Source organism: Sycon ciliatum, chromosome 4, assembly GCF_964019385.1.
Source record: "Sycon ciliatum chromosome 4, ocSycCili1.1, whole genome shotgun sequence".
In the NCBI taxonomy this organism is placed as follows: Eukaryota; Metazoa; Porifera; class Calcarea; order Leucosolenida; family Sycettidae; genus Sycon; species Sycon ciliatum.
The window spans coordinates 13,425,538-13,489,524 of record NC_088646.1 but is presented as its reverse complement, the minus strand read 5'-3'; the positions used below and the strand labels follow the sequence as shown (position 1 = coordinate 13,489,524).

The 63,987-nt window shown below is 47.3% G+C and overlaps 3 protein-coding genes across 3 annotated transcripts in view; 2 read left to right on the top strand and 1 right to left on the bottom strand.

The window, feature by feature from the left end:
• Nucleotides 1-3,968: 3,968 nt before the first annotated feature.
• Nucleotides 3,969-23,554, bottom strand: LOC135814587 (uncharacterized). The gene is made up of 14 exons (XM_065327727.1): nt 23,160-23,554; nt 20,140-20,269; nt 19,479-19,565; nt 18,653-18,787; nt 18,344-18,439; nt 17,864-17,929; nt 10,722-10,809; nt 9,831-9,937; nt 9,094-9,240; nt 8,664-8,717; nt 7,568-7,678; nt 6,386-6,542; nt 5,890-5,925; nt 3,969-4,632 (listed from the first exon to the last, which is right to left on the bottom strand). The coding sequence occupies exons 1-14, from the start codon at nt 23,471-23,473 to the stop codon at nt 4,481-4,483; spliced, it is 1,680 nt and encodes a 559-aa protein (XP_065183799.1). The 5' UTR covers nt 23,474-23,554; the 3' UTR covers nt 3,969-4,480.
• An 8,019-nt stretch (nt 23,555-31,573) lies between these two features.
• Nucleotides 31,574-57,097, top strand: LOC135814586 (uncharacterized). The gene is made up of 13 exons (XM_065327726.1): nt 31,574-32,189; nt 35,352-35,478; nt 38,289-38,378; nt 39,371-39,499; nt 40,921-41,016; nt 42,716-42,781; nt 43,278-43,362; nt 53,999-54,102; nt 54,444-54,593; nt 55,200-55,256; nt 55,587-55,697; nt 56,160-56,316; nt 56,507-57,097. Exons 1-13 carry the CDS (start codon nt 31,831-31,833, stop codon nt 56,623-56,625), a joined length of 1,650 nt encoding a protein of 549 aa, XP_065183798.1. The 5' UTR covers nt 31,574-31,830; the 3' UTR covers nt 56,626-57,097.
• A 987-nt stretch (nt 57,098-58,084) lies between these two features.
• Nucleotides 58,085-63,987, top strand: part of LOC135814583 (uncharacterized) — a 6,075-nt gene continuing 172 nt past the window's right edge. The window contains exons 1-3 of the mRNA XM_065327721.1: nt 58,085-58,400; nt 59,946-61,239; nt 63,236-63,987. The exon at nt 63,236-63,987 is cut by the window's right edge and continues 172 nt beyond it. Of these exons, the coding sequence (XP_065183793.1) occupies nt 59,949-61,239; nt 63,236-63,384 (1,440 nt within the window). The 5' untranslated portion in view covers nt 58,085-58,400; nt 59,946-59,948 and the 3' untranslated portion in view covers nt 63,385-63,987. The remainder of the gene's footprint in view (nt 58,401-59,945; nt 61,240-63,235) is intronic.

Sequence of the window (63,987 nt, the reverse complement as noted above, 5' to 3'; positions counted from 1 at the left end):
TTTTGAAATAGTAGTACCATAAAGTACCGCCAGAGCACCCCACCGTCTCGTCCTTTCGTGGTCGTCTCGTGGAGGTAGTTTCCTGTCTGTAGGTCATACGGCACGGACCTTGTACACACATTGCACGTTGTGCAGTCAATCCGTACCCAGTTTACCTTCGAGCGGATGCGAGCTCCACATAAAAACATGCCAAATGTGACCTTAGTACACGGAGGTTCTCACACCATACATACTTCGTAGTATTCTGCCATACGATTTTCTTTTCCCTGGCTGTAAAATCAAGGTGGGGCGCTCTCGCGAGACGGGCGCTCTGGCGGTACTTTACGGTGCACACATTGCGTTTGCTGCGCGCACTTTCAACAACCGACACTTTTGTTCGTGTGCAAAGTATAGTCGTGAGCACAAAGGCCATGGCCAAGTTCAAAAATAATTTGCACGCGTGTGTCCAAGTTTATCATATGCGAGTAAATATCCTTGGAAACAGGAGTATAAAAGTGAGTTTGCACGTCGTGTGAATGGCCTATAAGAGTGCAGTCTATCTACTGGTCTAACCTTTGTGGGGTTTGCAACAAATAATCCGTATCTTGTGCGGTGTTCCCCTTGTACAGTGTGCATGTTAGCTACATGGCTTTATTGCACGTCATGTGATGGTTGTCTGCGCTACAGCCAATCACCATCCTCTGCAAGCAGGCATGTGCTGTTGTGGACATTGAAATCCGTTGAGAAGTAAAGCCGCCACCGGTGCAGCCGTGGGCACTGTGTGCACGTGAACTATTGCGTGTACGCGTGAAGGCACTGGTCATTCCACCGGATTTCCATGTCCACAACAGTTAGCTACATGTACAGCTAGCTACATGTACAGGGTTGGTATATACAGAAGCCTTGCTTGGTAGTTTAACATGTTTTTCGATTTTGACAGCATGTTACAAGGCGAGGACGCGTAGTGCTCCTGACTACAACCATAACCCGGTTGGCAGAGTCCCGGTCTTGCGACCATTTGAACCGTATTGGGAAAACCCAGGTTCGGACCCTCGTTACTCTAGGGGTTGGTAGGATTTTTTATAATTTTCGTTTTTCGTGTTGTAGAAGTCGTCGTGTTGCCGCCGTAGTATTGTTCACGTTGCTGCCGCTGCAGGGATCACGTCTGGAAAGGATTTGTGATGTTATTTTCTTGTCTTCCTCTGTAATTAAATTATTTGTAATTTATATTTCTTTTTTCTTTTGTTCTTTTTCTTTTTTGTTGTCTTTTTACAACTTCTGCCCATGGCGTCCTTCTCTCAGCTCGTCAGCTGTAACAGTCATAGTCATCACCATGACGACTGTTGCAGCGAGCACCTTCTCACAACAGTCGTCATGGTGATGACTATGACTGTTACAGCTGACGAGCTGAGAGAAGGACGCCATGGGCAGAAGTTGTAAAAAGACAACAAAAAAGAAAAAGAACAAAAGAAAATGGCAATAAATAAGATAAATTGTGCACTCATAACAACAGCAAAAATGAAGAAAGTCAAGTTCCATAACGTTTTCTTGTGACTGTCATCAGTGGAACGCCGTCACATAAAAATGTAATAACTAAAACACACACTTATATACATGTAGCTAATATGGTTTCAGGTAGAAATACAGCAGCTAACAAGTACAAAAAGCGAAGTTTGCACCTTTGCAATGTCCGAACGCATCAAGCAGCACGTCCCATTATCATTGTTGTCCCAGGCTGCCAGGTTAAGCAGGCCGAAGCGTGGGAGACCACGAAAACATCCGCTGCCTATTTCTACACCTAGCACGGCTCACAATTCGGAAACAGAAGCACCGACTACTTCCATGGAGAACGAGCAGACTAATCTGGTTTCCGGCTCGGAAACCGGACCACGGCAAGGGAGGCCGCCGGACGGTCGCTCCTCGACAAACCATGTTGCTACAACGGTAAGAGCGGAAGGGGAACAACTTGAAAACAGAGCAGAACCGAGGAGAAGCAAGAGACTAGCAGAGGCACGACTGAGACAAGTGGAGAACACAAGGCAAGGAGACGCAGGAGGAAGCACAGGCACGGCACAGAACGAATCAAGGAGAGGGAAGCGGTGTTGCGAGGAGATGGAGACTGATGACGACGAATACGAGTGCGATGGGATGGACGGCGGCATTGGAATGGAGGTGGAGGATGAGAGTAGTGATGAGGAGGAGTTTGATGTTGACAAGAGGAAGTCTGCAGTGTACAAGCATTTGGTGTCCAGTCCAGAATGTCGTAAGGTGTTTGACGATTCCTGGTTTAGTGTTATTCGTTGCGCACGTTTCTTCAAGCAATTGCAGGTGTTGGAAGCTGTGTATATTCGTACTCGTGACCCTGTGCTATGCAAACAGAAAGAAAACGTTGTATCACTCACACTCTTCAAGTAATACACACGCACCATTACATTCATTCACACAGTATCACATTCATCTGCCACTACCTTTCTCACATACACTATATTCACACATTGCAAAGGTGCAAACTTCGCTTTTTGTACTTGTTAGCTGCTGTATTTCTACCTGAAACCATATTAGCTACATGTATATAAGTGTGTGTTTTAGTTATTACATTTTTATGTGACGGCGTTCCACTGATGACAGTCACAAGAAAACGTTATGGAACTTGACTTTCTTCATTTTTGCTGTTGTTATGAGTGCACAATTTATCTTATTTATTGCCATTTTACGACTATTGTCTCCTCGTCGACTGTTTAAACAAAAGAAAAAAGAAATATAAATTACAAATAATTTAATTACAGAGGAAGACAAGAAAATAACATCACAAATCCTTTCCAGACGTGATCCCTGCAGCGGCAGCAACGTGAACAATACTACGGCGGCAACACGACGACTTCTACAACACGAAAAACGAAAATTATAAAAAATCCTACCAACCCCTAGAGTAACGAGGGTCCGAACCTGGTTTTTCCCAATACGGTTCAAATGGTCGCAAGACCGGGACTCTGCCAACCGGGTTATGGTTGTAGTCAGGAGCACTACGCGTCCTCGCCTTGTAACATGCTGTCAAAATAGAAAAACATGTACAGGATTGTATGAAGAGTACATACTGGTAACCAGCAACAGTGTGCAATTCCACTATGGATGCTGTCCCGACAGAATTTCAAGTTGAATCCAATCTTATGATGCATGCGCATTGCACATGACTTTGTATTATCAGATGTATCCTGGACCTGTGATGGACAAATCCCCATTTGATTCAGTACAAATTTTGTTCAAGGAAATATGTGTGATTCTTTAGCACCCGGCACAAACGCCGGATATCACTCGTGAGAGAAGCATGGTATCATAAAGATGACTGACTGCAACTTGAAATTCTGCTGGGACAGCAGGAGTTGCGCACTCTTTGGGTTATGTATTCCTGGCGTCATTGCATGTCTTGTGAGGGCTGTGTACTACAAGTGGGATCCTGATGATTGGAACCCCAGATTGCCGAGGAGAAGCCTCTAAAATCGTAAATTCACATTATCCGAACATGTGACCATAACACAGTGTGCACGTCACAAATACTAGAAGTCGCACTGTCACATGGAGTTGCGACATGCACCATACACGCAGACTTCATGTACTCTGGACTGGCCACTTTTAAAAGCCTTCTGAACTGACCAGTGCCGTGCACAGTGGACTTGGAATTATCAGCAGGAATCCCACACATTTTCTATGTCAGATAGTGAATTTCGCAGAACTTTTAGTTAGGGAAACAAGCCTGGTCTGAGGTTCGAATTATCAGACACTGTTATGTGTGAATGATTTCGAGTGCGAGCAGGGAAGTATTTTCGTGTATTGCGCACTCACAGGTGGTCTGTACATTGCGCACTCACAGGTGGTCTGTACAGCCATGGAACACAGTACACTAGCAGCGCCCAAGCATGTGTGGAATGCATACTCCAGTGATTGTCCTTGAAAATCCCAAGCACACATGTCAGTCAAAATTCGAACAGAAGTCAATCCTTGGCAAGGCCTCACTACTTTCTAAACCAAAAGGTCGACTGAATCCAGGAAATACGGCACATGAATGTGGTATGTGAATGCACACACACAATGCGCAGTGAACGGTTTTATACTAGAAATTTGAAAATGCGTCTCTGCCTATCTGTGAGAACCTAAATAATTAAAAAGACGAGAAAAGTACAAACTACTGCGAGATGACAGGTGACGAATACAAACAAAAATAGTGTCAACACTACAGATCTAACAGCACTGCAAGAGCAGACCACACACAGTGATGACAATGTTTCCACTTCAATCACATGCATGAACATGTAGAACAACCTGTTGCACTACAAGTATTGACAATTTCTGCCTGGAGCACTTTATCATTGTATGAAAGTAGCTGACGTTACTGACCAGTATCCAGCATCTGTGCATGATGAGAAACAACAACAGTTGCTACAAATGACTAGCAGCGGTACTAGCGTCGACACCGCATCAAAGTTCTGGTGAAGAACATTACAACTCAAGCATCGGCGACATCCTTCTGCGACACGACCGGATTGGTGTCAGCGGTGTCAGCATCACCAGCACAGACCCTCTTACGCTGTCTGACGATCACAAGTAGAATCACCACCACTGGCACTACAATGCCGACTGACACGCCAACTGCAATGCCTGGGAATGATAGCATCCAACAAATAACAACAGAGTCAATTACAATACAGATGGTGGGGTTACAGGGCTGTAGGGCTATTCACAGATTGCGGGTATGCACCAGTACCGGTAGTTACAGGATCAGGAGTGTCTCATGCCGCCTCTCCCAGTCAGTGTGCTTATGTGAAGCAGTGCCAAACATTCCAAAACCATACAGGGAATCACCGGCAGTCAGGGCTGGGAAATTGGACAATGTACAACCCCCAGCCTGCCACTGGGACAGGTTCTCTACATTTATGAACAAAAGTGGCATGTGAACTGTGCATGCTGGATCCTGTACCCTTCTGAACAAAAGTGGCATATGGACAGTGCACGCCGGTGCGGGGACCCAGATGAATCTGATGTTGCAACGTACACCTACAACACCGACAAATCAACCTTCGGGCCTACATTAAATTTAGTCTGAAAACTCTTTGGCCGAAACCGATGAAATTAAATTCCCGCCGAATATTTCTGCTTGTACAGTATTCTCATACAGATACCGGTCGGTGGTCTTATTCCACTGTTCTGACATAGAGTCTTGTCCATTGCCAGTTATCTCATAAATATGTGCGTGAACATTGTGCGACACTCGGCCAGCACCGCTGCGCACACCTTGCCACCACACGTTCCAAGATGAACCATACAGTAGATCGCGTGCACACAGTTTGAGCACCATTATTGTACATGTACGTTGTACTGCAGGCTAGTACAACATGCGTACAGCTACTGAGGCAGGAGCGTGAATTCTTTTTTTTCTTTAGTTCGTGGTACAGTAATGGTGTTTTGGTGATTGACTACCCTGACCACCCGCGCTACCTCGTACTGGAAATCATGAAGCTGCTTCCACACAGTGGCACCTTATAGCTAGCTCGAAATTATTCGTGGAAGTTTTGGGGCATGTTTGATTGGTAAGAAGCGCGATCCAGATCTCAGATCTGTCGGATCCTTCAGATTCAACTGAACACTTTATTTTGGTCCTTGACTGTTGCCATGTTGAAAATGGCGCTCACAAGTCTAAAATCAAGTCAAGTGCACTAGTGTCAAGCCCCCACAGTGACCTTTTCATTCATGTTTGAACATTCAGCAAGTGGCAAGAATGTTTCCTGGGTCATAGAATCTATGCAACGCCCATGCCTATGAATGCAGTCTTATGCAAGTAGACGTAATGGGCACGCCAGCCGGTGCAGCGGTGCATGGAGAACACATGGGTACTACCGGCATGCCAAAGAAACTCACCGATTGTCTTGGCGTTAGATGACTTTGCTGAGTCGTCTGCACAATTATGGTCAAGAACAGTGATAAGAAGTTCACAAACAAGATTCCCAAAAAAAGATCTTTTTAATACAGGTCCATTCAGGATATTGAGCACAGATACTTTGAAAGCTGAGCTTACAGCAATATCTCTCTAGTCAGGGAAACGGTCCGCTTGCAACTCGAAACACTACTCCAGTACTGAATTGCAGGCATGAGAATAAATTCGTCTTAACCCCCTCCCCTCGTACTCAACATAATTGCCCATGGGAATCCCGGCGTAACAATTGATTCAAGTGACCAAATGTTCGTATTCATTACAAATGCCCCCGCCTCATTTATTCGCTGATGATGCCCATTGGAGTGAACGTTCGGAATGGATGGATGAGTGGCTAACATGGAGGTACGCCGGTATTTGCAGAAGTTCATACATTGGCCATGATTGGGCAATAACATTACCCTATGTACTGTCATATCTTACCATCTTGGACGCTTGTGACACCAGGCATATTGGATGGCAGCAAAACTGAATCAACATTAGCCTGAACTAGGGTAAGGCGTAATGCAGCCACTTCCTGGGGACTGTCAGGCACAGCAAACCGAAAGGAGGCTGGACATGGGTCACCTGCTTCTGAAAGCTGTGTGCAGGTAGGATGTAGTGTCACACAGCAATACACACACACACACACACACACACACACACACACACACACAGCGACACACACAGACGCAAAGCGACACGCACACACACACACACACATACACACACACACTCAGTTCATAGGTGGATGTAATTCATTGTAATGCAACTATGATAATAGAGAGGTTTTGCATTCCGAATTTCGGAATTATTTTCGGAATGTGGCGGCAACAGTCGAAAAAGTAGTCGAACTTTCGGAAGTGTGGTGGCGAAAGTGCATGGTTTTCCGAAAATGGATTTTCGGCTCTTTCATGTTTGGGAGTGCATATTTGAATACAAAAAAGTGTATTTTTCATGTTTGTATTTTTGCTTTCTGCTGCTAGCTCTCGATCTCGATTATTTGAAATTTTCCACGTATGTAGATTTGATTTTTGCTGGTTTTGCTGCTCTCGCTGATCTCGCCATGTGGACTAATCTTCTCACACTCCATCACACTCTATCTTCCTTTGCCATGAAGCCTACTGACAGTACAAGACAGTAGTTCGCCAACCTCGTCTTCAGCTGTTGGATCACTTGGTCCACCATCAGTCCGTCCTCGTCTTCGAACCGCACCCAAATAATTCAGTTTGACCTGCGCACATGGATTTGATCCTGCTCAACCCCTTCGACGCTCTCCATTTTGTTTTGCATAGCAACCCTTGGAAACGAAGTCGAATCAGATTTTCGGAATGCAAAACACTGAAAATACCGTTTTTCGGAACGCGCTTTTTTCGGAAAAGCACAGTCGAAAATCATTCCGAAATTCGGAATGCAAAACCTCTCTAATATTATTATATCGACCACTTCATTCAACAGTGATGGTAAAAATGAAGCACATTCGAAAACCCCAACCGTGTTCAGTTGTCAAATTATTTAGAACCACTTTCCAGAATATTTTTGCTGCCAAGGGCTCAAGTGCTGAGAGAGCAGGGGAAGATTGTTGCTTTGAACAAGACAGTGGGTGTTATCAAACGACTGACGTACCGTCCATGCTGTTTCATCTGATACACTCTGGCATGCTTTACGTAACTGCGCCTGGCCAGCATCACTGGCAGTAGTCCACCCTTGCGCTGCATTGAACTGAACTTGCTGACCCTACACGCACACAGTACCCAGCATACACAATATACACAGTACAGACGGACACACACACACACACACACACACACACACACACACACACACACACACACACACGGTACACGGCAGGACCAACAACGCAACTCAGATGAAACAATGTGAAACAAGAAGCAACATTGAAGGGCGAGTACTGTAAAGTACCGTCGCATCACCCTTCATGGAAGTGGAAAAGCAAGGGATAGATTGCCATCTTTCTCACGCGTCCTACGATATAATGATATCTTATATTTTACCAGGACGAGGGGATGTATGAACTCTTGCCCTACGAGACCAGTACTCCATAGAAGACCCCCCCCCCCCCCCCACACACACACATCGATCTGCTTTCGAAGGATCCTTCAAATAAACAAACAAAGCAAAACGTTATGGTTGCATGCATGCAGCATGGATTGTGCAGTACTCTAGGTCTTATCAAGTGTACACAACCACTCTCAGTCTTATCTAGCAGGTTCATACTTTAATAGTAGGTTGAAGGAAACATTCCGTACAGGAACACTTAGTACTACACCAGGATTTGTCAAGGAAAAACACAAGCTGTCACCTCTGACACCAAGCCCAGGGCAGGAGCAGATTTTCGAGAGGAAGAGAGATTGCCGTACTTGTATTAATTAAGCATGTGCTCCGACACAAAGCAAATATTGGCATGTATGTATGTGTAGTGTATAGCTACAGGCATATAATTATCATCCACACAAGTACAAAGGTGTTCACCGAAGAGAGTTTTACTGAAAGGGTACTCTATCACCAAGTTCTTGTGATAACCGCTCATGCCAGGAATGCTAGTGGAAAGCAGAGTAAATCACTGGTAGTGCTCCCACTGATAGGCAAGAAAGCACTACGGGTAAGGATCAATGACATCCATCTGCAGGGTCCTCGTGTCCTCAGCTGCGCTCGTCAAAATCTAATACCATTCCACTTTTATGTCACATTGTGCACTTACAGAACTTGATGGCATTTGTCCCTCACTGTATGTCCAAATGCAGGATGATGCAATCTGGTGGAGCAGACAGAGACATGTCGTGAAGAGCACGGAGCAAATGCAGGTGGACATGGTCAGGGCTGAAGGAGTAAAAAACGCGGTGAGTAGCGCAGAAGGCTTATCTTGATCTACACGCACACGCACGCACACACACACACATGCTATACTCTTTGCATCTAGACATGCCAAGACAATACTTTCCTGTCCTGTGATGATGCCTCGACACACACACACAAACCACCTTTACAGCGTTGTAGATTGTAACCTTCCAAATGGAGAGAGGTAGCAAGTAAGAGCACATAATATGAAGTCACCTAATGGGCTGCTTCGATTTTACTAGAATAACGGAAAGCACAGTGGACAGCAGAATAGTATTAAAACTGTTACTTACACTTGAGACACTGATGTAATCCAACGAGGGACTTAGCCCACACTCCAGGAGACGCTGTGCCAGTGTTGCAGTTATAGCGCCAACCTCCTGAGGGCCATTTTCAGTGGAGACCAATTGAACAAACTGACCAGCATTGGTTTCATTCAGCTACAGCATAGACAAGAACATTACAGATACAGATCAGTCACTGTTCTTGAATACCAGTGTTTGTGCGTAACTTTGGTGGAAGAGCAAATCGCCACGCACAAATAATTTCTGAACGCTTAAAATATACTTGGAGGTGTTCTGGTTCTCGAAACGATATTGTTACTTGGGATTGAGAGGTATTCCGAGAGCCACCAAAAATGCAACTTGTCCCAAGTGAAAACAAAAAAGATCAAAAGGCATGCACGGTGAGCCACTGTGCTCAATCTGCATGCTCTGTCACGAGAGCGGCAAAACTGTGCATGTACCGCATGCATCGAGACGTCAGTCAGTAAATTTTGTCTCGTTGTCTGCCATGGCAACACTTTACTTGTCATAGTGTCCTGCTCAGTGTGGGAACATCGCTAGTGCGTGAGTGGTGAGTCAAACTAAGCATTCATTCATTGCGCAAGTTTTTATAAACCAAACTAGTAGTATGACATCTCTCTTCCAGTCTTGGATGCCTCTACCAGTTGTTCTATCTGCACTATAAATTACACAAGAGAAGAAAGGAAACGGCACTAGAGGGCACAAAGTCAAACAGTGGGTCGTACCAGCAATAACTTGCGACTCTCATAGACTGGCTGGAATGCAGCCACACTTCTTGGGCAGGTGCCTGCTGTTGGGTTGCTGGCAAGAAAATTGTTCACTGAATTCTCAGCTGAGCACGGTAAGATGAGAGTGACAAAGACAAAACCATTGTATCAAGAGTGCATAAACAAGAGTATGCAACTGTGGTTATGGGTCAGTGTGCGGCACGCTGCCTTCATTACGTAACTTGCCTTCATCAAGCTCTGAAAGCATGCATTCAAACTCACAATTTCTCGTACGAGCCCATCCGTTTTTGCTCGATTCGTTCCAGTACCTAAGCGATCTCTGAATTCTGGCGCGTGAACTCCAGTCCCGTACGAAAGTTCATTTCAAACCAGAGGGAAAGTGCGGTGTTTGATTTTCCGCAGAGCGCGGACTGCAGCTGAATGATGTAATGAAGGCAGCGCGCCGCGCATCTGGCCCATAGAAAAGAGATCACAGTTGCATACTCTTGTTTATGGACTCTTGATTGTATGAAGCAACATCACAAACATGGGTGCATTAAAAACACCAAGCTGCAAGTTGCAGTACTTCCATGCGAATTACCAGCATACTTATAGCAAAGGAATTCCTCACGTGACAATGCACATCGTGACCAGGACAAACAGTTTCGTAAGCCACATAGGCCATTAATTCATAAAAACCCAGCTACACTTTGTCTGGTTTTTCAAGTGCATACAGCAGACCAGGCTGAGTTGGAATTTATCCCACACAGAACACTGAACTTCACAAAGGCAACACACACCCCCCGCGCGCGCGCGCGCCCCGGAAGCCAAAACTTGAAAAGCTCGACACCAGCAAAAGCTGAGAATTCAGCCAGGGGAAGAGAGTGAAATAGAAGAATGCACACTCACAATTGGCTACTGAGCTCCTTGGTGACGGTACGGCATGGACATAGTCACCAGCAATAACTGAGTCCTCCTCTGACACGATAATGACAACCTGCGTAAACAAAGGAAGGAGAAGAGAGGAGTCAACAAGACAGCTACCATGCATGCCACTAAGCAATATGTTTGACTGTGTGAAGGCACGTATCACCACATGCTGGTAGCCAGTAATGCGTATCGTGCCCAGCCCAATATCAACCTGGTGCAGAGCACAGTGCTCTACCCGGGAAAAGTTTCTATTTTGGTTGAAGGCTAACCGATGGCAGTTCAATTTCAGCCGAAAGTTCAATGGTTGGACCAGTGGTGGACATTTGTCGCAAAGCGATTGCTTATGTTTGAATTTACGTTGTATTTGACCCTATGCTACTTTTGTTGGCATTCTTTGGCTACGCGAATGTATGATGTACGCTTCAGGTAACTGCTAGAATGCTACACATAAGTTGTACTCAGCTACGTCAGGTACACATATCGCTACATTTGAATTGAACCAGCCGGCCGTTTATCATGTTTCTTTAGGCTGGCGCGATAGAGTTGTTTTGGATTGCCTTTTGAATTAGTTATTGTTCTGTGCCCAGTTGGGACAAGTTTGGAAATGAGACAGAATTATTGGAAGTAATTATTCTGGATATGTTTGCAACGAGTGTTTGACTTGGAGTGGACTTCTGTGCATAGAGCACACAGCTAGACTCTGCGTGTTGTAGAGAATCTTATGGATTGTAGCATCAAGATGCTGTCCATGGAATAGTTCCCAATAGTAATAAATTAGTAATAGTTTGAACCAGGTCACGACATTTCTTTGATGCCGAAACCCGGGAGGCATGGCGGACAATCTAGCTGCACTCCGTACGAAGCGGCAGCGCACTACACGCTCCGTGAAGAACATCACGGAGTTGGACGTCACTACGGAGAACCTTGTGAAACTCGACAAGTCAGCGCTCACAGCAGAGGAAAGGAGTAAGCTCAAGCAACATGTGTTTGTATTAGAGGGGTACGTTCAAGCTGCTGCTGATGCAGTGGATACATTTACTCATCACGTGTACGCTTTCGATAGTAAACGGACAGAAGATCAAGAGTACAAAAAAACAGAGGAGCAGACGTGTGAGCAATGGGATGAACTGCTGAGGAAGAACACGCAGAACTTGACCAAATTGAAATATTTGCTACGCGACAAGGGAGATCAAGTCATGCCATCAGTACAACATGACACAAATTCAAGCAGAATTGGAGATGCACTGACAGAATTGGTGAAGCTGACAAAGCAAGGGAGGGAGACAAGGGAGAACACACCCTCAGTAAATTGTCGATTACCACAACTGAAATTACAAGTGTTCAATGGTGATATGTTGGAATACACTACATTCATTGATTTGTTCAATGCCACAGTGAACAACAACGATGGTTTATCTAATGTCGAGAAGTTATCTTACCTCAAATCACACCTAAGGGGTAGAGCGCTTGAGTGCATAGCCGGTCTGTCTCTTACGGGAGATCATTACAAAGTAGCATTGCGGCTAATCAATGAGCGATTTGGCAAGCCAGAAGTGATCGCTGAGACACACTACATGGCTCTAATCGAAATGGAGAAACCATCCACCAGGCCGGAATCTTTGAGGCAATTTTCAGCCAACCTAGAAATGCACGTACGCAGCTTGCAAGCATTGGGTCGCAGCATTGATCAGGAACTGCTGGTTCCTGTCATAAAATCCAAATTACTGCGGTCGGTAATGGCACAGCTCGAGCTTGGCAGAGCAGAATCAGAAACGCGGTCCTTTGACAGGCTGAGAAAGGCCCTTTCGCGGTATGTGTCAGCACTTGAGGCCACCGATCAGGCACAAACAACTAGGAAAGAGCCTGTACCGATAGCGAGCGAAGCTAAGTCCTTCAGCAGCACACGGGTTAGCAGATCAGCAGCAGAAGCCCTCGTAGCTCACAGCACGAAACGCCAACCGACGTGCTCGTACTGCAAGGAGACACACTTTACTGATGAGTGTAAGCGCTATCCAACCCTAGAGAAGAGAAAGGCAAAGATCACCACACAGTGTTACATCTGTCTGAAAGACGGACACAGTGCACGTGCATGTAGGTCAGCACGACCATGCCATCATTGTCATCGAGTGACACATCACCGATCACTCTGCCCGGCAAAGTTTACTCCTTCAGAGCCACTCAACAACACAGCGAAACCGTATCAACCGTATCAGCCGGTAAGGGCATTATCAACTCTTGCCGATTGCCAGACACCCGGACAAGGCATTGAGCAGGTCGACGTACAAGTCCACGAAAATTGTCAGGCATCGGTGATGATGCAGATGGCAGTCGCAGAAACATTCAGCCCTGCGAGCCAGCAATCTTGCGACGTTCGTATTTTCTTTGACACCGACTCAACCAGATCCATCATCAGCCAATCAGCGCAAAGCACCTTAGAGGCTGAAGTCGTCGGAGAAGATGTGTTGTCAATCGCCAGATTTGGCTCAGAGTCGCGTGAAACGAAGGTCCTCCCACAAGTTGCATTCGAGATTAGGACACCTGATGGTGGAGGCATTCCGATCACAGCAAACATCACTCCACACATCAGTTCATCCATGATGCGTCTTCCACTGAGCTTGGAGAAACACTCATGTTTGCAAAAAATGGCGCTTGCCGAGCCCATTGCGGCTGAGCCCGAAGTGGTGAAGGTAGATATCTTGATTGGAAGTGACTTCTATTATGACATCATCGGCACAGATCACGTTCGGTTAGATGATGGTCTCATCCTGTTAGATACCAAGTTGGGGTTGATTCCCACCGGTCGAGTTGGTCAAGATAGAGACCCGGACCCCCGCGTGTTCATGGTTGACGCAGGCGACCTTCCAGCATCCGACTTCGATTAGAGGAAGTTTTGGAGTCTTGAAGAGATCGGAATCAAAGATGAGGTAGATCTGCCAGTCGACAAGGATCACGCAGTCTTGCGAGAATTTGAAGACAAAGTGCAATTCGTGAATGGCAGATACAGTAAATACTGGATATAACGTGCCCCTTTGATTTTCGATAATTTATCACTTTTCACTCACAAAGCGACTGTTCAGTACATGGGGTAGTGGTCTACCAGAGCAATCACACTCAGGGTAGTGGTCTACCAGAGCAATCACACTCACCACCGTGGTGGTTTTCCAGAAATGAGTAGAAGCAAAAAACCACACTCGCAGCCACAGAATAGATAAATAGCCGAAAAACATCTAAATCCATCAAAGAACCGCCAGCAAGCGGGAGAAAAGGCCGTGAAATCAAGTGAAACAGCATGGCCAGTGGTGAGCATGGGTGACTGGGCAGCAGGGGAGCGCCTGAAAAACAATGACTCCCTACATTCCTAGCCGCGACCGCTCAACCGGGCTAGAGGAAAAACACGCCTTTCGGCCAAAAAACCTTTCTATTTTCATTAATTCCTGCCCCGCTGCCAGTCAGACCCAAGAATAGAGATAGCAAGAAATGGTATGTAATAACCGGTGTATGTCATAATCATAAGCCACACACATAGGCATAGATTGTCAAGAAGAACAGCGGACGACTCCCATGAAACCAGGGTGGGTGGGCGGGCAACTTCAACTACCACGAGGAAAAACAAAGACCACGATGGCAGGTTCAACGGAGTTGCGCAGAACAAGAGCAAATGCACGAAAATATTTGTGAGTGAAAAATACGTTTTTTGCACTCTTTCGCTACGCTCAGCCGTGAAAAAACAAAACTATATCCGGTGCATCACTATAGCCGATTTGCATGTATGACCACACATGGCACATGACTGGGCATGAAATGATGCGTACACGCTGGAAAAAGTATAAAATGCAGCCACGTGTACATGTGGCTGCTTACAGCATGCAGCCTTGCAGGGAAGAATTTTCTCTCACTCATGTCTGCTGCCAGGTGCATCCAGGCAACACTGGATCAGTTTTGGAAGAAGTGAACTTTATTGGAAGAACACTTGTTTTTGTGATCATCACTCTTGATCATTATACGCGATGTTTTCCTGTACATTTGATATGGTTTGCTTCCTGAAGCCCATCACAATAAGCGATATATCGGTATAGCCGATAATATTGTGTATAGTGATATTTTAGCTGCATTTTTTCTGATTTGATTTTGATTTTGGCGAGTTCTATCATTATAGCCGGTATATCGTTACACCCCGTCACTTTATAAACGATACTCACTGTATGTCGTACATTGGCCGTGGAAGGACTCTGGTGAGATGGAGAATCTACCAGAACACTTTGAGTTGTCATTCGGCCGCTTGAAGTCACTGGTAAATCGAATTTCGAAGACACCAGAAGTCCTCCAGAAGTATGATGACACCATACGCGACCAGCTAGCAGCGGGAATCATAGAAGAGATTGCGGATGGTGATGACGAGGACAACCCGAATCAGAGGCACTATATCCCTCACCACTGCGTAGTAAAACCAGACAGCCGAACAACCAAGATCCGGGTGGTATATAATGCTTCAGCGAAAGTGAGGCCAGATGTGCCAAGCTTGAACAACTGCCTTCACAGCGGCCCGCCACTTCTACCTGACTTGTGTGGCATCCTCATCCGGTTTCGACTCAACCCTATTGCGATCACCAGTGATGTTGAAAAGGCATTCTTGCAAATCGGCTTAGCAATGCCAGGTCGAGAATTTACACGATTCTTGTGGCTCAAGAACATCCACCAACCTGCGACACCTGACAACATTTGCATTTTCAGGTTCCAGAGGGTGCCCTTCGGGGTCGTGTCCAGCCCTTTTTTATTGGCAGCCACTGTCAACCACCACCTCAAGACAGCCAGCAGTGATGTGGCAGCCGACATCCAGCAGAACATGTACGTGGACAATCACATCAGCGGAACAGACACTGTCACCAGTGCTGTTCATCACTACGAACAAGGCAAGCAGCTGTTTGACCAGGCGTCGATGAACTTGCGAGAGTGGTCATCGAACAGCAAAGAATTCATGCAGTCGATTCCAGAGAAAGATAAGGCATCAACAGCGACGGCAAAGGTTCTGGGAATGCAGTGGCACACTGAGCTCGATTTAATCAGCATCAGTCCAATGAGCAGCCCAGACAGAATTGTGAGGATGAAGCGAGATTTGGTCAGCGAGATGTCCCAATTCTATGATCCACTGGGCCTGTTCTCACCCATCATCACACGCGCGAAGTTGCTCATACAAGAAGTTTGGAAGCGGGACATTGGCTGGGACGATCCTTTACCCCCAGACATCATGGAGCGTTGGCGGCCAATTGCCACTGATCTGCACAAGGCGAGTAATGTCCAGGTTCCCCGCTACGTCGGCGATCAAGGACAGCAAGCATCGCAGAGAGAGAGAGAGAGCTTCACGTTTTCTGCGATGCGTCAAATGGTGCTTACGGCGCAGCCGCGTACCTACGGACAATTGGCGATGAAGATAGTTCCCCATCAGTACATCTGATCTACAGCAAGAGCAGAATCTCGCCAATCAAGGCCGTGACCACTCCCCGCCTTGAGCTACTCGCTGCTCTAATCGGAGCAAGGATGGTGACATTCTTGAAAAACCAGCTGCCCTTTCCCCTGACGGAAGTTCACCTGTGGTCGGACTCACAGTGTGTTCTAGGTTGGATCGAAGGCAGGAACAAGACACGGCCAACATTTGTCGAGAACCGCCTACGGGAAATACGTCAAGACAGTACCATCCAATTTCGGTATGTTCGGACGCGAGAAAACCCTGCAGACCTTCCCTCTCGTGGAACGACAACTGGTGACATCGAAGACAATCAGCTCTGGTGGAATGGTCCAGACTGGCTTTCATCATCAACAGCTTCTTGGCCACCACCAATTAAACCGGAAACTGAAACGACTGAAGCGACTGAGATCACTGCTGCGGTCGCGGAGGGTCCTTCGGAGAATATCCCGCCTCCTTTCGGCATGAACCCTTCAGAGTACTCATCTCTCAGCAAATTGCTCCGGATAACGGCATATGCAGTCCGATTTGTTAATCGGAAATCGGTTAAAAACCAGCAGCAGCTCGCAACTTCGGAAATAACTAATGCCAGAAACATTTGGGTAAAGTACGTGCAGGAAAAGCACAATAGAGAAATGGAACGCAATGCCAAACAACTTGATCCCTTTACTGATGATAATGGTATCTTACGTTGTGGCGGCAGACTGGCGAATGCAGAGATGGCATATGATGCCCGCCACCCAATCCTGTTGCCAAAACACGACCCCTTTACAGAATTGGTCATACAGTCTTACCACAGACGGGTTCTACACTCAGGTACGAATCACACATTGGCACAAATTCGGAATGAATACTGGATACCAAGTGATCGTGTAATTGTAAGAAACATACTAAAGTCATGTGTGATGTGTAAGCGATGGGAAGGTAAACCTTTCAGATTGCCCGTAATGCCACCCCTCCCCAAGGAGAGGATTGCCAGGTCCAAACCATTTGCCTATACAGGTGTTGACTATTTTGGTCCAATGTACGTTCGCAATGACAATGGTGAATCATCTAAGGTATAGGTGTGCTTATATACTTGTCTGACGGTACGCGCGATTCACTTAGAAGTTGTGCCGAATATGACAAGTGACCAGTTCTTAAATGGCTCTTCGCAGATTTGTCTCACGGCGTGGTACACCAGTACAACTCATTACCGATAATGCACCCCAATTCAAGTTAACGAAAACCACACTAGATTTGGCTTGGCAGAATGTGGTGTTGCATGATGTACAGAGCACAGTGCTCTACCCGGGAAAAGTTTCTATTTTGGTTGAAGGCCAACCGATGGCAGTTCAATTTCAGCCGAAAGTTCAATGGCTGGGCCAGTGGTGGACATTTGCCCGTATCAATCTCAGCATGAGATGTTCAGTGACCAACACAATGCATAGATGACCTTAGCAAGCAATCTTCTCCGCATGTGCACACCATTACGATTTTTGTTTTTGTACACCCGGTAGCATAGCAGAGGTGGATGTTCATGTATGTTGGATCACACCCTCCAAAGAATGTTTGAACTCGGAAATATGAGTTTGGTAACTCCTAGATCAAAGCCCAGAGGTACACAGTGCAGTGAGTGAGTGATTCACAGATTGACAGTACAGTATGCATGCTCACTTACCCGCTTCTTGTACGTATCAACTATTTGCTTTGGTGATGGCCACGCTGTCGTGCCAGAGCTGGATGTCTAGTAGTGAGATCAGAAGACACAATGCAAAATGCTGCGCACTCTGACAGATCCACATGCTGGTACAGTCGTGAATGTGCATGGGATCACAGACGCAGAGAAGCACTCAGTGAGAAGTTCACATAGTCAAGCAGGGGATTATTGCACTGAAAGACCAGTGTGACGATGAGCAGTAAGAATGGCAAAGTGCTTGTGCAACCCATCTATACATCTGCTGGCACGCTACTGCCCTGAACTACCACAGTTCATGTCTACAACTTGTAGTTATAACACTGACTGTGAGAAGCTAGCTCTTCAAAAGAAGCTGTGTACACCAAATGAATGTACAGCCAGCAGTGCAGCCTATGGGGCACCCAGAAACGAAATACTGGCATGCAGACCCTCTAGGATAACCTTCTCTAGAGGTGTGCGTACCGTTCTGAAATGAGCCAGGTTAGCAACACTCAGGACTCGACTGGAAATTGTAGTCTCAATCACATTTCGAATGTGACTTGTGGCAGTTTCACGAAGCTGTAGAAACACGCACCAAACATGACAGAATAATCAACAGCATGATCTTTAGTTTGGTGAATCTCCAGTGAATTTGTTGATGGTGTGGATGCAAGCTGCATAACTGCATGCTGTAGCAGACACCACTTGTCAAATGGCATACAAACAGGTGAACAAGCCCAAAATAATTGAAAGAAGAGCTGAAAAATCCGTGAACACACCATAGACACTTACAAACTGTGAGCTATTGACAGAATCGGTCACATAGTCACTCAAGTCAATGACGATGATACCATAGCCCAACTGTGTTTCATTCGCAGCAATCCAGTCAGAGATGGCCTTTAGACCCTGTTGAATGGTAGCAGAGCTCTGTGAACACCATCATCGTCACCATCACCACCACCACCACCACCACCAACAACAACAATAACAAAACGCATAGCATGAGCTCCATGAATACCATAATTATATTATGGTATTATCACAGACCTATCGCTAATGCAGTAGCTGCAGCACACTAGAAGAAATTCCATCAGAAAATTCAGAGGGTGATTGCACTCGTGCTGTTCATAACGGGTTTAAATACACAATACTACCTGTTCTGATCACTTTTGCAACAACTCAGAGTGACAAGAAGATAGAACATATCCAGAATGGTTGCGACGGCGTGCGTGCATACAAACGTGTACAATAGGGAATCGTAGCATCTAGGGAGACAACACGACGAGTGGACTGACCATTTCATTCGTCCGTGAGGCAAAGGCAACGTACACATACAACATTTCTTGTCTGGACTACGTTTGGAGTCATCAGATCACAGTCACGATCGTGACTTATCACTTCGGGGAATTTGTTCTCTTCTCGTCTCCGTAGATGCTACAGCACACTGCTTTGCATGCAGTACACTGTGTACCGAAATTAGCACTCACACACGCAAACACACACACACACACACACACACGCACATACACACACGCACGCGCACACACACGCACGCGCGCACACACACACACATGAACAACAAGTGCTGGTAAACTAGACTAAACTTGCCCATGCTTACACCTGAACATCCCGTGGTAGTGGCAGTCAGTGTAGGTATGCCAAATACGATGGCACATATATCAAAGCCAATAGCGTTCTGCAAGGCCTGAAAAATAAAGGCATACGCAGAACAGCACACCATCTTACTGCAATCCATTGCAATATCACAGAAACAACAAACGCTGGTCTTGTGAGTGCTAATAAGTGCGAAAGGAAGACTTGAAGTGGGAAATGTTCACACTCTACGGAAATTTACTGCTGCAATGGCTCAGTGTTGACATTGTTTCACTGTCCGTCGGTCTTTTAGCTACAGTAATTAACGACCGTTTTTCCATGCACCGACAGTTCTACACAGACACTGTGGGACCTGGTTCTAAAGACCACCTGGCCTCAGCGACCGCTTTAGCTTGCACCGTGAGGTGGTCGCTTAAACCAGGTTTTACTGTACGCACAAATTTGAGTTTCACTTACTTGAAAGTATAGCCTCACCTGCCAAGATGTAAATTGGTATTGAAGACAAGAATGAAGTTCTGTCCCAGGGCATTCGAGGGGCGCAGAGACTTCGTACATCCATTTTAAAACACTCGTTTCACACCTCAAATGCAACTCATACCATGATGCCAATAACCCAGGCACATCACATTAGTGACTACAAAGTACATACTGTAGCATTATCATACCTGACATCCCAGAAAGAAATGGTCATCACCACGACAGAAGCGGTATTCTTCCCCACCTCCAGTAAGGCCGGGCACAAAGTGCATATTGAGGCCAAGACGCCGAATGCCCAGCGTCAACAGCTCCGATACGCTAAATGCATAGCCACACACACACACACACACACACACAACACACACTTGTACTTGTTGCTCACTGCCAAAACTGGCCACGTGGGTCTCCCCGGGAGAGGGGAGAGAGACTCAAAAGGAATCTTGGAAAGATGACTCAATTGGCTATTGAACCGCCCAACGGCCGACACCCCCTGAAATCCCCAAAACTCTGGGTGGACTTGAAAATGATCCCACTTATGGGCTCACCACACCTCAGTAAGTGGGTGAGGACAAGGTGCAGAAAAAGGATTGACGGCATCAGGGTATCCGTCCCGGGGTCCAACTGCAGTTACCACACACACACACACACACACGCACAATTTAGTAAACATTTAAAATCTAAGAAGAAGAAGAAGAGGTAGCGACTTTGGCGAAGTATATGTTGCTCCTTATGCGGGAGCTTGTTCTTTTCCTGCCGACTTCAATTGACTCTGGACTGACTCACGAATTGTGCACGACTGCCATCCAGGGCATGCAGGAAGTCCATTGAACCTTCCACTCTGTAAACCTGTAAAAAAGCACCGATCCCTGTTCAATACACAGTGTTTCGAGGAATTCACCCCCATCAGTTGAGCTTGAGCAGGCGAATGAATGTTGTGCCCTAAGAGCACTGCATTTACAATATGTAGTGCTCTCAGAGCCAAATTTGTACAAGTTGTACCAAGCCACGCGAATACCTTGGTGACGTACCCACCTGCATTGAACTTCGCGCCAAATCCGCAAGGCGTCGTCGCATCGCTGATTTCTCCTGTATTGGTATTTCGCGAGTTTGCATTGTGCGCCTCCGTCGCAAATCGCGTCACATCGCCCATCGCATTGCAAAAACAGCTTCTGTGAATCCCGCTTTACAGTGACTGTTTCCAGCGCAACAAATACCTCGTCAACTCCAGATAGCAGATCACTTTGAAAAGACTGGGAGAGTGCGGACGTTCATCCGTATTAGTTGTATCCCCCCTCTCTCCTGCCACGTCTACGTTTTCCGTTTCCTCTGCTCCTGTTTTCACCCCGTTCGTGGATCATCATGGCAACCGACCAAAAACTCCTTACGTGGACGTAGACGCAGCGCTTTGTACCATAGTGTGAACGTGTGATGACAGCCTACTCGTAACTGAGAGAAAATAGAGAGGCTAAGATGCACGTTATTTCCGACGTGATGCGCAATTTCACGTCAAATTTGGCGTAAAACTCCAAATTTCGACGCACTATAGCGTAATTTTCGCTATAACGCACTGTTTGCTGGGTCCCGGGCGCACCGAGACCTCAGCATAACGTAAAAAGTCGTATAAAAATGACTTACATGTACATTAACACGGCATGCATGCGCTTCTCGCGACGAGTTCGAGGCTGAGCTGTCCACATCGATCGGAAGCAGGGAGTAGTAAAAATACCGGTATTTATTACTCCCCGCTCGGGGTCCTTCTACATCATGCACACGTCTACATAAAAGCTAAATGCACTTTTTAATTTTTTTTTACCTCTAATCATGTCACATGTATACGCACTGCATGACTCTTTTCACCCCTTTGCTGACAAGCCTGTACGTATGATTTACTGCACGAGTACAAGCGAGTACAAGGGCAATACCGGCTGATACATGACCGAACGGCGTCAGCCGTGAGGTCATGTATCAAGCCGGTATTGCCCGCGTACGAGTGAGTACGAGGCGCAGTAAATCATTTATTGCATGCTTGACTCAAATATTCCAGAAAATGGAGAGAAACCTTTCCGACTTTCTCCGTCTCCCGACACACTTGTTCAGTGGTAAACGTCGTTTGTGGTTTTGAAATTCTCTATTTCTTTACGATATCGATGGTGTTGTTGTTTGTGAATCGTGATTGAGCACTGCGTGTAGGAATAGGAACTGAAACTGGGATGGGCTCCACGACTTCGTCTCGAACGCATTCAGTTCGTCGGCTGCTCATCAACGCATCGATATTGATGTCAAGGTTGCATTCACCTGCTGAGGCGGCTGGTTCAGGTGGCTGGAACAAGTAAGTTATTGTCCGCTCAGTTACATGCGCGCGTGTGTGGTCTGTCATTCTCGTGCTTTGTAGTTTGTAGTCAGATCAAGTTGCTGTTTTGTGTTTCAAAATTGAAACTCCGAACAGTAGAAACTTGATCTGATCACGAACCACAAAGTACAAGAATGACAGTCCGCATGCGCGTACATGTAACTGAGCGGGCAATACCGAGAAATACAGCCCGCTGACCAAGAGCGCTCATTGGCTGTAGTACAGGCAACCCTCACATGACATGCAATAAACATCTTTGCTAGTTTACAGCATCATACCTGCATGTAAAACAGTACAGTTGTAATCAGTAAAAATGAAGAGCGTCATTTTGACATACAGTCAACTTCGCTAATAACGACTGCGGATATAACGACAATTCGCGAATAACGACATAATTTTCATGCCCAGAGCAAAGTCCCATCCAACTGTGACACATATAATGAGACTTCGGGTATAACGACACTTCGCGAATAAGGACACTTTTCTGATGCCCCGCCGAGTGTCGTTATAAGCGAAGTTGACTGTACATGCACATATTGCATATTGGTGTGCCCAACTCACTACAACATAAACCTCGCTATAACATAATTTTCCCATCCCCCAGAGATTACGTTATAGCGAGGTCTGACCTGTAGTATGCATTACCGATCCGTGCTCAGGATCTGTGCTCAGGAGAGATTTCATTCGTGATAATTAAATTACATTACTACGAGTACTGACTCCCTCCTGTTGACAAGTACAGTGATGGCGGAGTGATCACTGGACGAAACACAACAATACGGTATGCACTTCCGCTCTTATTATCACATTTTTGAAACCGCTAATGCAGTATGCAGAGGAAGTGCAAAATGTTCCTACCTTAGATCTTGACTGTGAATTTCAGTGGTTCCCACTAAACATCTTCCACCGATACAGGCCGAGCCCGAGCCTGCCTTTATGTCAGGTCTTACGCTTCGCCATTTGGGCGGCGTGAAAGCAAGAAGGTTGAACACTTCATTTGCTCCACATAGTGGAATCTGAGAGATATCCGTGTCAGCCGTCAACAATGTTTGTGCGCGCAGGGAATTCTGAACCCAGCTCGGAACTTGGAGTTGTGCCACAGATGTGGATGGCCACAAACACAGGTGCAGCACAAGCACGGCTGCAAGTAATAACGTAGGGTGACCAGCCATCTCCAGTTTCTGCTACTCTTTCTCTCTCTCTAGTCTGTCTCCATCCGGAGCTCCCAGACCCACTCTACAGTAGCTCTATCTCTCTGTCTCAGCATGTCAGAGGCTGAGTTTATTACATGTACATGTACATGACAGCAAGTACATCATACTACATGATCATCATCAGATGAGAATTTTCCACGCGGCGCGGATCGAGTTCAACACGGCGCGGGTCGAGTTCATCCCGCGGGTTGAAAGTCTGTACGGTGGAGCTGACCCGGCCGGGTAGGAGATACGATTTCTTCTTCTTCTTCTTCTTCTTTTTGCAAGTGAGCAAGCCTCTTTTGATTTTATTGGAAACAATGTCATATCATCATGCCATGCCATTGTCCACCTAATGTGCGAATTCTGTGGAGATCTGACAATAGGTTCTCTTCGGAAAAATATTTTTGTATCGAAAATACGCCAAATATTCACTATTTCGAAATGGCCTAAAACTCCCTCCCCCCCCCCCCCCCCTTGAACATTGTGAGCACTGGGGAGTAGTACAATAGGGAGGTTTAGTTCCCACGTAACGGAAACGCGTAGATCTACGTGGGTTATCCACGTAAAGTGGATGAAGGCCTAAGAGCACCCACGTTGCAATGTTGTGTTTAGTCACACGGAACAAACAAAAGCATGAAGTGAAAGGCTTTTCGTTTTGCAAAAACTATTGGTAACCCCGGACGGCCCCTAACACTCTTGTAGCGCTGTATGAAAAGCTGTGTGAGAATGTGGGGGCTAGCGGTGTTATTTTAGGCAGGAGGCTCCTTCCTACACCATCCACATTCACACGCCTTGCTCATAACACCCTGCCCACACCAGCCGTACATGTACATGTACACTGCGCTAATATAATAATAATCTTTATTTCAGGATTACCCAAAGGCTGACACTGCTAGCTCTGACACTAAAGCCTCCTGCCTACAACATTCACACACATACCGGTAATCATTGCTCACCACCTCCTGCCCACACCAGCCACACATTCTGCGCTAACAATAACATAATCATTGCATTGCTAGCCCCTGCCTTCAACAGCCACGCACTCTGCACACAGCCTGAGGCCCTCCTGCCTCAGTAAAATAACACCGCTATCCCCCACATTCTCACACAGCTTTTCATACAGCGCTACAAGACCCACCCTCTCCTGAGTCCTGGCATATATGTCGGCATGGTCGGCACCCGGTTGCCTGATGATTGCGAGAGCATGAAACTTTTTTCTTTTTTTCTTCTTTACAAAAAACCACACACCATTTGATGGCACAAAGCAGCAAGGCAGCGATGAGACATATGGAATGGCAGGAGTGGGGGAGAGGCAGGGGCAGCTTGACCGACCATAGGGTCTCGGCTTCATTGCAACCCAAGCGCTCCACAAAAACAAAAGATTACAGAAAATATGCAGGGGGGGGGGGTAGATAACTGGGGATTACGGGGAAAAGTATGCACAATAAAAAGTTATCAGAGAGTCAACGAAGTGAATGGAGGAGGGAACAGAGTTAGAGCTTTTTTCGTCTTTTTTCTTTGATTCATAGCCTGTCCGTTGCCCACTCCCAGCGGGTAAGGCGCAGGTGGGCGTTGACCTTTTCTTTGAACGTCTGCAGTCCTTTCCTTGTTGGCTGGTTCAGCAGAACGCACTGCGGGAGCTGGTTCCAGACCTCCACAACAGCGTCAGGGAAGGACCGAAGGACATCATTCCGTGCTCTGGGTGGAAGAGTGGAAGTGAGCTGAAACTGGTGTGAGGGATGCTTTTGTGTGCGTCGGCTATGGCGTGATGTGTTGGTCGCTCGGGGTGGAAGAAGGGTGAGAAGCATGTCTGGGCCAGTTGAAAAGTGGAGCTTGTACAGAAAGCAGAGTGCTTCGACCATTCTGCGGATGTCCAAGCTAGGGAGGTAGGCTCCGTCACCGATTAGGTGAAGGCCACGGCGTTGGATGGCAGTGAGGCGAGCCAGAGTGGTGGGTGCAGCGCTCATCCACACGAGCATGCCGTACTCCAAAACAGGGCGGACAAAGCCCTTGTAGATCACTCCACGGCACCTGGAGTCCAGCACTCGCGAGGCTTTCCGGAGGAAGCCGAGACGCTGCGAGCCTCGAATAGCCAATTGCCTGATATGAGCTGTGAAGGACAGGTGTTGGTCAAACAGCACACCCAGCAGCTTCAGCTGGTCGACTTCCGGAACAACTGTGCCCTGGAATACAATCGGTGGGACGACGACTGTGTTGCGATGGTGAGAAATCAGGAGAGACTGAGACTTTGTAGGTTCAAACCTAATGTGCCAGGCCATTCCCCAGTCTGCCAGCGCATTTACAGCAAGCTGGAGTGTGGTAACATCTTCGGGTACGGCAGTATTGGTCGATATGCACTTGTACAGCGTGGTGTCATCAGCATATGCAGCAAGCTGGGCCCCAGCAGGTAGATGATCCTCAGCATCATTCGTATAGAGAAGGAATAAAGTCGGGCCCAAGATGCTACCCTGGGGGACGCCTGACATGATGGGGTAAGCAGAGGAGGACTGTCCGCTCACTACAGCCTGGAGCATGCGGTTGGTGAGGTAGCTTCTGGGCCAGGCGAGAAGATGTCCCTGGAGCCCATACCGCTCAGCTTTATACAGGACACCCGGGTGCGACACTTTGTCGAACGCCCCAGCAATATCCACTGCCAGGACGCGCACAAGTCCTCCACTGTTGGCAACTCGGCTCCATTCGTATTGAAGAGCTAGGAGGTCGGTCGGTTGCGCCAAGTCCAGAGCGGAAGCCAAATTGGCGAGCAGAGAGAATAGAGTTGCTGTCGAGAAAGTTTGTGATGCTCCGGTTGATTATGGTTTCCATACATTTGGAGATAATGGAGAGAAGGGATATTGGACGGTAATTCTTCACACAAGATCTTGAGCCCTTCTTGTGGACCGGGACAACGTTTGCCACCTTCCAGGCAGATGGCTGGTGGCCTTGTCGGAAGCAGAGAGAGAACAGATGAGCGAGCAGGCGTGCAAGAGAATCTGCACACATCTTAAGCACCCGAGAGGGGACAGAGTCAGGGCCAGTTGCTTTTGACGGGTTGATGGCTTTAAGCACACGCCTCACAGTAGATTGGCGAAAGTGCACTGTTGTTATTCTGTGTAGTGAACGCTGTTTGACATCGGGAAAGGCGGTAGCAACATCACTGAAGTCAGTCTCTAGACTGCATTTTTCAGCAAAGTAGCTTCCAATAATCTCGGCTTTGTCGCGATTCTGTGTGTACTCCTGTCCATCAGAGTCAATAAGAACAGGCATAGTGCTGTCGCGACCACTTCCACCTGCACGCTTAACCACGGACCACCACTCCTTGTTCTGGATGTTTCCCGAGAGCAGTTTATTGCGTACTCTGGAGGTGATGTTCTTTGGCTCTAGAAAGGCAAGTCGATGAGGTCACGCAGGCAAGGCGATATTGCTCCTGTAGTGCTGGGTTGGCCTGGCTGCGACGAAGTGATCGCCATGCATGGCGTTTGGCAGCGACAGCAGCAGAGCACTCAGGGGTCCACCAGACGGGATCAGTGGGCTTTGTCTTGAGAACTTTCGATGGGATGAATCTGGTCATTCCTTTGATGATCCTCTGGGTTACAAGATTGCATGATGTATCAGGCTCATCAGTGATGATCTCAGTCCAGTCGGTGTCACGGTAGAAGGCTCTCAGACGATCCCAGTCGGCATGCTGATATCGCCATACTGTACGCGCAGTTGGTCTGTCCCGGTGTGGTGTCAGCTCGAAGTCTGTGATCACTACAGCATGGTCCGACTGTCCCAGGGGTGGGTACAGTGTACTGATGATATTACCAGGTACGTCTGACATAACGAGGTCGAGGGTATTTCGCCCACGAGTAGCTTCGTGGATGTGTTGGGTGAGGCTGTGTTGGTAGCATAAATCTTCGGCTGTTTCTCCCGCCAGTGTGGTGCGCCTACTGCCGAGCCAATTTGTAATGTGTACATTAAAATCACCAGCTACAATGACGCGAGAGCTGGAGCGACGTGCAGCATCAATCCCAGCATCGAGATTGGAGAACAGCCGTATGTCATTGTCTGCACAGGAGCCTGGGCGATATACAGCACATACACCAACCTTTGTGCCCTGTGGTCCAGTTATGCTAATCCAGAGCATTTCCTGGTCGGCACAGTCGATGTTGAGCTGTCTATATGGTAGGACAGCCTTCACCCAAATTGCAACCCCACCACCATGTGCTGTTCTGTCGCGCCGTATAGCAGGGTGGTAGCCAGGTATGGATGTTTCCACTGGCGTGGCTTTCTCCAGAGTCAGTTTGGTCTCTGTGACAATTGCTAGGTCAACATTATGGTGCATGAGGACGTGCTGGAGCTCGCCAATCTTATTCAGTATGCCAAAGGCATTTGTGAGCATTAGGCGGAGTGGTCGTGTCTCTGTCATTCAAATATTGTCGGCATACTTGGTCCCTTGGCCTGTTGCTCTGGCGAGTGCTGTGCTGTCTGAGAGGGTAGGGTGGCGTGGGAATCACTGTCGTCCTGCTCAGTGGTCGTGTTGTTGGAGGAGTCAGTGGCATACTTGTCAAAGTTCCACAAGCGGGAATACACTGGTTGGGGCCAGAATGCCCGGTTATTTACTAGCTCGACGCTGCTTTTACTGATCACAATCCTAGCAGAGATACGACCATCTTTAGAGAAGGTCTTGCAGGCAAAGACTTCCAGGTCCACATCCGCTCTTCTTGCCCTGTTTATAACAAACTGGGTCAGTTTAGTGTCAGAAGTGTCAGGCTTCAGGAAACTTGAAGTAGCAGCAAACAAGCCTTGATTGTCCTTGTTGTTCTGTTCTATATTCGTGACGCTCTGCCTCCGCGGTGTTGAGCACTGTCAGCACACTGGGTAGTACATGTACATCCTCCGGTAGATCTACATGTATGGCATGTAACGACTACAGTACAGTACACTGGATCTAGAGCTACCACGAGAAACACTGTATGTGTACGTGTGGAGTGCCCAGGTACTATTACTAGGTGCAGGTGCCGCCGCAATGCTTCAGGTTGCCACCGACGTAATTATTGAACCCCCTTTACAGCCGTTGAGCAGAGAACTACTTCGGTACCTGTCAGCCATAAGCACCCCCCGATGGATCCCGCCTGGACGTAGCGGCGTCGGGGGTTTGGGGTAGTACTGAGGTTCGAGCGAACATTCCTCGATGTCCGGGTGTTCAACCCACATGCTCGTTCGAACCAAGCCCCATCCCTCGCGTCGACCTACTCCAGGCATGAGCAAGAGAAGAGGCGGGCATATGAGGAGAGGGTGCGAGAGGTTGAGCAGGCCTCCTTCTTGTCCCTCGTTTTCTGTGCCACGGCCCACGGGAGGTTGCGGAAAAGCTGCGTCAGCATTCCTGAAGCGGCTTGGAGTCCTCCTGTCCGACAAGCGGAAGGAGCCCTTCTCCGTTACGATGGCCTGGATCGGTTCCAAATAAATCTCCTTCTCGCTGGTGCGTTCAGCTAATGCCAGCCTCCGAGGCCACCGTGATCGATCTGTGGATCAACGTGCTCGTGATACAGCAGTAGCGGAATCGTTGGCTCTAGCGGTCGTACATGACATTGTACGAGTACTGTCACCTGACCTCATAAAGTAGCCTTAGTTACTTTACTTGCCCTGAGACAGCTTCCTGCTGTTTGTGATTGGTTTACCATTATTATTTGCCATGGCGACCTACGAAAGTGCACGTAACTGGCAGGGTGATGTGAAGAGTGAGAGTGTATTACGATTTCTTTCTGTTTGCATAAATCTGGTTTGCGAGTACGAATAAACATTGCTTCTACCGGTATTAAAATTATGCACACGGAAAGCAAGCGAAAACGACTGGCATGGCACACTACACTAAAGCACAAGTCATTTCTGCTCTACGTATTTGGTGCTTGGTCCTGCCGCTGATCCCGATGCGGGCCGATGGTCGGGGGAGGGAGCCTCAAGTAGGCCCAATTCACCAGCACGCTGCTCCGGCTTCCCGCTGTATTGTCATGTCTCCCCTTTGGTTCTGTCTTCCTCTGCTGGACTGTGTATTTCAGTATTTAAAAAAATCATCATACAACTGCAAACATTGGGGTTTGGATTTGCCCTTGGGGAATTATGCTGGCATAATTCTGGCATAGTCTTCGGATTTTGTCTAAAAATTATGCGCTGGCATCAAAGGACTTCTGAGACCAGACTGTCGGCATAACCTTACAGTGCTGGCTGAAGGCCTTAGGCATGTTACAGGAAATAACCCTTTTTAAAATATACAAGTCATGTACATTGTACATGTAAGCCGTGCTGTCAAGGTGCCAGGGTCGTTGTAACGTTGCAAAGTGCAACAAGAGTGCAAGGGTACAGTCACGGTACTGTATAGCACCATCGTTGGCCGCGCATGATAATTCCAGCATAATGTAGCATGCCGGTAATTATCACTGGCATAATTTGGGCATATTGGAAACCATAATTCAGCAATTCACCAAGCATAATCCGCCAAGGGCTGTCTGTTTGTACTGGTTCACCATACCATTAGATTGGACCGCAGCATAATAATTATAGCACCATCATTGGCATCAGTAATTCCAGCATAATGTAGCATAATCACTGGCATAATTTGGGCATCATGGAAAGCATAATTCAGCAATTCACCGAGTATAATCCGCCAAGGGCTACATGTAGTTGTTGCTTGACAACATGTTACAAGGCGGAGGACACACTATGTTCGGAAACAGTGCCCCTTTACTACTACAACCAACCAGAGCTCTACCATTAGCAACCTTGGAGGCTGTAGTAAGGGCCACTGTTTCCGAACATAGTGTGTCCTCCGGCTTGTAACATGCTGCCAACCAATATTATAATGTAGATCTACATGTAAGAAAAAGAACCTCCACATACATGTACATGATGTAGACCGTGTCAGATGTCTGAGAGCAGAAGAGAAAGCAACATCCTTCTTGCTTCTTATGTAGCTGCTGAAGTGCTGGCACCCTGTAGAAGGCTGTACCATGTGTAGATCTACGGGGACTATTGACTAGTGTTAGTCTGTCAACACTGATCATGTTCTGCGAGTGGTCTGTTGCCTGGGTTTTGCCTGGGTTTTGCCTGGGTTTTGCCTGGGTTTTGCCAGGACTGTGTTACTGTTACTGTTAGAATGAACGTCCACGCGTGACGGCACGAGATCAGTAGATCTACTCAGCTTCTCCGACAGTCTTCATCTTCGCAGCAGCTCAGCCTCTTACACTTACACCGCCGCCAGGGTAACTGACCTTTACTACAAGTACAAGGCTGGGGAAAAGGCTCATACCGATACACGTACATGTACAGTATTAGGCATTGGCGGATAATGCTCGAAAAGTTGGCAGAGTCTGCTCGAAAAGCAGTGAAATTGGCAGAACCATACAAACCTTATGGCGGGCAATTCCTCGAATCCTGCTCCATTTAAATTTTCTTTATCCACATACCGGTATACCAAACATGCATGAAACTTACCAGAAAAAGTACAGAATTCTGCCAATTTTTCTGCCGGCATTATCCGCATTGCCTATTATAATAATTATAATTATTATTTTTGCGGGTCGTTTTGTCTCACACATAGGCGCATGCGCTTGAGTTGCTAGTGTACCGGTACCATGCGCTTACTCATACTCATAGTGCAATACCGCGATGCACATTGAACTATGTGAATAACTATGGTGTTTTTGTGGTGTCTGCTTGTCGCGGGATTGACTGCATTTAGGTTCACTTATAACATGTATAAGCCCATGCGCTTATTAGTTATTGGTGAGGGTGTGCTTATGCCCGGGTATACCATGTATACTAGATATGCACAGTCATGCTCTTATAATAATGCGCGTCACTACGGTAGCGAAGATATTATAAGATAACTCACCCTGTAGGCCCTCAGAAGATCTACACTGACTGTAGACAGTCACTCAGTCAGGCTGCAGTAATCGGCCATGTATTGGGCTTGTGACCACCAACGACTGTAAGATTAGTGTAGCCTACTCTTACCTGGATACTGCGGTCACTTGTCTGCCGAGCATCGATATTGCCTTGGCCCTTGGGCGAAAGGGCTGGCAGCAGCATACCGGCATTTTGCATTCTCGACTTCACACAAGTCAGCCCAGTCTACATTGCCATTGGTCAAGGGCCAAAATAGTCCGCAGGTGTAGACCATGGTAGGGAAACCCAGATCGATCGCTCCTCACTCGAAGATAACGACTTTCCAATAATCCAAGGAATCATTTTGAGCTACCGGTCGGAAAGTATCGACAGGATTTTAGTCCTGTCCTACAATATCCTAGGCTAGTGTGTCCATATGTACGTGTAGTTTAGGAGTTTTCCAGTATCCAATGGTATCATCGACGAGCAAACGGAGTTGGAATTCATTGTCGAAAATAATGGCCCACGGACAAACTGTTTGTCGGGCTGCCGTCCTACTGTTGCTCCTGGCTTGTTCTGCTCAACCACTTTCTGCAGCAACTACTCCGGCGTGGTTGACAAGCGCAATTCGAGCACAGGCTATCCTTACGGCCGATACTGATGTATCGAAATTGGCATTATGCGGCGCCAACGATGCTTCCAACCAGCTGATCTATACCCCTTTACAATGGCAGGCAGCGCGACCAGATTTGGAGAAGGGCGTGGGGAAAGCGTGCGTATTTGGTCGATGTTTGAGAGGAACCACACAAATCCACAGCCAAGTGAAAAGGTAATTTCCTATTGCTCATTCAAAAATAGTCATATCACGTCCACGACTAGAGAGTACTAGAGTAGTATAGGTTATGCTATCATCAGTTGAGATGCTCTGGCGAAGTTGCGGACTCGCAGCACAGCACTGCACTTGCAGTAGCGACTCACGCTGCATACTTAGCGCCCCTTTGAAAATCCGCCATCATGATATCATTTGCATAACCTATAGTCTGAGTATGGAGGTTATGCGATTACATCATCAGTTGAGATGCTTTGGCGAAGCCATGGACCCGCTGCACAGTAGTACTGTACTTGCACTAGCGATTGAGTCCCTTATGCTGCCTGCATAGCGCCGATAAGCGGGTCCGCTGGCTCAGCCCATGAAATCATTCGCAAAACCTCTCTAGTGATTGGTGTGTTTGTGTGCAGTTGGTTGCCCAACCGAACCACAATCACACAGTGATGGAGGTCATTGCTGCAAGCCACGTGTAGGGTCCAGTGCAGCTACTGTCTGTAACTCACTGGCTGAACCAGACAGCCAGCCAGACTCAGTACAGTGTATTGCATGTCTCGTTGAAACCAGCATGTCAACAAAATCATAGCGCACTATAGATATCTACATAATATTATGTACATGTAACATCCTAGTAGCACTACACACGAGATTCGGGCACCAGCGGGTAGAGGCACACCAGTATGCGGTGGGAACCATGGCGCTGGCGTTGCTATGCGTCTCGATGAGTGGCTAGTAACAACAAGAGTATGATCATGGTGGGTATAGGGGTTGAAAGTGCTACGTCACAGCATAGCAACAATTTCAAAAATTCAAAAACTGGATCCACTTGGATCCAGTTTTTGTATGGATCCAAGCACATTTCAAGCCGTCTTACTCACAGCAAGGTGATGTAGCTTACTCACAGCAAGGTGATGTAGCCAGTGAAACTGACTGATTTGGCTACTGGGGGCGGGGTTACAACTGGTGGCGAAGTAAAAGTCACCCCTGCATACGACATGAGTGGGTTGCTATGCACCCACATACTGAGGCAATAGCAAAGTCACACCTTAGTGGATCCAAAATAGAAATCTGATGTCAACTTACTACTCCCTGGCCGTTTTTGACGTCATCACTTTCAAGCCCTATTGCAAGGTATGGTTAGAAAACTGAGGCAGGCTCGATCACCGTGGTCAGTCTGACTGGCTGCTGGTCAGTGTGCAGTGGTGCATGTTTCACTACGCCTTGAACCATTTATTATTTGAAGAAAATAAGTGACAAAGAAGTAAGGGCAGTCACGGATCAGATTGGCATGGCGCATATGTACATGCTCTGCCACAGTGTATTCTCGGAACAGCCTACAGGGTACATACAGTCAACTTCGCTGATAACGACACTCGGCGGGGCATCAGAAAAGTGTCCTTATTCGCGAAGTGTCGTTATACCTGAAGTCTCATTATACGTGTCACAGTTGGATGGGACTTTGCTCTGGGCATGAAAATTATGTCGTTATTCGCGAATTGTCGTTATATCCGCAGTCGTTATTAGCGAAGTTGACTGTAGCTGTTATCCTGACATGCTGCAGGCTGATCATTTAGATCATTTAGATTTCATGTGGACAGTGGAGATAGATCTGCATGTGATACTACCGTGTTTCTTTGTTTGTTTTATTTGAATTCGTTTAGAGCACAGGCAATTCTGCCTTCTCACCAGAGGCAAAAACCTCCGGTTCCTACTAAGAACGAATAACATAATATTATGAGAGAAGGAAATATTAAAAAAGAATCATAAAATGAGAATTCCAAAGTATAGAATTTAATGGGTGTGTGTACATGTAAGAAGTGCAGAACACATAGGGATAACATGCAGTGATGTATATGATGAATGGGGGGGGGGGGGGGTTATTGTGTTCACACTGCTTTTAAAAGTATAAAGATGAGGGATGAATGTCAAGCAAAGCGGTACCCATGAAGGAAGTGATGCCGAGCGAGGAAGGAGCGCGTTTAACATTGGTTACAAATTACAATCAATTCTGTCCAGAGCCAGCTTAAAGGCACAAGCCGCATTGTGGAGGCGAATATCACTGGGAAGGGCATTCCAAAGAGTGCTTCCTACAAATGTCAATGACTGACGACCAGAAGGTCCAGGAAGGAAAGGCACTTGCAGCAGCCGCTGTTCCTGTCCTCGAGTAATTCGGCGATCATCCCGGCGCTGCTCAGTGAAACCAGCCATCAAGAAATAGTTAGTTTGTATGACAGCAGCCAGTGGTCACGCTATGCAGACTCAGACCAGCAAAGTGCAAACACTATGCTGTACGCTGGTAGACTCCACCAGCTGATAACTAAGTCATGTGATCAAATTTCATTGATCATGACTGTAGTGATATGGACCAAGACGAAGTATGTGCACAGATAGGATGGTGGTCATGCTGCTCTTCACTGTTCTCGACCATGCAAACTCTAGAGCCGAAATTATGAACTGCCCTTAAGATCAGTACAGTCATATTCACACGTAGTAAAGTACATGAATGTGGAAGACAGTTATCAGTTATCACAGGTCATTTGGCTTACTTTATGATACATGTACATCATACATGCTCAGGTGTGTATGTATACGAGTACACAGGCAGGCCCAGCACTACATCACACTTACCCCTGCACTGCAACATGCACGGCAACATTGTCCATCACACCTTGTCCGTTAACCCTTTACCCCTTTCAGTGCCAAGGGGGTCAGAAAAATTCAAAATTTTCCGAGTTGAGCTGAACTCAAAATTTTCATAGCTCAGCTGTATAATATTATTAAGATTGCACCTACCACTAAAATCCGTGTGCTGTGCTGTGCGCTGTGTGTGTGTGTGTGTGTGTGTGTGTGTGTGTGCGCGCGCGTGTGTGTGTGCGCGCGTGTGTGTGTGTCAGCAATCAGCTGTGTGGTGGATAACAGGCTAAAATTAGTGGCGGTCAATTCATCAGCCTTGCAAGCTGTTGAATGGTGTAATCCCAGCACAAGTTGCTGTCTAACATAGCTGTTCGCTATCATTGCTTCCGCGATGAGCAGGTCTGAGGTCTGAGGTGTGTGTGTGTGTGTGTGTGTGTGTGTGTGTGTGTGTGTGTGTGTGTGTGTGTGTGTGTGTGTGTGTGTGCATGTTGTAATACTGCCCTTGACTGCATGCATCTCATTCTCATGCAGCATCGGAAGCCTGTTGTCATTAGGAGTTCGCCGGCTGTCACTCAACCTTCATTACACTGCCACTGTGTTTGGTGTGGACAAGTACAGGATGTGTCGTAGTGATTCGTACTTTTACACAGGATGTCAGGTAAATACACCACTGTGTGTGTGTGTGTGTGTGTGTCCCATATGGTGCAGTGGTATGTGCAACGATTTCCAATCGATAGGTTGCGGGTTCGATTCCCGATGATTATGGTCACACACGTCTTTCTTCTCTTTCTCAGACTTCTCCTGACTTTTCTTTCATTCTCCTGGGTGGTTACCAACAGCAAGAGTACATAACCCCAAGAGTGTGCAACTCCAGCTATGGGGTCTGCGACGGCAGAACTTCACATCACGTGATGAACCCGTGCACTCTGTGCATGATAGATACTGGGGTGTACGCAGCCCAGCTTTCGGTACAACTCTCTTGTGGTCACTTTGCACTGTTTGCCAGCATAACCTTTTGAACCATGTCACGTGATGTGAAGTTCTGCCGTCGCAGCACAGCATAGAGGTTGTGCAGGCAGTTGCACACTCTTGGGGTTATGTACTCTTGCCAACAGCCAGTGCATGCCGGAGTATGTGGTGTGATGTGTGTGCGTGGAAAAAAATGAAAAAGACCAAAAAGTAGGGATTCTCTGGCCAGAAAAAAGCCACTTCATAGCTGTGTGGTGTAGACCAGGCTGAATAGTGGCGGTCAATTCTTCAGCCTGGCAAGCTGTTGAATGGTGCAATCCCAGCACAAGCTGCTATGGCTTTGCTGCAGCATCGCTATCATCGCCTCCTGCGATGGGCGTCAAATGGTCCAAATGGTGTGTGTGTGTGTGTGTGTGTGTGTGTGTGTGTGTGTGTGTGTGTGTGTGTGTGTGTGCACGTGTGTCCATAATCCGAGCATTTCGTAAGAACATGGAGACCTGTCTACGCATTAATGGTCAGCTGTTTGACCTTCAAAAAGTGCAGAATAGCCTGCGTTAGGGCTGCTCCATGGCACCAGCGCTGTTCAACTTGTATATGGCCACCGTGTTTCATACCAGGGAACAGCAGACAGAAGGTGTGGATGGTTTCGGTGTTGATATCCACCATCACACCAGTGGGCTATTACTGCAGAAGCCCTGCTACACAGCACTACCATACTATGAAGCTGAATGCCAATTCGCAGACGATTCCAAGCTGTTTTGCAATCGCTTGATCCGGCCTCGAGCAAGCTGTGGTATTTAATGCAGTCACTTCAACATTTGGACTGGCAGTTAGTCTCCTGGAAACCAAGGTCCATGTTTTTGTGACGGGCAGAGGAGTTTCTGATGCGGGCTTCCCTCCCGTTTGTGTTGGTTCAAACCAGATTGTGAGTGGTGAGGAGTGTCTCTACCTTGGGTCGATCATTGACACCTCTGACCATTGCTCATTGGACATCTCGTTCAATATCGCGGCATTGTCCTGTGTATTTGGCTCACTTCAGAAGCCAGTGTTCTCCAACCACCAACTGTCCGTTTGCACCAGGAGTAACATGTTCAAGGTGTGTGTGTTGTCTCCATCCTGGTGTAACGAGCTGAGTGCTGCATGCCCCTCCAGCCCGGCATTCGTAGGCTCTCTACTTTATTCATGTTGTGCTTGCACACCTTCCAAGGATAGATGCCTGGCAAGAATGCACCAGCAATGATCGGCTGCTGGAGATGTGGGGAGACGAGAACCCACTATCGGTTTGGCTTCGCAAGCGACAGCTAGAATGGCTTGGCTAAGTAATGCCCGCATCAGAGCATATCCCGATGTTCCTACTATTTGGATTGCTTCCATCCCGCCGTCCACCTGGCGGTCCACGCAAGCGCTGGAAAGGCTGTGTTAGCTCAGATCTCAAGGCTCTGAAGGCCATGAAGGGATGGTATAATCGGGCAGATTCTCGTTATTAAAGGGGAAGTTAAGGCAAAAATTAAAATTTCACCAGTTGTAGTCTTCGGGGTGCTGAGTCGAATGGTCGTGGTCCGAGGAAGCTGAGACGCTCCCTTCCTACTTGAATCCCAATCGAACTTGCGCACTTCCACCGAAACTGGGTGACTGCGCCCTACGAGATGGGGATTTGTATGCAAAATGTCACTAAAAGCGCCATTTCGTTCTTATAAAAGCACGGATGACCGCGATTGGTCCATATGTTGTAGTCTTTGGGACGCTGAGTCGACTGGTTTTGGTCCGAAAAGGCTGCGATGCGGCGTTCCTCCTTTATTCCCAATCGAACATGGTTGAAGAAGCGGTCACGTGCTCCTGCGTACACCAGTCACCTGGTCACCGTGCCTGCAGGGTACAACTTACTAGCCTGTTTGACCTTTTTTGGGTGCAGTCCTGTCACTCGAGTTGAACCCGAGTTGAACCTTGGTGTGAAAGTTGTCACCTGCTGGCGTGGTGACCAGGTGATTTGGGCACCCAGGACCACGTGACCGCTTCTTCAACCATGTTCGATTGGGAATAAAGGAGGAACGCTGCATCGCAGCCTTTTCGGACCAAAACCAGTCGACTCAGCGTCCCAAAGACTACAACATATGGGCCAATCGCGGTCATCCGTGCTTTTATAAGAACGAAATGGCGCTTTTAGTGACATTTTGCATACAAATCCCCATCTCGTAGGGCGCAGTCACCCAGTTTCGGTGGAAGTGCGCGAGTTCGATTGGGATTCAAGTAGGAAGGGAGCGTCTCAGCTTCCTCGGACCAAGACCATTCGACTCAGCACCCCGAAGACTACAACTGGTGAAATTTTAATTTTTGCCTTAACTTCCCCTTTAAGTATTGTAATTACGAACCCAAGCACCTGCACACAATGTTTATGGTGATATTATCATTTTTTCATGATCCATACTTTTCTCGACCATCAGACAAGAAGTGTCACAAATGCCTGGTGGTCTTCTCTCCTCTCCTCTTCTCTGCCTGCAGAATTTGTATAACGCACTAAAGCCCTTCGATGCCTGTTCCTCTATTCTGGGAGTACCTACAATTGATCAGTACACCACAGGCTGCACGTCGGTAAGCCGGCCAGTGTCACATGAATTGTTCGGTGTTGGCGATGTTTGTTGAAGAAGTTTATATAGAATCAAAACTTTAAATCTAGGAATTTTAGGTAGTAGGACTGCCTCATGATCTGGCCAAGGGGTAGGCAGCATTACCTCGTAACCCCGGCAGACAAGGGTGTAGGCAGCATTACCTCGTAATCCCGGCAGACAAGGGTGTAGGTAGCATTACCTCGTAACCCCGGCAGACAAGGGTGTAGGTAGCATTACCTCGTAACCCCGGCAGACAAGGGTGTAGGTAGCATTACCTCGTAACCCCGGCAGACAAGGGTGTAGGCAGCATTACCTCGTAACCCCGGCAGACAAGGGTGTAGGTAGCATTACCTCGTAACCCCGGCAGACAAGGGTGTAGGTAGCATTACCTCGTAACCCCGGCAGACAAGGGTGTAGGCAGCATTACCTCGTAACCCCGGCAGACAAGGGTGTAGGTAGCAGTCCCTAATAACCAGGGAAATAGGGTAGGTTAGCATTGCCCCATACCCCGGGCAAGGGGTCGCCTAGGAGGAAGGGGCTGGGGGGGGGGGGGGGGTCGGACTGCCAGGTCAGTACTGTTTCACATCATGTTCAAGTTGCGAATTCATCAGCACATGCACCAAGTTGTATTCTCCCTCAAATCCATTTTTCAATGAACTTATTCTCTGCCTTTGCGTGCTAGCTGAATCTGTGTCACAAAAATATGACAAGCTCAGTCTCCTGAAATAATTAGTGCACTTCCTGTAGCCTAGAATACTGACCCAGGCACTTTCCTTCTGCCCGGCGCTAGCTGGTTCTGTTGCTGTGTTAGTTGGATTGATGAGAGTGTAGTACAAGCAGAGTGCAAATGCCTGGATCTAAGAATCTCTCCTCCAAAGGCCATCTCGTGTACAATATCACGGGTCAGTGCCTGCACTGCACTGAACTCACTTATTGTTGATTGATTCTGCATTATTAATTTGCTTTCTCGTACAGAGTGCTCTAACCATTCAAGCTGGTTTGGTGCAGATTAGCAACTGGCTCAGTCAAAATGCTGCCAATCTGACATACGACGTTCTTGTCCTGGACTTGAATGATTTCATCACACCTGTTGTCGGCTCAACCGTATGTACAGGCACCATGCATGCACACAGTTATTTGCTTAACTTGTTCACGTACAGTGTGCTTTGAGGTGCACAGTGACATCTCCTATCTATAGGACAGCCAGGATTAGTATAGAGGTTATTACATCATCTGTTTAGATGCTTTGGAAAAGTCGCGGCGCACAGCGATGCACTAGCGCAAGCGAAACCGAACTTGTGCTGCATACTTAGCTCACATTATGCAAATCCGCCAAGTCATGCGGTATACTTGGTACCGTAAACGAATCTGCTAGTCCACCAGCATGCAATTATTTGCATAACCTACTTTGGTCATCCACTGAGGCATCTGAAGGAAGTTAAGTCAGTGGCGTTGGAAAGTGTTTTAGGATGGTACGTGTATGGTCAGCCATTGAAGTTGTCAGTTCAGGAGCCCTCCACTTGAATAAAATCCAAAAATTGGACCAATATCAATGAATTGTGACTTCAGAAGCACATTAATTTCCGGGGTGCCCAAGGTGAGAAGTAATAAGGTCAATATTGGTGTGAGCATAGTGTGTTTGACGCCCTGCCTGGTTTCAAGGAATAGTCTGAAAAAGTGGAATCTATGAACCGGTTGAGCATGTTAAGCAGCTGAGCCTGTGAAGCAGGTCGGCCTGTGAAGCAGTTTAGCCTGTGAAGCATGGCACTCTTGCCATGCCCACCGGAAACGTTGGGTAGGACTCCCTCTAACCATGCCCCCTCTCTCTACTGTACACCCTGAGGCAGAGACTGTTTCTTCACATCTGTAGAAGATGGTTGATCACAATGCCCGGCGCACGTACTCGATTCGCACTGAAGCACGGTCCAAACACCCTGGGTACCTGTAATGCCAACCCAGTGTTTTATCTCCATGATGAAATGAGCACCATGATTCTGATTAAAAGTTGTTTTTAGCATTGAGTAACTAATTGATCCATTGGATATGGATTATGCGGCGGCCATGCATCCTGAGTGGTTCAATGTTGTGTGGAGAACAGGTTGTACAGAGAACCAGGTCACACACGAAATTCACATGAAATGCTGTGTGTACAAGATTGACTCCAGTGGTTTGCTGAAAGAAGAGTTTCCAGGAATTTTAGGTAATAGGAGTTTCCAGTCACTAGATCTCCTGTTGCACACGAGTATCGGACACGAATTTGGAGCAGGCAATCCAGGTGTTTCTTCTTCCATTCCATATCCTCTCCGATACTAGCACAATGGTGCCATGCATGTTGTCACGTGGTTCTAAACTTTCACTCACAGTAGGTTTGGACCGATTTCATTTAAAAAAGTGGTTATTTCCCACAGCTATGTCAACATTAAATTTTGTCCTATGTGTTGTTGTCCTATTCGTTTGCAAAACAAGGCTGCTGCCATGCACGTATTGAATGTAGTTCGATGTGTTGTTGTTGTTCTCTGTTGCAGAACAAGGATGCCGCTGCAATGCATATATTGCATGTAGTTCAGTCAACACTTGCCAGCCAGGCACTCACTGTCCAGCAGCTTGCAAGCTTCCGTTCTGTAAGTCAAAGCCTTTTAAAACAGTGTATTGTAAGCTGTATGAATTGTGTTGGTGCTAGATTGTTGTGCACATGTGTATATAGGTGTGGGCATTTGTCAAATGCGAATTGGCAAGCGAAGCAGCTAGGCTTCGCCGGATCAGCTCCGTAAAAAACGTCGCTGGTACCTCAGTTTACAAGCGTTAGAACAGCAATGCCAGTTGCCGGTTGGGGGGGGGGGGGGCGCGTAGTGGGTTAGAGTCCCGACGTAAGCACTCTACTTTAGCATCAGTGCATTGCTTGTAAACACGCATGTGGCGCAGCACAATTTACCTGTGTGAAGTGTCACTACACATGTTCTTTTTGTTGCAGCTTCCTTGCTTGTCTTTGCCATTCACGGAAAAAGAAGAAGCATGTTGGTTTGCAAGTCCAGATGTCGGAGCCTTCAGCAACACATTTGGGAGCAGCAGCCGATAGTAATAATTAGGGGAGAATGCTATATGGTTACTGTACCAGCTTCGTTGAATTCTCCTGAGAAGCACCATTGGTTTGATGCTCGCCTGAAGCTTGATCCGAATTTCGGATTTCCACCCCCCCCCCCCTCCCTCGTGCTGAGTGCAGTTGACAGCAAAAATTCGAAAGGAGCTAGCTGAGCCAGTATCCTTGACTGCACTATTCGAAGGAAGAAAAATGGTGATCTTGGAGCTTTGTACACCATTTCACATCACATGACCATCCGAAGCAGCCTGAAAAGTACCACGCTCTCCCCCCCCCCCCTCTGTGTGTGTGTGTGTGTGTGTGTGTGTGTGTGTACACGTGTGTGTGTGTGTGTGTGTGTGTGTGTGTGTGTGTGTGTGTGTGTGTGTGTGTGTGAGTGCGTGCCTTCTTTCTTCTCTTTCTCATTCTCCTAGCTCTTCTTTCGTGCTCCTGAGTGGTTACCAACAGCCAGTGTATGTCGGAGTGTGTGGCGTGGTGTGTGTGTGTGTGTGTGTGTGTGTGTGTGTGTGTGTGTGTGTGTGTGTGTGTGTGTGTGTGTATATATATATATATATGTGTGTGTGTGTGTGTGTGTGTGTGTGTGTGTGTGTGTGTGCAAAAGAGAAAAAAAGGAGAAAAATGAAAAATAAGGATTCATTGGCCAGAAAAAAGCCACTTCAACTTCAACCAGCCGTGTGGTATAGACCAGGCTAAAATTAGTGGCGGTCAATTCATCAGCATTGAAGCTGTTGAATGGTGTAATCCCAGCACAAGTTGCTATGTCTAACATAGCTCGTTCGCTATCATCGGTTCAGCGATGGGCAGGAGTATGAGTATGAGTGCTTGCCTGCGGGTGTGTGTCACGGTGTGTATTTGCTAAGAGATATTCTCATCTCAAATTTTGGTGAAGCTGAAGCGATATCTGCAGCGGAGAGAGAGACCATGTTTGCGTGTTTGAAAAAAAGGTGATGTTTAATGTCTGTTTAAACCCGGATGGAGAGCCAAGGATTAAAATTCAAAAGAGGACGAAAAACGGATAACTTGTAAACTGTTGGTCCTCTTTTTGAATTTTATTGTCTGCAATGGAGTTTGTGAATCCTTCGAAACTCTCTTCTTTGATACTTTTTAATGTGTATCGCTACCACTGTGGTTATGATGTCATGATTTTCTTCCCTCAAACTAGTCAAGATGTCATGATTGTGTGCACTTGTCTGTTATGCCATGTATCGTCGGACAACATTCAGCAAGCGGGTGTGAGCAGTACTGCATGGCCAACAGCAAAACAGATGGTTGACATCTACAAGAAGCGGGTAAGTAAGTGTATGCAGTCGACTCCTGATATAGCGAACACCGTTGTGCAGGAGAATTAGTTCTTTATAGCCGAAGTTTGTTATAACAGAAATGCACTCACACTATACAAGCAGCAAGTCATGAGTGGGATTGACTTGATACGTGGCCCATGACAGTACGAGTGCACTTGGTTTACATGCGGCCCTACAAGATTTGGTTCGTTATAAACGAAAACTGTTTGCTATAAAGGGTCAATTTTGTGTGGGTTCAAACAGGGACATGGACAATGATTCGCTATAATTGTCACAAAATTCGCTATAATATGCGAGTTCGTTATAAGTGGAGTCGACTGTAATTGAAATTGAGTATGATGCAATAGAATGATACAAAGCTTGTAATGACGTTAATTCTGTAGCTTAAAGTTGTAGTTCACTGACAGAAGAACGGTTGGTAAAATATTCTGTGACCTTCTTGAAAGTATCCGAGTTTGTGCTGTGTATATTTTGCCTTGCAAAGGTTATCCTTCTGTCAGCCGCCAACTCAATTTATCTCAACGACTACATCCACGCCCATCCATCTCCAATGAGTTCAGCTGTCAATGGTATGTGCAGTGTCGCATGAACATAGGAATAACAGTATCTTATCACATATCAGGTGACCGTTTCCTAGGAATGGGCCAATCACTGCCCTTCCTAGGCGGGTGATATAGGCCGATATCACCCCTGCTGCTCCATATCACACCCGGCTGCGTACCTAGTACAGTACCCATTGGTACTCACATACTCGAATGCGTACTGTAGCTGAAACTGCATATTTAGGATTTCACTGCCGTCGCCAGCCCCCCCCCCCCCAGCCCTCCTTCGGCCAGCTGGCTTGGGATTGTGGGAGGGGGTCTATGTGGAGGGGCTAGTGACAATAATGAATTCCTTACATATGCAATTCCATCTATAGTACGCACCCAAGTTGACCTACCATGAAGAATGACAAGGCGAGGGTAAGCACAAACAGAAACTTACCATTCTTCTTCTAAAGCTTGTCCTTATCGTGTCCTCGTGAGAAAAATGGCTAGCTTTGATTTGGGCGTTTGTGAAGGTGACTTGGAAGATCAAGAGCTTTTAGAGGCTGCTGCAAATTATTTCAATTTGTTATCACCCAGCGAACTAGCCGAAGTGTCTGATTTTTCTTTATCATCAACCGCAACTGCAACTTTGTCGAATGGCGAAGTACTGGAGAAGACCACCACGGAAAAACGTGTAACATCCGAGCCAAGTTTTGTAGAAGAAACGTCTCAACGATTTGTGCAAGTGTCGGAGGATGAGATCGACAGAATCCGAGAAAGCCGTGTTTCAACCAACACGAAGCGAGCCACCAACGTGTCTCGGATGTTTGGTGTACAGTCTATAAGAAAAAATGTGATCTGAAAACCATCTCAGCTACCAACCTTTCCTCAATCCTAAAGCATGCGTATGTGGAAATTAGGCAGATCAACAAGCTTTCGTACTCCAAGAACAGTTTGCTGCAATTCCGCAGTGCTATTCACCGCCAGCTACAAGACCTCAAGCGTAACATTATGGTAATAATAACTTTATTAGGATGACTCAAAGGCAAATCGCCTATCGAGGGGTTCACCGCGTTGAATGGTTGTGGTATGACAAAGCAAAGAGGCAACCATTGTGTGTGGGGGGGGGGGGGGGGGAGCTTCGAACTATGCACAGTGAAGGGATAATTGTATGTACATAACCAAGGAAAGGGTATACCGGACTAAGACTGGAAAAACAACCCCGAGCATCTCACCTACCTTGTCTGGTTCGTCATCACATATCACAGTGTCTCAGGGGTTCAGAAATACAAGTGCCTAACAGCTTACTTGCAGCCTAGCGAGCAAGATAAGATTGCTACAGCTCGCCTGCTCAATGCGGAGGTTGATAAAGCTCTGCAGGAGTCAACTCCGGCTGAATTGGAAGCCTTGGAAAAGCCACAAGTACCACCAGCCTCGCCAGCCTCATCGTGTGTCAGTTCGGAGAACAGCGCAAAGTTCATCTTCTCCGGAAACTTCGCAGGCGCTGTTCACATCCACGTTCATGATGTCAAAGCCTGTGAGCAGCGCTAATTCTCAGATACAGTGCAGTATATTGCTTCATTTTCATCATCTTCTCTTCTATCTCTATTTCCTGGGACTCTTTTACATTGATGTCCTTTCACTTCTGCTTAGACTTCAACTAAAACAATTCGAAGCTTTGAATATTTCTGTCCCGCGAATGATGTGTCAGACGGGGGTGAATGGGTGTGGCATCGGAGAGGGTCTCCACACAATGTGATGTCCTATTCAGTTCACAGGGTCAAATCTACTACAGTACATGTACAGTAGTGGGTAGTACTACAATTGTAGTATCATGTAATTGTTTATGTTTATGGACTCGATGTACACATGTAGCATGTGATAAGCAGGATATGACGGTCGTACGTGTTAGGTTCGTAGGGTCATATGTGATAAGTAGAATATCACCCTCGTAGCTCGGGTGATACCGTACCCTCATATCAATCCCTTCTGCTTCGCAGTCGGGATTGATATTCGCCGGTATCACCCTCGTACTCATGAGATATTCTTTACATAGCATTAGCATGTGCTGTGAAACAAGGTGGTGCTCTGCTGCGATGTCAGTTGGGAGAGGATGACTTTAGAGGGCAGTACGCTGGACGCTCTTGATTTCAATATTAAGCTGTGTTCACAACTAGCGCGTGTACGCGTGAAACCACGCGCTTGTGCGTATTTTTGCTGGCTTTTGAGGCGTCATGCGTATGGAAATGCGCTGAAATGGACAATCCAACCGGTTGTATTTTTCAGCGCGTATCAGGAGCGTACATCATACTGTTGTAGTACGTTATTTTGTGTACGTCGTGTGTACGTCATGTTGGTGCATGCGCGTGTTGCTGTGGTATGAAAAGCTGTCTTCGTCTTGAGTTCATCATGTCTTCGTCTTGAGTTCGTCATGTCTAGTTGTGTTTCTTCGTCGTGTCAATAAACAGTCCTCTAAATGTAGTTATCGTCGTCCCTTTGTATAAGTGTGGAGATGGCACGGGACTGGGAGCAGGTAGAGAAAGCGAGTTACAACATTGGTGGCAGCGGTGATGGAAATTGTTGTCAAAATCAACTTCTGGATTCGTCCTGCGTGGCCTTCGCTCCCAGTTTCCGATGTCATCTCCAGTCGTCCTATCGTCACAGTTTTGTCCGTCTTGAAGAAGTTCGTCCGTCGTCCTCGTCCTTCATCATTCGTCTCTCCCGTCTCTTGGCAGTCGTCGTCACTGGTGGTCCCGGACACGACGTAAAACTGTGCCCAGAAAACCTGAAAAAGAAAAGAAAAAAGAAGGATGGAAGGTGAAGAGAAGAAGAAGAGGCTGCAGAAGTGAGGATGTCGACGCTGAGCAGCGCTCCTGGAGATGGTGGACGACATGGCAGACGGCGTGAGGAGTTTCGTTGGTGAGAGGGTACGTGTGTTGTTGTGAATGTGATGAGAATGTGAGTTTTGTATTTTCTGTTCTCCCAACATTTTGTTCTTTATTATTTGCTCTCCTCGAGGGTAAAGAGGCGCCCGCACAGCGCGTGTGTTCTGTTTGTTTCTTTATTTGCTCTTCTATGAGGATAACTAGAGGCCCCCACAGAGCCAGTGGATTTTGTTCTTTTTGTTATTCATATGATTTGTGCTCTCACATTTTTAGAATTTTTGCGTGATCGTGAGGTGGTGTGTTGTGTGAAGTAGAGTTTTTGAGGTTATCAGTTCCTACACGTGTGACAGCGATCGTGGCTGGTGTTCTGGGTGGGCGGACAGAGTTTTTGTAATCTGCAGTGCAGGCAGAGGTATTTTATTTCTGGGTGTGACTGGTGTGGTATGATTGAGTGATTTGTGTGATCTTTTCCTCTTTTTACTCTGTTTTATTATTAGAATCGAGGACGATTCTACTCTTGGGAGGGAGTTATGTTGTAGTACGTTATTTTGTGTACGTCGTGTGTACGTCATGTTGGTGCATGCGCGTGTTGCTGTGGTATGAAAAGCTGTCTTCGTCTTGAGTTCATCATGTCTTCGTCTTGAGTTCGTCATGTCTAGTTGTGTTTCTTCGTCGTGTCAATAAACAGTCCTCTAAATGTAGTTATCGTCGTCCCTTTGTATAAGTGTGGAGATGGCACGGGACTGGGAGCAGGTAGAGAAAGCGAGTTACAACAATACTACATGCCAGTCACCTTGACTGGCAGGGTCAAAAAATTAGTACTCGAAGGCATCGCACGCACTAAATACGACTCGGATCGCTGTTTTTGTGAAAGCCTGAGCGCGCATGAACCGCAAGCGTACCGCGTCCACGCGCAAGTTGTGAACACAGCTTTAGTCATCAAATGAACTGGCAGCAGCAGGCAGCTTGCGGTCTCTAATCTCCATCTAAATACTGCTGTCCATGATAGACTGAGAAAGTCGCCCTACAGTTGTAGTACTTACCCTCCCCCCCCCAGTCTCATCAGATAAAACCTATACATGTACTAAAAGAAGAAGAACAATATACATGTAGATTTATTTGGAAAGGATTGGGAGAAATTCAAAGTCAAAGATCATTCGGGGAAGTGAACTTCCTGAAAAGAGAAAAAATGTGAGCTGCCTTTGAAGTGAAAACTTGTCAGCGCCTTCTAGGCTCGGCTTGGTCCCATAGCTCAGAAGGTTAGAGTGTTGCTCATGGCAAGCAAGGTCCGAGCTCGAGTCCTGGTGTGATTGCCATGTTTTTCACTTTTCAGGCAGTTCACTTCCCCAAATCATCCTTTGAATATAGATTTGTTGGCAGAAAACTGTGCCTTAGTTCACTGTCTATTGCGTAATTGGAAGACGAGAGGTTCGGTTCACCGTAACTGGAATTCAAGAGCACATAAATTATCTGATTCTTGTATGGTATACATCAGCACGTGTTTATGTTTCCTTGGCTATCACAATGGCAGCAGGAAGGAATAAGGGGTTCACTTCTCCGACTGATCCTTTGAACAGGCAGGACTAATTTGAGTTTTAACAACAGATGTATACCTCTCTGACTTGTCTTTGCTGGCCTTGCCTGCCCGTGGCAATTCAGTGGCCTTGGAGGAAACAAGTTTGTTTTCCACACTAGGCTGTCTGCTCACGAGTGTGTGGCAGTTTCTTCCATGCCTCTCTTAGTTTGCGTAGTTTGCCAGAGAGGGAAATACTTTCCTACTATCCCTGTTGGTGGAGTACACACTCCGAGGGGGCACATAGCACGATGCACGGGGGCAAGTGCGCTTTTGCTCGGTGTGCGGTATGCGATAGCACTGGGCGGTTATCCAGACATTCCTGACGTTCATTATCCAATGTGCTCTGATGTTGCTCCGTAGCCGGCACAGATCCATACCCGAATTATCCATATCACATGATCACCCCGAAACATGAAGTGGCTTTGAGCCCAGCTACCTCGCGTGTTTTGGTGTGCATACATGCAGTGCCAGGAAAATGCGAGCATGCGACGTCATGCTTGCTGCATTTCTTCTAGTTATGGAGTGCAGATTTTAAAAGACTCCTAAAAAGCTAGCATTTCAATCCTTTATCCACCAGTTGAGGGAGATGAAAAATTGAAAAGGGAAAAGATTCTGAAGGTAAAATGACTGTCACCCCCAGGACTCTAACCAGGGACCTTTGCTATACGCCAGCAATTCTCTACTCCCACCACTGAGCAGTCCTCCTCTATGTATCCTTGTTGTCAGATCTTTGTTCCATCTCATAAGAAGGGTGGTGGAGTAGATTGTAGCCAGTGAGAAGTGTCTTCCGTTTGTTGTATTATGATGTAATGCATTACGTAGCCATGCAAGAGCATGCGCGAGATACGCATCTCGCAGCTGCCTACTTTCATGCAGGATCCTTTAGATGTCGTCGTTCTTATGATTTGCCTACACTGATGATGGCCAAGTGAGAATATAATCCTGTCGTAAACAACTGCAGTGCATTTCAAAACTATAGACGCGTAGGGTTTTTGAAATATTTCAAATTTGGCTGGAACTTTTTGAGAATAGTTTTCGGAATATTGCTCAGGATCGCTCCACAATTACTCTCATATAGTTTCTAAAGGATTGGATAACAGACGCCCAATTTGGAAAAATTTATGCACAAAGTGATCACAGATTTTATGTGGTATAGATGCTGGCATAACGGTTTTTGCCTAGGTACGCGTCTATAGTTTTGAAATGGACTGTAACTTGTTTACCCCGAAACATGGTGTCAGAAGTAAACTAAATAAACGCCCTAGAATTGTCGCAGTAGCGCCACCGGCGCAAGAGGTAAAATGGCAGAAGCAGCCGGATTTACCCCGCCGTCGATGGATTGGCAAGCCGCAGATTTACCTGACGAATTCGAGCGGTTCCAACAATACTGCCTTCTAGTTTTCCAAGGGCCCTTTTCCGACAAGTCCGACAAGGAAAAGGTCGCCTATGTCATGCTATGGATCGGGAGAACTGGTGTTGATGCTTTCTATACGGTTTCGAGTGGGATAATGCAAGCGACAAATCCAAAGTAGCTGCCGTCTTCAACAAATTTAATAAGCATTTGCAGCCACGGGTAAATGCACGACTGGCTCGGGTTGAGCTTCAGAAATACCGCCAGCAACCCGACGAGTCTGTAGATGATTTCTTTGCGAGGTGTAAGAAGAAGACGTCCAAGTGCAAGTTCAGGGACGCTCAGGAGACTAACGATCGCCTGATAGAACAGCTAATCGTGGGGACGAAGCACTCGAAAGTGCAAGAACGCCTGCTGGAGGGTGGTAGTGATTTGACTCTGGACGAAGCGCTTGACAAGGCCCGTACTTATGAAGCAACACAGCGCCACATGGAGCAGCTGTCCACCGCCACCAGCAGCAGCCGTCTACCTGAAACGGTTCACGCCATTTCCCAATCTGTGGGACACGCAGACTGCGGCAAATGTGGACGAACCCACCACCCAAGCAAGTGCCCAGCGCACGGCTCCACCTGCAACAAATGCGGGAAGGCGAATCACTGGGCAAACGTATGCCGTTCGCAGGGGAGAGACGAGGCACATGGAAGGGGCCAGCAACGCGGACGCTGGCGCCAGAGGAGCCCCAGCCCGCGGGAGCGCTACCCCCAGAGGAGCCCCAGCCCACGGAGACGCTTCGACGCACTGCATTTCGACGCCGTCATCATCGACAGCGTCGAGCGTCACCAACCGCCACTGGAGCGAGAGGTGTTCGCGACCCTCAATGTCAGCCTGGACAACACCAACAGACCGGCCACCTTGAGAGCCAAGGTGGATACGGGCGCCCAGGGCAATATATTGCCGTTGAGAGTGTTCTGCCAAATGTTCCCCCAGCACGTCGGACCAAACGGATACCCAAAGCCGAAGTCCGTGAAGCCGTCAAGTACCACCCTCACAGCGTACGGCGGATCCAAGATAAAGCAATGCGGAACCCGTCCTATTCCGTGCTCTTACGATGGCAAGAGTCAACTCGCTGACTTCTACATCACGGACTGCCCTGGCACTGCTATCATCGGTCTCCCGACAGCGACAGCCCTGCAGTTAGTCACGCTGAACTGCGCTGTCCAGGAGAAGCCAGCGAGCATCCGAGACAAGGACGACCTGATGAAGCAATACCCGAAGTGCTTCGATGGCATTGGGAAATTCCCAGGCAAGTACCACATCACGGTGGACCCCAACGTCGTCCCGGTTGTACACCCTCCACGCCACCTCCACGCCATCGCACTGAGAGACGAGATCAAGACGGAGCTGGAGGACATGATCCAGAACGGCATCATCACCAAGATCCAGGAAGGCGAACCAACAGCGTGGGTGAACAGCCTCGTGTTCCGCCTCAAAGACAATGGCAAGCTACGCCTGTGCCTAGACCCCAAGGACCTCAATCACGCCATCCTGCGAGAGCACCACGTGGTCTCCACCATTGAGGAGATCGCCATGAATTTGAGAGGTGCCAAAGTGTTCTCGATCGTCGACGTCAAATGTGGGTACTGGAATGTGGAGCTCGACGACGAATCCAGTTACCTCACCACCTTCAACACACCATTCGGGCGCTACAGATTCCTTCGCATGCCATTCGGCCTCAAGATGTCGCAAGATGTCTTCCAAGCAAGGATCGACCAGACATTCGAAGGGTGCTCAGGCGTCACCGGAATCGCAGACGACATCGTCACATACGGGACGTCAGACGAGGACCATGATCTCAACATGCACCAGATGATGGTTCGCTGCGAACAATCTGGTCTCAAGTTGAACCCAGACAAATGCCGCATCAAAGAGGACAAGATCAAGTTCTTCGGCATCATCTGCAGCGCTGACGGAATACAGCCCGACCCGAAGAAGGTCTCAGCGCTGAAGCAGATGGAGCACCCCGAGAACGAGGACGAGCTCCAGACGTTCCTCGGGCTAGTCACGTACATGAGCCCGTTCATACCGAATCACCTGCGTGAGCTGACCAAGCCAGATACACCGTTCGCCTGGACAGACAGCCACCAGCGCACCTTCGACAAGGTCAAGGCCGCCATTTTGACAGAAGTAACGCTCAGTTAGTTTGACCCAGGCAAGGCAACGACACTACAAGTCGACGCTTCCATGAAAGGTCTCGGCGCCACTCTGCTGCAGGACGACAAGCCTGTTGCATTCGCCAGCAAGAAGCTTACCGAGACGGAGTCTCGCTACGCCAATATTGAGCGTGAGCTCTTAGCTGTCGTATACGGGTGTGAAAGATTCCACACCTACCTATTCGGTCAGTCATTCACAGTACAATCCGACCACAAGCCGCTGGAGTCAATCAAGCGCAAGCACCTCCGCGCAGCCCCGCCGCGTCTACAGCGCATGCTGCTGAAGCTGCAGCCGTACGACATGACCATCAAGTACCGCCCCGGAAAGGACATTCCGATCGCAGACGCGCTATCCCGACTGTCGCCAGAGGAAACAGAGCCAATTGAGGACCTCGACGTCAGTGTACACGCCGTGTTCCCGCAATTCAGCGATGCAGCGATGACGAGGATCCGCGAGGAGTCGGCTAAAGACGCCGAGATGTCAGCACTGAAGGAGATGATCTTCAGTGGCTGGCCATCAGAGAGGAGCGCGGTGCCGGCAATTCTGCTCCCGTACTGGAATTTCCGCGACGAGATGAGCACCAAGGACGGTCTCATCCTGAAGAGCAGTCGCGTCCTGATTCCCCCGCCAATGAGGGGGGGAAATCCTCAGCAAGCTGCACGCCAGCGACCAAGACATAGAGAAGACCAAGCTGCGAGCCAGAACGTCCGTCTTCTGGAAGGACATCAACAAGGATATCGAAGCAACTGTCTCATCTTGCACGACGTGCCAGCGCCACCAGAGCAGTCAAGCCAAGGAACCACTGGTGCAGCCCGATATTCCGCCAAGGGCATGGCACACCTTAGGCACGGACCTGTTCTACCTCGGCGGGTCAGAATACCTCATTGCCGCCGACTACTACTCCAAGTACTTTATTACCCGGAAGCTGCCTGCCGGACATGCGACCAGCAGGGCCATCATCCAGCACCTCAAGGAGATTTTCGGTGAGCACGGCATCCCAGCCGTGCTGAAGTCGGACAACGGGCCGCAATACAGCAGCCATCTGTTCGCGGAGTTTGCTGCCGAATATGGATTCCGCCACAGTACGTCGTCGCCACATCACCTGCAGAGTAACGGGTTTATCGAATCGCAAGTCAAGATCGCTAAGAGAGCTCTCGAAAAGGCAAGGGAGAGCGGGACCGACCCGCACTTAGCACTGCTGTGCATTTGCGCCACCCCAGTGTGCCAGGGCTTACCGTCGCCGGCCGAGATGCTGTTCGGTCGTCAGGTACAGGACAACCTGCCTCGCAAACACCAGCGCGACACTCGGGACGAGGCCATCCGACAGAAGCTCGAGGAACGGCAGGACCAGCAGAAAGTACACCATGACCAGCGAGCGCAGTCTCTCCGCCCCCTAGTTCTTGGTCAGCACGTCGGCATCCGCAGCCCGACCACGCACCTGTGGGAACCTGGTATCGTAACCCAGTCTGTCAACGGGCCACGGTCATACATGGTGCAGCCTGACCATGGGACAGAAGTGCGGCGCAACCGTACCTACCTCAGAGAGAGGCGGGTCCACTTCCCACCGGATGCCAGTCTCGCAGGCCCTCAGCCGTCGACGCGCAGCGACATTGGCGAGCCTCAGCCGCCGAGTGACGTGCCGTCGCCGTGGAGCGACGTTAGCCAGTCTCAGCCGCCGTCACCATGTGACGTCAGCAAGCCTGATGAACCTGCCACCCAGCTGTATCGAACACGGTCTGGCCGCGCAGTCGCACCCAGGTCAATCCTGGATGTGTAGGGCCAGAGAGGCCTCATGGACCTGTTCGCTTATGTCACAGTAGCTGAGGTGCCATTGTTATATTGTACATAGAGCTATTGTTGGATACTATGTCTCTGTATTGTTAGCACGCCGTCGTGTGCCATTCATGATTGTTACCTTGTACATAGAGCTATTGTTGGATGTTATGTTCTATATTGTGAACACGCCGTCATATACGTACGGTATGTTATGTAGGTTGTTAAACTCCTTTATGACGAAGGGGATGTTGTATTATGATGTAATGCATTACGTAGCCATGCAAGAGCATGCGCGAGATACGCATCTCGCAGCTGCCTACTTTCATGCAGGATCCTTTAGATGTCGTCGTTCTTATGATTTGCCTACAATGGCCAAGTGAGAATATAATCCTGTCGTAAACAACTAACTTGTTTACCCCGAAACACCGTTGACCTAAAGAAAGAATGCCAGTAAACAAAGTTGCGGTGCCTATGTATGAATAAGCATAGTGTGTGTGTGCGTGTGTGTGTGTGTGTGCGTGTGTGTGCGTGCGTGCCCGCGTGTGTGTGTGTGTGTGTGTGTGTGTGTGTGTGTGTGTGTGTGCGTGCGTGCGTGTGTGTGTGTGTGTGTGTGTGTGTGTGTGTGTGTGTGTGTGTGTGTGTGTGTATGTGTGTGCGCGTGTGTCTGGGGGTTTCAGGGGTGTCGGCCGTTGGGCGATTCAATAGCCAATTGAGTCATCTTTCCAAGATTCTTTTTGAATCTTCCTTCCCTCTCCCGGGGAGATCTATATGACCAGTTTTGGCAGTGAGAAAGTACGATAGTGTGTGTATTTTTTGCGTGTGTGTGTGTTTTTGTGTGTGTGTGTGTGTGTGTGTGTGTGTGTGTACACTTCCCTATAGCCGCTAATGCTGTGAAAGTCTATGACAACAGTGGTTACATCGTGCAATGTGCTGGCAGCAATGCTGCTTTCCAGCCTGTCTTTGAAAGTCGCAAGATACTCAAGGTAATATCATTGTACTTCAAGTACAAGTGTGTGTATGGTATTTCGGGACTACTTCATCATCCATGACTTTGATCCTCATTCATTTTTTAGGATATGTACAGTGGAATGTCTACTTTGTCTTGCTATGTCTTGATATTGTCATGTTTTACTTTCCCTGTGTGCTGATATTTGCACATTTCACAAACAATGATGCCGCGATGATGTGAAGTTTGAATTGTACTTCGAAGTATAAAAAGTGGAGAGCGGAGATATAGCAGTATACACACCTGGACTTGTGTCCTAGCTCAAAGCTGCTATGATGCAATCCTAATTTGCTCTGCTTTTTGTTGGACACGCTCCAGCTGGAGGAGGCCTTAGCTGATGGTACACACGTACAGCCAGTATCCAACGAAGATGGTCCGGTACAGATTGGTACAATTGGCGCACAATACGCGATGTCTATCCTTCAGTGCGGTAGAAGTCCTTCTATGGACTATGTGGACATGGATCGGGTAAGCATTTTTGCCAGTGGACTATATTGCTTTCCTTTCTTTGCTCTGCTACTGTTGGTGGAACTCACAGCATATACTTCAATTTCAACCATTTTGTTCCTGTCTTCTTTCCACCTTGATGAAACTCCCAAGGGCAGTTTTTGGCGATGCTCTGTGGTGTTCACGAATTGAGTGAATTCGTGTGTGCATCTCAGGGACTGTCTTATTCCTATTTTGTGTTCAGAGGATGGTGATCGGCAAAAGTTTTTGTGTGTGAGATGATCTTTCATGGTCACTCCATGTTTCACAATCTCTGCCAGTTCTTGTTGCCTCCATCATGCAAACGGGAACCGCAACAAAAATGTTATTCTCACCAGAACAAGTGCAATTTTCGTATCTTCCTTTTCCTCGAACCAAGCGAAGATCACCTCCTTATGGATTTTGGTGATTTTCGTATTGATATTTTATGTCTTTCAGGAACCATGGGATGATTTGAGGCCAGTATCATGTTTTCACTTGGGCACAATTGCTGTGTTAGATTCTTTCATACACGGTGGGAATTTTTTCATACGGACATCTTCATGCCGCGGTACGTGTATAATTCTCTCACTGATTGCCCCTGTCCAGGTTACCACATCTTGCCTCTGGACATACGCACAAGGAAGCCAGACCCCAACAAGCTCTGTAGGTTCTAAGCAATATCCTACTTTTCTAAATGATTGTTTGTGGCAGTGACATGGTGACAAAATGCCAAGTGCACGGCGACTTTGATCTTGCACTGCATGACCGTGCGTAGCGAAGATGTTTGAACGATGCCGCACTGTGAGATAACAGCCTTGGTTGCAAACTGCTGCACTGTCTTCATTGTCACTTCTAAGTTAAAATAGTCTTTAGTTGAATGCCCAGATTCTTGGCAGTAAATGTAGTGCCTGCAAGCACCTGTACTCGCCAAACTGGCTTTCCATCTGTGCATGACTGTTTAGTGTGCGATTGGCTTACTTTCCTGGTGCACAGGATGATTACGTAGTCTTCACTGCTGCCAGTGGATGGACCACTGTTGATCGCACTGCCGCTGGAACTCTTCAGAGGGCTTGTCGTAACAAGGATGACCCACAGGCTTGGGAGGTATGATCAAGTGCAAAGCGATGCTTCACTGTATGTACTCTTGCTATCCTGTTAGAATGCAGCCAGGATTTCTGATCACACAAAAAGAACCAAAGCCAAGGAAGAATTATCCGAGGGTTTTGATGTGGGAACATTCCTCAAGTCCAAAGGCTAACCGTTTACTTACAGTTCACTCTTGTAACTAGTATTTTAAATGAGTTTGACATATTTGAGTTTCAAAGAACTCTCGAAACACCTGAGATAACAAGTTATGACAGGGTTGCCATAACGTACCAATCACACAGGTCAACTGTGTGGAGTAGCCACAGAGTCACCCCTCATTTAGCTCAATTGTGTGGAGTAGCTACAGAGTCACCAATCACTATATTATAAGGTCAATGCTGTGCCGAGCAGCCACTGTTGAAACACTGAATAGTAGTGTAAATCACTGTTTGTTGTCATGGTGTTTACATGTGTATACAGTTGTCACCACAAGGCCGGCCATGTGATGTTATGTACGAGTTTGCAGTACCTGCTAGTGCGCAGCAAGCCCAATCGCTGAGAACTGCTCTGGTGCAAGCTAATGTTTCATCAGCGCTCCTGCCATCAGGTTTCCCTGGGGTTACAAGCCCTCAAGGCAGTGAGTAAATGTTATGTTTAAGCATGAATTGCGAGTGTCCTCAGCAGCCTAGTTCTTTGCATGTGTGTGTGTGTGTGTGTGTGTGAGTGTGTGTGTGTGTGTGCACGTGTGTGTGTGTGTGTATGTGTGTGCACGTGTATTTGTATATAGTGGTGTTAAATTCTCTGTTTGGTTTGTGCTTGATTTATAGGCAATCCGGGAACGACTGTCCTTCCAAGTACGAAGTCGCCATCCAGCAAGCCAACTGTTTTCCATACCCTTGTTGGACTCCTTGTCATGGCTGCTATCGCTCATGTTGTTGCACTTTAGAAAGGCTATGCTAGCTATCTGCCGGATAATCTGGACATCATGTATCACACTGTGTATCACATGTATGATCGATGCAGTGCTTGTATTACTATGTACTTTATCATGCCCGGGATGATGTCACCGTATGCCATTCAGTATGTAACTCTAATATGGGATGATGTCACCGTATGCCATTCAGTATGTAACTCTAATAGTACACTGTACAGTCTAGGTGGGTTCAAACATACTAAGTCTTATTTTCTGCATGTGGTGCACAATTGTGCCAGAAACTGACTCCAGTGCTGTGTATAATACTTCCCTCCCGAGAGGCACACATGAATTTAGAAATCAGGATGGACCTGTTCTCAATGTCGCGGCGGCTATTCCTGATTCATCCTTTATTGCTTCCTGATCACAACAAAGAAAAATTATGCCGAATGTGGTAGCAAATTTTGTGAACTCAAATAATTGCAAAGATGTAAGTTGGAAAGTGTTCCCACTGTGTGTGTATGTGCATGTGTGTGGTACATCTGTGTGTGTGTGTTTGTGTGTGCGTGCGTAGCTACTAATTTTAACACCTAGGAAAACACGGTATTTGAATTATGCACTGTATGATCCTCACCCGTTACATGATGAGTAGTGAGCGGTGCTCGTAGATACAGGTGCGCTTCACTGTTCGCTGTTCACGAGCACACCCATAATTGGAAATTGTATCAAAAGAAGTTTTTGTCAATTTTTCCCTTATCTGTGCCCGCAAACGGTCCGGCTCTAGTTTGGCCGAGTCCGAGAAATTTCAACTCATGATGCCATTGATGGTGACTCAGGATTTTGAGGGCACATGATGGTAGACACTGGGCCTGGCTGTATTCATACTGCACTGTGACTTGGGACGGGTATTCCCCGCGGTAGGGTAACAACTACTAACAAGACAAACGAAAGCCTGAAAGGCCTTCTTTCCTTGACAGCAAGATGAAATTGACAGGGCTCCTATCAAGAGTAAGACTACGAGTGCCTTTGGCTTTGAAGCATCGTCTACACTAAACTAGTCTAAAGCCTTAGTAAAGGGATTATCTACAAACTGGTGTCATGAGTACAGTGTTCCAGTACATGTATACAGTACATTGAACAAGTCGAAGTACATCATCGGATTCTGCAGCTAATACAAAATAAAAAAAGTCTTCAAACCGGAATGAATGAAGAAGCCTGTACACTGCGGTTCCCAACTCCGAGTCATGAAGATCCACAGCCAGTGGTGTCCAGAAAGAAGAAAGTGGTGAGTTGCGATATCTGCAAATCCACTGCTCATACTTGAATTGCTTTTATCGAATATCGTTCGAGGGCTTCTTCTCGACTGTATTGCAGTACAATACTGAGCGTCTACTTTCCCACTTCATGTAACGTTAGAAGGATTATTGTATCGAAACTCGTCATCAAGACATTGAAACACTTCGATGAGGGCTACTAAAAGTATTTTCCTGGGCTGGTCCTATTCGCGAATTCGAGGGACACGTATCGAAATAACGCCAGTGGCCGGTGCTAGTTTGGCGGCCTAATGAGCAAGACGGCACTTGCCGAATCGAGCGTGATCTTTCGCTAGCATCACAAATACCACGATCGGAGGCTTCGGTAATCAGTGTGTAAAATGACCGTCTTGGTAGTGAGAAGTCGTTATTGAGGGGCAGCAACGCTTCTTGGTTGTACCATTCTCCAAGTGGAAACCAGCCGCGTAGTAGACTTCTACTGGGATTTGGTAGCGACTGTCCGAAACTCAGAGGCGACCATGCCATTGCTTGCCGGTGAGTGTGAGTGGAAATGTTTGAAAACTTGTGACAAACGTTGTGTGCAATCGTGCTTACGAGCTGTGGCTCTCAAATTATTTTGACTGAATGAGAGTTACGATGCCACCACCGCTCACTGTGAGCGTGGAGCGTTTGTTAGCCTGAATATTTTTTGACAATTGTTTATATCCGCCGGCCAGAATGCGAGCCTCTAGCCAAATATGTACCGATACACAACACACTACAGTGCCCAAATAACCAAGGTTTTATGCCGGACGAAATCATAGAGGGGATGGGAGAAGATCAACAACACGGTTGTTCGACAGCGATTCCCGGTGAGAGTTATTTGTGTACGACTGTACATAGTACACGTGAACCTCAGAGTTTGAATGAATGCTTGTTCAGCGTCAGACCCTGCTTTCAAGTCCTCACACCTAAATTATCACCTGCACGGAGGCAAAACCACACGATGAGATGATGGAATGAAGTGTACACACTCGATTCCGAGGCTAATCCTACCCATGAGTCTGAGAAGGGGTGGAGAGGCAAGGCCTCCTGAAATCCTATTACATGTATGCCTCCGACTGCTTTGAATTCAATGCCATGCACCGGAACTGGTACTGACAGTCTGTATTACCGGTATGCTATACAGTATAGCTTGGCTGGAGGTGAACACGGGTGAGCAGCAGCTTTTCTACTAAATAAATAGAAGTTTGAAATTCCCACCCGTCTGCCTGCGCTCCTCTGGACGACATCGTTCATCAAACGAGAATACTAGTACTGCATGGCAAGCTTGCTGTATTTCAGAAGATTTACAGTATAATGATCACATGACTCGAGACAATAAAGTAAGTCCCTTCTTTAGTGTCCTAGTGAGATTCCTCTTACCCTTGCCTTGTGTAGCCAAGGTCGTTCAAATAATAGTGGATCAGAAAATAATCCGGATATGGTGCGTATGGTACCTGGCGGTTTCACTTTTCTCTGAGCAGAAATCTAAATTATTATTTTTATTTAGAAATCTAAATGGGTCGACCCCAGGCCAGGGGGGGGGGGGAGGTATAAATGGAGATAGCACTCCATTTAGAAACCAAAGTAATTTTAGGATTTCAAGGTTCAGAATCATCAGATTTACAGAGCCCTTCTTTCGTGAGCAATTGAAGCAGTCGGTTTTTGGTCGGTTTGTCGGAATGACCTGTAAAAATCAGTGTGTTTCCAAAAATTGGAACCGTAAGCGACAACCCTGCAGTTTTCAGACTAGATGGAAACTAGCTGAACATATTTATTTGAGAAGTGTAGCTGTCAGCAGTGGGCTACCTTGGGGACTCTGTTGTGTAGAGCTTAGTTCAATATGGCGTATGGTGGCATATTGTGCTTCAGTCTTGATTGACAGCTTTCTATCCATGTGTGTGTGTGTGTGTGTGTGTGTGTGTGTGTGTGTGTTTGTGTGTGTGTGTGTGTGTGTGTGTGTGTGTGTGTGTGTGTGTGTGTGTGTGTGTGTGTGTGTGCATGTGCATGTGTGTGTGTGTGTGTGTGTGCATGTGCATGTGTGTGTGTGCTTTTCAGGTCATGCATGCACCATGTAGTGATGATAGTGTAATGAAAGCAGGCGATATGTCCGTTCAAGTGAAACAAACTACTGCAGGGGGTGCCAGTGGTCGAGGGACAGCAAGTCCTACAGCCAGTGCCTTGCATTCACCTGATTACGGTTATGCTGATAAAGCTGTACCTAATGCTAGCACAGTACAGCAGACTTGCCCGCAGCACAATCAACCATCAGGTGACTACCTCTCCACATGGAATGGTGCTAAGGCAGCAACATGTCCAGAGGTAACTCAGCACATGCCTGATCAGCAGCAGCAGCAGCAGCAGTATGCTTACGAGAAGAGTGCAAGATCATCTTCCCGGATCCCGGCACATCGCAATAGATCAGCTAGTAGCCATGGTGCCAAACCCCACACTCACACCACCAAGTCCAGTGGTCGTCTTCGTTCCCATCACCACCGACAGGCAAGGCAGGCAGACGCAGTTATACATGCACACCAAGTGAACCGAATGACCAGGCCAGGCAGTCAGATTGAGCGCTGCCCATTCTGCAGACATGTGTTCGTCAATAGCCTGGAGTTGGCCAAGCACTTCACCAACCGTTGTCCGAGGTCCTTACAAGTGTTCCTGTATAGTGCGCCACAGCTTCTTCAATACTACAAACAGAAGTCTCAGGAGAATAGCGCCTCCACCAATCATCACCAGCGAATACAAACTCACAAACACGTACCGGTGAGTGAAAACCGGAACTTCAACCCCATCCCAACGATGGGTAGCCGCGCAGTATGTTCCAAGAGATGCGTACAAGATGGCTCTAGCTCCAGCCAGCCAGTGTGCAACTGCCCTTGTGCTAGAAGCAACTCGGTCACCTCGTTTTGTCCATACACACCAGCTCATGTTCACAGACGTAGTGTGTTGCCGAAGTCCAAAAACAAGGAATCCACTGCCAAGAATCCCAGTCCCGTTGACCATGCTATACGAGATGCTCTGCTCGGGAGAACAGGAAGTTCCATGCCCAACAGAGCTGCAAGGGCCATGCCAATTTCCTACCATGCCGATCCCGAGCAGAAACGCCAATCTGTGCCCCCTGGATCACTTCAAGGAGTGACGTGGCAAGGTTCAAGGTCTACTCTGCTGCAACCACCACACTTGCACCCAGCCATCAATCATCCAGCCATTCTAAAGCAAGTCAAATTACAGCCAAAGCGCCCACCAAACCATGCTGGTGAAGACATGCCTGTTGTTCATCCTTCACAAGTACTATCCAGTGCGGAGACTCTGGACAAGCATGCTCAGGACTATTATGAAATTGAAGGTGAGTCAAAGCGCAACTCACGCTAATAGTGCACTACCAGTACAGTTTTTCATTATTACGAATCCCTACGGTAAGAGAAGAAAGGAAAATGATGAACGGCTATCTGTAGGAGCTGCTAAACTAGAAACAGTGTATGTAGTTAGGGTTGAGTGGGCTCCGCGACCACTGGTCTTGGGTTCATAGCTGTACTGCAAGCACCAAAGATGATAATAAAGCGGTAATGCTTGACACGGCAGCTGGTTTCTTAGCTCATAGCCGTGGCCATTGGCCACATGGAGATCATGCCGAGTGCGAGTGGGGTCATTGGGCTCTGGCCGTGGTTGGAGGACTGCTAGAATCTGAGTTGGTCTGGTTAGTTGGTCCGGTGAGTTGGTCCGGTGAGTTGGTCCGGTGAGGAAGTGCAGTTCATGGATGTATGTTAGTACAGTAACATATTGCCATAGACTGAGGCTCTAACATATTGCCATAGACTGAGGCTCTAACATATTGCCATAGACTGAGGCTCTAACATATTGCCATAGACTGAGGCTCTAACATATTGCCATAGACTGAGGCTCTAACATATTGCCATAGACTGAGGCTCTAACATATTGCCATAGACTGAGGCTCTAACATATTGCCATAGACTGAGGCTCTAACATATTGCCATAGACTGAGGCTCTAACATATTGCCATAGACTGAGGCTCTAACATATTGCCATAGACTGAGGCTCTAACATATTGCCATAGACTGAGGCTCTAACATAATGCCATATACTGAGGCTCTAACATATTGCCATAGACTGAGGCTCTAACATATTGCCATAGACTGAGGCTCTAACATATTGCCATAGACTGAGGCTCTAACATATTGCCATAGACTGAGGCTCTAACATATTGCCATAGACTGAGGCTCTAACATATTGCCATAGACTGAGGCTCTAACATATTGCCATAGACTGAGGCTCTAACATAGTGCCATAGACTGAGGCTCTAACATATTGCCATAGACTGAGGCTCTAACATATTGCCATAGACTGAGGCTTTAACATATTGCCATAGACTGAGGCTCTAACATATTGCCATAGACTGAGGCTCTAACATATTGCCATAGACTGAGGCTCTAACATATTGCCATAGACTGAGGCTCTAACATATTGCCATAGACTGAGGCTCTAACATATTGCCATAGACTGAGGCTCTAACATATTGCCATAGACTGAGGCTCTAACATAGTGCCATAGACTGAGGCTCTAACATATTGCCATAGACTGAGGCTCTAACATATTGCCATAGACTGAGGCTCTGAAGCTCAGTCCCCGGGTACCAATGATGCCGCAATACATGGCGCTGGGCATAGTCTGAATGTTCGAAATGGGAGGGAGCAGCTCTCATCCAAACGAGCAGAACATACTCCAAAACGGGCCACACAACACCCTGGTAGACTGTTAGTCGACCCTCTTTGGAGAGGTAGGACGTCGACCCTCTTTGGAGAGGTAGGACGTCGACCCTCTTTGGAGAGGTAGGACGTCGACCCTCTTTGGAGAGGTAGGACGTCGACCCTCTTTGGAGAGGTAGAACGTCGACCCTCTTTGGAGAGGTAGGACGTCGACCCTCTTTGGAGAGGTAGGACGTCGACCCTCTTTGGAGAGGTAGGACGTCGACCCTCTTTGGAGAGGTAGGACACAGCTCCCAGTATTACAGGTCAGTCCAGTGTCTGTGATTACCGCAGTGTGTTGTCTTTGAGACAAGGTGCAGATTTGGAGAGGCACATGCAGCTAATTGGTAATAGGGGACTCATAAAACGATGCTAATGTCTTCAATCTTGAGTTGGCAGCATGCTTTCTCAAATTCCTAGTTTACCCTTGGGATAATGCGTAGCAGCTGCGTGCTATTCTTTTTTCCTAGTCTTAATCGGCCAAGGTGAAGCATTTTTAAATGCTTTTAAGCATAAAAAAATTGTTCAATCCCATTCATGGTCTATTATATTGCTGTGCCTGTATGTTGATGTACGTAGACAGTGAGATGAGCCACCCAAGCATGAAGATGCAAGGCATCACACCGGTGACAGAGTCCTCGTCTTCAGCCTGCAAGTCCAGAACACAAACCAATGCACACAGAGAAGATGATGATTGCATGGACATGCCAACACTGGTACCGTTGTGAGGAGGAACAAGAATATAATCATGTTCCTAGCTTGTATTGTGAAGGTGCATGCCATGGAGTGTATACAGACATGATGCACTCCGACATCTTCGGACAATGCTGTTTCGACGTTTGTGGACTCACTGGTGGAACAGGCAGAAAAAAACCCTGATGTATGTAACTTAGTGCTTTTAACATTGATAAGGAACCATGTACTCACACTAAACCATTGGGTGGCATAACATATATCAGTGTGCCGAGTCGGATATACCTGGTAGATCTCGTATAACTGCCAGAGTTTGTACCTTGGCAACTTGGCTGCATTCCACTTTACTAACAACTAATCAAATGCATATTGATCCCAATGGATTCTATCTATTTTCTCAAAGAGAAGACTGCTCTGATCCTGTCATTTGGATCCTTTGCTCTGATCCTGTAATCTGGATCCTTTGCTCTGATCCTGTAACCTGGATTCTTCAAGTTCATGACATTTTGCTAGTGTACCTCAAGCCGCTACACAAACACAACCACTGTTCTCCTAACACTTACTCGCAGAACAAACATCTTTTTTTTCATAATTGCTTTTTCTGTTGGCTGCACGACCATGATAGCAGGACATGGACT

Bases quoted from the DNA above. Each gene is read 5' to 3' on its own strand.
- LOC135814587 (XM_065327727.1), bottom strand. From the start codon at position 23,473: ATGGCTGGTCACCCTACGTTATTACTTGCAGCCGTGCTTGTGCTGCAC. The intron at 19,566-20,139 runs GTATGATAATGC...TTTATTTTTCAG, and splicing joins ATTTCTTTCTGGGATGTCAG to GCCTTGCAGAACGCTATTGG. The intron at 5,926-6,385 runs GTAAGATATGAC...ATAATTGTGCAG, and splicing joins TGTCACAAGCGTCCAAGATG to ACGACTCAGCAAAGTCATCT.
- LOC135814586 (XM_065327726.1), top strand. From the start codon at position 31,831: ATGGTATCATCGACGAGCAAACGGAGTTGGAATTCATTGTCGAAAATA. The intron at 42,782-43,277 runs GTAAGTAAGTGT...TGCCTTGCAAAG, and splicing joins TTGACATCTACAAGAAGCGG to GTTATCCTTCTGTCAGCCGC. The intron at 54,594-55,199 runs GTAAGCATTTTT...GCCCCTGTCCAG, and splicing joins ACTATGTGGACATGGATCGG to GTTACCACATCTTGCCTCTG.